Raw genomic sequence first — 60186 nt, forward strand, 5'->3', positions numbered from 1 at the left:
AAAAAAAAAAAACAAAATCCCTCCCCCCCCAAAAAAAAGAATGTTTCTAAATACTGTCTACAATCTTCTATGGCTAATTCTCACCTGAACAAGAAATCTTTTGACTGAAAATACACTTTTCTTTTAGCTTTAAGGTGCAGAGTATAGAACAGTATTGAATGTTATTTCATTTATAGTGAATCATGTAAATGTCATATGGAATGAGTCAAGAAATTTCTATTTCTGGAGAGAACGTATGCTTATGTAAGGCAGCTCTTCTCTAGTGTCTAGCCTGAAAACATTACATATTTCATTCACATGAACCAGTCTGAAATGCAAATTTTTAAAATTGTATTGTGATTCTGAGGGTAAAAACACTAAAACTGAGATATTCTAGGTGATAATAATGACTTTTCAATGTGCATAGAATTTTTGGTAGTATATATTTAACATATGCAGCTGGAACACTCTTTGGAGGCAAAAATGATGTGGCTTCACCTCACATACTTTGAGCATGTTGCCAGGAAGGACTTTTCCTTGGAGGACATGATGCTGGAAAGGGTAGAGTGTCAGTGAGGGAGAGGAAGACCCTCAACCAGGTAGATTGACATGGTGATTGCTGCAATGAGTTCTTGTGTGTTAGGAAGTGTGAAGATGGTGCAGGATAGAACAGGGTTCAGATCTTTGTTCATAGGGTCGCTATGATTCATACTCAACTCGATGGCACCTCACAACAACAACAGTATCATACATAGGGAGCTACTTACATACATACATAGGTGACCTCCTGGGTAAGAAGTTGGGCTGTCACCTCAAAGGCAGGTGGTATGAATCTAACAACAGTCTCCTCCTGCATGATTTAAGCCTTTAAAAACCTGCTATGAGTCAGTTCTGACTTGACAGCATGTAACTACAACAACATCATACATAAGGAAACCCAATTCAGTGTCTTGCATCTAATTGAAAGGTCTCTCAAATGAACTCACCAGTACTCTGGGAGAGAGATGTGTTAATCGCCTTCCTTAAAAGAGCAAATTTTCATTGCCTTTGAATCAAAAGTGACTCTAACTCTCCATTGGGTTTCCAAGGCTGTAAACTGCATGGTAGGAGACTGTCCATCGTTTTATCCATGAAGTGGCTGGTGAATTTGAACCACCGTAGAAGCAAGGCCTTTTAGTCAGCAGCACAGATGAGTAAGGATCACACCACCAGAGCTGGAAACCTTATACTATAGGTTTTCTGTGAGCTGCAACTGACTTAATGGCAATGAGCTTGGCTTCAATAACCATATATAAAGACAGAAAGTCATATAATCAAATAATATGCACAGTTCATAAGTGAAGCCAAAGCACATCCTACTTTCAATAGGAGGATGAAAGTTATTAGCTAAATTTATGTTCAAATTTTTATTTCTAATTAAACCTATTATATAAGAACTATAAAAATCTTAGGCAAAGAAATTAACATAAGAGAAATAGCAAAATGACTGTACAAAAATTGAAGGTTGAAAACAAACAAACAAATCATCAAACACTTAGGCATGTAAGTTAAAATAAGGCAACCAGAACTCAATTCACAGTCATCAAATTGGAACTGACTCATAGCTGAGCCCCTCTTTGATTTCCCAGCCTGTGAAGTTGTAAAGCAGGAGACTGGTCATCTTTCTCCCTTGGAGCCAATGGCTTTGAACCGCCAGAGAGGCATTGCCTTTCGGGAACAGTACAACTCCCTACAGACTAAGCCACTAAAACACCCTCAAAAAAGGCAAGAAAATGTATTTAATCTTCATTCAATGATTTGATTAACTAATTTTTTAATTTTGCTTGTATGATAAACTTACCAAATGAAAGGTAAAAGGTGGGGGAGTCTTACATTTGGGGAAAAATATGGACAACCAAAAATTTAATGCTTATGCAAATAGAAAACTGAAGTACAATAGGTTTGAGTTTAGGTCAAATCAGATATGAAGTAGTACAATGAAGTAAAAAATAAGGAAACTTAGTAATCATGTATGGGGAAATCTTAAGGAGTAAATTTTCACAGAATTGCATGGGAAGCTAATCACAAGTTACCTTGGCAATAATATTTACTATTAAGTGATGCCATAACTACTTTAACAACCCTATATGTATGACAGTTTTCATTTAGTCAGTCTCTCCTGGAGATAGAAAATAAAAAAAAAGTAGTATTATTCTCTATTTATATTTCCTAATGAGCTATTTGGTCTTATAGGCAGACACTAGTCACATACAAATAGACCTTTTTTACAATGTCTCACTGCGGTGTGTAATTTTTAAAAATAATTGTATGTTTAAAATAATTAGTATGGCTGGTTATAATCACTAATTTCCTAAAACTGCAAAAGGCAACTTAATATTTTTGCATAGCAGCTATAATACACAATATTGCACAGAACTAAATTATTACAAACAGTGCCAGCCGTTTTCTATACACAGTACTTTAGATAATTATAAAAAATCATCTTCATTACTGCTTGCTAGCATTTTTTTAACAGTTTAATTTGGATAGGTTACAAAATACATTCAAATCACACAGATATAATTACTGTAAACCCAAGAAGCTATAAAATGTTCCCAACCAAATCCCTTTGACCCTGTTAATGTCTGTTCCTTGTTAATCTAAGGCAAACATTGTTTGTAGTATGCATTTGTTATAGAATATGAAAAAAAAGGGGGGGTGGAGGAAATCCCTTAACAGTTGTTATTGATTCCAGCATTTACCGACTGAGAGTTAAGTGCTGTTTACAAAACAGAACAGATGCAGATGCTGACAAAAAGGTAAACAATTGTTGCATGGCTTCCTGCCAGATCCTGAACTGATATATTAAACTCCAAGTGAAGCACATTTCCCCTATGGATTGCACTTATTGCCACTTCATTTCCTATGTGCTCCGTCTCTCTATTGCTGTGCCTGGCACTAAGCTATTTCCAGTTCCTTGCTGACCCCTGAGGCCATTAGAGAAGGGAATTGCATGTGTCTGACACGGCCTGAAACCAATTATTTGATATTTTCTTCAGAATGATGCCCAACTCTGTTGGGAATGAGCAATCATGAAATAATTTACCTCCTGATTTAATTTTTTCCTGCACAAATTAGTTGTAGACTGAGCTGGCTATACACAGCTGCCTGTGACATAGCTCTGTCTTATCAAGATGATACTTGAAATGAAGCAAGGGGGTCTGAATTGAATAGCTGGGGAATCCTACTTTAAAAAGGCATTGACAAGTTTATCAGATATACTGATCACATGTACTCTCTGCTGATTGAAAATGACAGAACCTTAAAGAACTATCAGGGCAGTAGAGAAAACCACAAGGATGTAAACCTTCTCAGGGTGTTAAATGTTTTAAATACCTATCTCATATCTGACTCCTTGAAACCTTGGGACATGTTCAAATTGTAATGACAAATAAAAAATTAAACATATTGGTTCATGATTGGGTAACCATTACTAAAATTAGCATTCAATAATCTTGAATTTAGATATAGTCCTAAATTACAAGGAAACATGTATTTTAATGTAATAATTTCCTGTAAGTGCAAGTCCTAAAATTATAAAGACACACACTTTATATTTTGCTGTGTGTTTGTTCACCGAGACATTAAGAAAACACAAGACTTCACAACTGGAACATAGTTAACACCATGATAAGAAAATTCTGAAGTTGTCAAGGATTTCGCTTTACTTGAGTTCCCTATCATTGCCAGTGGAAGCAGCAGTCAAGAAACCAAATGATACACTGTATTAGGATAGTCTGTGGCAAGACCTCTTCTAAATATTAAATAGCAAAGGTGTCACTTTGAGGTCTAAGGTGTGCCTGACCCAAGTCTCGGTACTTTCAAATAACTCATGTATTCAAAAATAGACAATAAATAAAAATGGGTAGCATCCTTCCATAAAGCTTACAGTCTCAGAAAATGATGGAGGGGTGCTATGAGTCTGACTTGAGTCAATGGCAGTCAACGGCAGTGGGTATGGGTAAGAGCCGATGCATTTAAATTACAGTGCTGGAGAAAATACTGAATAAATACTGAATATGGCCAAACAGAAGAATGAACATGTCTGTCTTGGAAAAAGAATGTCCTGAAGGAAGGAAGGTGAGACTTCATCTCATGCATGTTGGACACACACGATCAGGAGGCACCCATACCTGGAGAGGGGACCACCATGCTTGGTAAAGTAGACAATAGTGAAAAAGAGAAAGACTGAATTAGGTGGATTGACAAAGAGGCTGAAATGGGCTTAAAGGCTGCAAGATTGTGAGGATGGTGCAGGTCCAGGCAGTATCTTGCTACAAAAGGGTCATTATGAATCATAAAAGACTTTGTAGCACCGAAGAGCAACAACAATATGGTCACAGAAATAAGAAAAAGACTAGATTATATCTTACCAGTAAACACAAAGAATATGTATAAATTTGCATACCTGTAATATAAAAAATGTGGATATCAAAGGAAAAAAGGTATTAAGGCCAACTGTTCAAGTTCAGTGTAATACAAGTGTCTTTGGAGGGAGCTACTGAATATAAAGCTTCAACTAAATCTGTGCAGTGATACCTGGTCCATAAAATAAAAGAAGCATTTGCCTGATTTTAAAATCTTTATTTTAGCTTATTTAATTTAAAGACGCTGTGGCTGTCACGGCTTTCTGTTTTTCTTTAGGTTCTAAGTCCTGCTGACTAGACCCCTACTGACAACTGTGAACTTATGGCTTTTTGTAACAATGACTGAGAAAAATTATAAGAAAAATGTCCATTAAAAGTACAACCACTTCAAAGATCTGAGGGGATTGCATGTTTTATTGTGCTACAAAAAAGAATACTAACAAAGATGATTCTAATTGATTTTAGTACAATTGGAAAAAAGATGTCAGGTGGCACCATAAAGAAGTTTTATAATCTCACTTTCTCTGATAAAGATTATAAAATTAGAGGCAATTTCTCTTCATCTCATCTAGTAAACCTCAAGATCTTCTTCAATAATTATATTTAAATATCCTTTTACTTAAAGAAATACTAAGATTGATTTTTTACATTTTTTGCTAACATTAAATTTTTCAAATAATTATTTTAAGAGAGTTCTGGTGGCCTAGTGGCAAGAAGCTGCACTGCAATCCTAGAGGTACGTGGTTCGAATCCACCAGGTGCTCTACTGGAGAAGGAGGGGCAATCTCCTCTGCTACCAGTCAGATCTGATTTGATAGTAGTACACACACAAAAAATAATACAATAAAAAATTCTTTTGAGGATAAACAATGTAAATTTAAAATCAATTCAGTATGATTACATCATAAAATTCTAAAACATCAACATTTCCGATTCTTTCACTGGCATGATTTATTCCGGGAGCCTGTTAGAGCCTCACCCCTGTTAATTTGGAAGCTACTTATTGTTCTAGCATGGAAGAGGTTAAACTAGCAGTGAGGAACACTTCACTTGATCTAAATAAAAGACATGGGTTTTCTGTTTCTGCTCAATGTCGAAAAGAAGTTGCAACAGCACTGATAGGTTCTTTTTTTTTTTAAGTGAAGTAACATGTTGTTGTTGTTAGGTGCCATTGAGTAGTAGACGACTCATAGCGACCTTATGAACGAATTTGCCTGAGCACTGTTCGTACATAAGAGTTTCCGAAAGCCAGCCATTTCATAAGTGGATGCCACTCCTACTTCCAGGCTAACAGATTGTACTACATTTAAATTAACTTTTCATTTCCTTATATGTGCAATTTTAGATCTCCACTTAGATAAGCCAGTCACAAATGTCCTAATGAGTATTTGGTAACAATAGAAGCAAATAAAAGAAAAATATGTATAAACAGAAAAAAAAACTCGAGTTTCAAAAATAGGAGATACAAAAGAATTTCTAACTGGAAATTATTTTTCTGGTACCCACATTTAAGGGATAGATTAGTTTTTTCAAAGCTACCTTTCCTGTATTAATCTCAGTGCACAAATGTCAGTCCTCAAAAAAAAAAAGGCTACTTCAGATAAATAAACACAATCTCAAGTATAAAACACTCAGATTCTTCCCCAAGGCCAAGATAAACAGGTAGAGATGTTAAATGGCAAAATTATTTGAGGAAGGAGATAAATTTTATACCAAATATTTTATTTCAAAGATATGATACTTATGGTAAAAGACTGTCAATCCTACACATAATTACAATGAAAAAGTTATATCATAAAACATATTATCCAAATAGATTTTTCACAAGAAATACTTTGATGCAGAAATAACCATTCTAATCCTCAGAGTTCTATTTAAAAGACGCTACATTTAAAGGAATGATACCAATGATTCTGTGCTTTTTAAACTTCTCTTCCTTAAATTTCACGGGGAAAAATATGTGGAGTACTAATAACTTATTAGGGAGCTCTGGTGGCTTAACAATAAGGAGGTGTGCTACCAACTCAAAAACATGTGGTTCAAATTCACCAGCTGTTCCAAGGGTGAAAGATGGCCAATCTCCTCTTTTGCGGTTAATTGCCTATGAAAACCCACTGGAGGGTCAGTTATTAGTCTATTTCAATTTGACAGTATAATAACAATAACTGATTAATAGTCACATATTACATATTCCAAGGACCCAATGAATTAATTATATTCAACACTTGTGACAATTCACTGAAAAATAACATGTTAAAGAGGAATTAAGAGATTTCTAAATGCTTTTCAAAACAGAACCAACTTATTCATATTCATTATTATATTCACAAATGAATATGTACAGTAAAAAAAAAATTTGACGGGAAAATCCAGAAAAGTTTTAGAAGGATAGAATAGTGACATAGTAACACATTTTCTCCAGAACATATAATACTTGTCCACATTTTTAGCTCCACAAAGAATAGTTTTAATGTAAGTTTGGAGTCCTAGGTGTGCAACTTGAATGCTAACCAAAAGTTTGAGGCTCTAATCCACAGAGCTGCTCCAGAGGAAAAGGAGCTGGAGATGTACTTTCATAAAGATTATTAGTCTAAAAAAGTCCTATGGAGAAGTTCTGTCACATTTGTTGCTGTGAGGAAAAAAATCACCTCAACAGATGATAGAGTAATTTTGAATTTTTACCATTACTTTTAAAATTCTTTTCACTATTTAAACAATGTTACTTTACACAATTGTGAACACAATTTATTTTATCATGTCAAACAGCAGTTTTAAAAATTTCAACATATCAATTTTTCAGTATTTTCCAAGTATTATTGAATAGCAAATAAGGCATATATAAATTGATGTAAACCCTTCAAGAGGGACTAAATATTATTTTACCCTTAGTATTTAATTGTCATAATCAGAATGTAGCAAGTGAAATATTTTTTTCCACCTCTAGAAAGAACACACAGGTGTTTTGAGGAAGGAGGAAGTAGATAATTGAGTGTAATTTAGGGCTTGTTAATTGCTTCTATATGGAACCAAAACTACTACAAAAATTAAATTGCATCCACCTTCTCTCTCATGAAATAAACTTTCTATCCCTATTGCCCTAAAGTCTTCACAACAATGATTCAGAGGACTCAGAACATTTAATAGAGAATTAGGTCATGATAATAGAGTCCATAGAGTTAAAAGTGTTTCAGATGAATACAACAATGCATATGTACAGAGAATTCTACAGATCTGTACAAGTATGTAAAACAACTGTCTCTCTTCTTTCTCTCTTTCATACAAACACACATTTAATACTTTCTCTCAGTTTTAAATAAAATAATTTTTCACAGATGATAAAGATTTAGTAAGAAAAACCGAAACAAAGCGCTATTGTTTAAGAGAAAAAAAAAACCAAAACCAAACCCAAATCATTCTAGGGTCAAGCTTTTCATTCATTTCCTCAGGAAGCACAGAAATACAGAGAGAAGATGTTTCCCTTATCTTATTTCAGTTTCTGTTCATTTGCTTTGTTAACTAGTCAAAATTCTGTCTTTTCATCTAGAAAATGAGAACTAGACCTTCTAATTTCTAGGTGGTGATATAGCAAAATCAAATGAGCAGCAACAAAGAGTGAGCCAGCACTTTACAAGCAGATGCAAACTAGTGATAGTTATTAATACTAAAAAGTGTCATAAATGTGGTAATAATTTGTTCAACTATTTTAGTTATTCAGTTATTTTTTTTGCTCAACTTTGGTTGTTGCTTTTAGGTGCTGTAGAGTCTGTTACAACTCATGGCAATGCTGTGGACAACAGAAGTGTGTAACCAGTTTTCTTGCATCTTTAGTAAGAAAATATTGTTTTCCACCTAAAGCCTATCTTTAAGTTAAGGAAATATATGTAATTTATCTTTGTGAGATTGTATTTATTAAACAATGATGTATGTGCATAGTATGAGCATACATTGTATGTATAGAAAATATGAAAACTGTTATGGTTTATAATCAATTTTGAAATGTAATGTTATTAATTTGGATTTGTTTTTTTCCAAATTGAAAATCCAGTGGTGTGGTCATGCACTCTCTATGATTATATGTGCTTCTGATATTTAATTTTAGATGTAAAGAAATAAACGTATGTGTGATACAATTCCAGAAAATCCAATGCACAAAAATTAAGATATAAAAAAAAGACTTAACCTGGGCACCACTGTTCAAATCATAGAGGATTCTTTATTTTACCAGTGACATTTATTTGGTGGTGGTGTTAGGTGTTATTAAGCTAACTGCAACTCTTAGCAGCCCCATATTCATGAATCAAAACTCTTCTCAACCCTGTGTTATCCTCACGATCTCCTCGATGCTTCAACCCACTGTTGCAATCACCCTGTAAATCAATCCCGTAAGTAAATCACAGAGGGGAAGAGAACAGACTTGGCTGTAATTTAGAAATGGATTTGAATTCTGGATACGCAATTCCTAGCAGTGGAAAGGGGAGAGAACTTATTTCCTCCAAACCTACTTTACAAATTTATAACTGAGACATAATAGCACCCAACATTATATAGAGATGTTTAAAGAATGAAATGGTTTCCTGGTGCATAAATGATAGAAATGATGCATGGCAAATCAAAAACATCTGAAAAGGCATTTATTATACAACCGATTTTATAGAACTGTGAATAGATATTGTGTTATGTGTGTTGTGTACCATCGAGTAGGAACCAATGCATAGCTAAGCCTCCAGTGAGTTTTCTGAGACAGTACTCGCATGCGCGCAGTTGGCCCATCCATCTCCCGCAGGGCAGCTGGCAGATTTGAACTATATGCCTTCAGGACTGCCGTGCAGATTCTGACCACAAGGCCACCTGAGCTATAATATATATTATAAAAATATAAAGATAAATCATCATAAATCATTACGGTCAATGTAAAACTTATAATGAAAACATGTACTTCTGTGAAATTCATGTTCTGACTAGAATCCTCAATCTTTGCAAAATTGATGCCATTATTTATGAGTCAGAACTAAATCATAGCTGTCCCTCTAGGTAGTTTTTCAGAGGCTGTATATCACACAGGAGAATGCTCATCTTTCTCCCATGGAGCACACGGTGCATTCGAATTGCCTGCCTTCAGGTTGGCAGAGCAACTTCACACTACTGAGCTACCAGAGTGCCCTTTGAAAAGAAATATTTGTGTGTGTGTGTGTGTGGGTGTGTGTGCGCGCGCGTGTGTGCGTGTGTGTGTACTGTCAAATAGGATAGGATCTGACGGGTACAGGAGGACATTTCCCCTCCTTCTCCAGCAAAGCACCTGGCGGATTCGAACCAGGGAAATTTGCTGTGCAGCTTCTTGCCACTAGGCCACCAGAGCTCCCTGAAAAGAAATATTTTAAATATTTCCTAGATTCGAAGCTATTTATTATGCTTAATCCAAATTCAAGTTTCAGCACGGCTGACAATGACTATTAAGTACAGATAATGCCACATTAAATGATATTTAAAAAGTTCCTATCTTGCCTTCTTCATTAAAAAAAAAAGAAAGCAAAAGAAATAGTCCTAAGTCTTACTCTAACCCCAGTGGATGACACATTGGAGAGTTCAACAGGACCTAAGTGAATGACTAGCGTACTCACATCCCAGTAAAAAGGGAAGATTATGTCATTCTGTTTGTTAATGCAATGACCCTCTTATTCTAGGGAACATGTCAAGAAAGCACTGAATACGCCAAGCAAATATAGAACCAGTTGAAGGAAAGGCCTTAGGACTAATTATGCCAAAACTCAAACTAATTATCACTTTTGACTTTAAGTACAGAAAAATAACACCAAAATTGTTTAGAATTGTTTAGAAATATTGTGATTATGTGCTGTCAAGTTGGAACTGACTCAACTATACCTCCAGTAGGTTTTCAGAGATAGCAAATCACAAGAAAACGGCTCCTCTTGAGCTGCTCGTGGGTTCAAATTATGTAACTTAATCATGCAAATCCTTACCCACTAGGCTACTAGAGCTCCCATTATAACTGGTGAAATTTTAGCTACAATTTCTTAGAATAAGATTCTTCTCCTATGTGTAAAATGATACAACCACTGTGGAAGGCGGTAGGGCCTGTTCTCAAAAAGTTGCAAATAGAGATACCATTTGACCCCAGAAATTCCACTACTGGGAAGATACCCCAAAGAGACCATAACTGACATCCCAGCAGATATATGCACACCCATGTTTGTTGTGGTTTTGTGCACAATAGGAAGAAGTTGGAAAAAACCCAAGTGCCCTTCAACAAATGAATGGATAAAGAAGCTGTGATATATTCACACAATGGAATACGACGCTGCATTGAAAAACAAGGAACTCATGCAATATTATTGAAAATGGGTGACCCTGGAGGACACTATGCTGAGCGACGTATCTCAGTCACAAAAGGACAAATACTGCATGGTGCCACTGTTGTAAAACAGGACAGACCTTGTGGTCAGGGAGAGACTGAGAAAGATGGGTTCAATAATGTATACTACATTGAAACAGATGAGGGAGAAAACTGTTTAAAAGGGATATGTGATTAGGTATTTTTGTTATGACAGGAGTCCAGAGTGAAGATTGCATAGTGGAGTGGACCTGGGGGAGGGTTTGTAAAACCATGAAAGAATTTTTCTTTTACTTTTCCAAGAGGGTAGTGTACTAGGGAGGAGGGTTGAGAGGGGGGAAAAGTACAATGAATGAATGGAAACACAAAGTCTCTGTAAGTTTTCATTGAAATTAATAAGAAATTGGAAAAAAGGATTCTTCTCCTATATGTTAGAGGCATATAATTCTGAGTTTACTCTTCTATGCTTTATAGGCCTAATTCTGTTTTAAGCCAAAATTTAATCTTATATAAACTATATATAGATTCACATATAATTTTTGAGAAAAAAAAAATCGTACTTACTTGTAGCCTCAGAGAAAAGTACCTTTTCTTCCTTGGGCAAAAACACAAATCAGATTCTCAGTTTCATTTAAAAAAAATCTACCTTGTCTAGTTTACATACATTTCCATTTTCAATTGTCTGATTAAAAAGATTCCTTTTCAAAAAACTAAAACCTAAAAACTGCTGTAAGATCATAGGGTAAACTCCAAAAAGAATTACTAAAAATAGCTTTAGAGGGTAGAAAGGGAGATTTCATATCTTGTTTTTGCTAAACATATACATATCTTGGAAAAAGTGAAACCAGAGTGCTCATTGGAGGCAAGGATGGTGACATTTCATCTCACATGCTTTAGGCATATTGCTAGGAGAAGCTGTTCCTTGGAGAGGAAGCTATTTCTTTGGAAAGATGGTGAGTCAGCAAAAGAGAAGAAGACCCTCACTGAGACCGACTGAAAGTGCAATGGACTGCTGCAATGGACTCAAGTGTGTCAGCAATGATAAGGATGGCAAAAGATACATCACGGGTCATAGAGTCACTATGGGTTTTACTCAACAGTTGTTGTTAGGTGCCATCTAGTTGAGTACAACCCATAGACATTCTATGAACAACAGATCTGAATCCTGTCCTACCCTGCACCATTTTCACACTTTCCAACAAATCAGAGCCCATGGTGGTAGTCATTGTGTTAAACCACCTGGTCAAGGGTCTTGCTCTCTTCACCAACCTCCACCTCCCCGAGCATCATTTCTATCTCCAGTTAATAGTTCCTCCTAGAAACATACCCAAAGTATGCGAGGTGAAGCCTCATTATCTTTGCCTCCAAAGAGCATTCTGGCTGCACTGTCTCCAAAACATACTTGTTTGCTCTTCTGTCAGTCCATGGGACATTCAGCAATCTTCTCCAACACCACAGCTCAAAGGCATCAATTCTTTGGCATCAAAATTTTGAGTGGATTTGAGCACTTAACAACAACAATCTTATTTTGAGGAACTCTGGTGTTTTAATGTTAATTGTGCTGCCAATCCAAAAGGCACGTGGTTTAAATCCAACAGCTTCTCCAGTCTCTGAAAATCTGGTGGTGGAGTCATGTGTAAGTCAGTTCTGACTTGATTTCAACTGGACAATAAACAACCACAACCACTTTCATTTTAGCAAGTGATGTACACACTCAACAGTTTTTCAAACCAAATAACTTTCTCATGCTTTAGTTTCCTATGTGCTCTTTGTGCCTTACAGTGATTGTATTACTTACGTGAGTGTGTTACATGCTACAATACCAGTCTGCTTTCATATCATTATATCAAATGCCAAGGACTCAAGTGAGAATTACAACAACCTCATGTGTGAGTAGAGCTGACCCTTGGGGCTTTAAATGTCTAGGAGAGTAGATTTCCCATCTTTTGTCCTGTAAAGTCTTTGGGTGGATTAGACCTTATTGTACCTTTATAGTACCTTACTGTAGAGTCAGAATAGACACACAGCTGACTCTCTGGGAGTCCTCAGAAGAACTTAATTACATGGGAGGGGATTGCCCATCCTTCTCATGTGGAGCATCTGGTAGATTTGAACAATGTGCCTTAAGGATTGTAATGCAGCTACATCATATTAGGCCAACTTTATAAAAATGTCACCATAGTAGTCTCATATTGTTATCTTCAGGTTTTCTTTTTGGGAGGGGAAAAAATCACATAGATAAAGATCTCCTGTGTCTGCTGCTACGGTACATAAAGGTACGCACTTAAGTCAGTTAAGACATCTATACTAGCAAAAAAAAAAATTTCTGGGGTCGGGGGGACTGAGGAAGGCGCATATATGTAGTCCTGTAGCCCTTGGTATTAGAAAGGTGAGTTCTTGTGTTGGATGAAGGTTGGCTGTGGACTGTTTGGTTGGTAATTAAGGTAGGCTGGAAGCTTCTGGTTAGAGCCGCTGAGAGCCTGGTAAGCAGGCCTGGGTTTTAGTCTTTTCTTTTTTTTTTAAATATTAATTTGGTCCCTTAGCATGGTGTTAATTGTGTTTGAAATGAACATTTTCCTAAGTGGTACAGCATTGTTCTGTCATTTTGCTGTACTGAGGTAATTTGGGATTGCTGTGCTACTGAAAGGTGTGCCACTGGTGTGTCAAAAGTCATAACAGTTACACATGGTTGACAGTGTTTCATAGAGCTCACAGATTAAGACAGGCTTGAAAGCAGGAGTGGCATCCACTTCCTAAACATGCCTGTGGAAAATCAATGAACTTAAAAGAAAAGACAATAGTTATGGAACAGGATTAAGGTCTTTTGTTCATACAGTTGCTACTTGAAGGCACTTAACAAAAACAATATATAAGACCAGGCCCCTGTCTCCATTTTGGAGACTGAGTGAAGAGGTTGGACTCTAAGATGGGCTGTCTTATTTTGGTTGAAGATCTGTGTGGAATGTTTGTTTGGTTTTTTATTTAAGCCTCTTGTTTAGAGTCAACAAGACCTCCTCAAGGGCCCTTGTATTTAAAAGTTGGACCCGAGGGATTATATTTTAATCCCTTGTTACTATATTTTGGAGGAACATTCTTCTAAGTCATGTAACACTCTTCGGTCAATTTGCTGCACTGAGGAAACCTGGGTTTGCTGTGATGCTGAACCTTGTGCCACTGGGGTCTCAAATGCCATAATGGTTTCCCATTGTGGATAGTGTTTGGTAAAGCCCCCAGTTTAAGACAGATTTGAAAATGGGAGTGGCATTCACTTCCTATATCACATGATCCTAGAAACTCTATGAATTTGGAGAAACAATGATAGTTACAGAAAGGCTTCTGGTCTTATGTTCACAGGGTCACTATGAGTCCTGCTTGACTTGATGGTAATCAACAACAACAATCCAGACAGATCGATGTGATAGCCACAATAATGGCCTCAGTGATCATGACTGAATAACACTGTCACCATGCGTTGTGACACAACTAAATGGTAATTAACAATATTTATCAGAAGAGAAATAAAAGTGGTAGAAGTTACTAATTATAAACTGTAAGTGCAAGCTGTGGTTTTAAGATGATAACAGTGCTATTCAATAATTTTTTGAGTTAAAAAGGGTCTGGTGGCCTAGTGGAAAGAAGTTGTGCTGAAATCCCTAAAACACACAATTTGAATTCACTAACTGCTCCTTGGAAGTAAAATGGGCAATCTCCTCCGGTGCAATCAACTGCCTCTGAAAACCCTCTGGAGGTCAGCTATGAGTCGGCTCTGACTCAGTGGCACCCCACAACAACTGCCTTTGAGTCAATTCTGACTCAAGATGACCCGATGTGTGCCAGGGCAAGACTGAGCTCTGTCAGGCCTTTCTGTAAAGGAGCCTCTGGGTTTCAAACCATTCTGTTAGTTGACCTTTACTCAACCAAAGACTTCCTCAAGGTCAACAAACACTTTACATAATACTTAATACAATCCTTTTGTTTATAATTGAAAACAGTTCCATAAGTTAGATGACTAGTTGAAGGTGACAGGCATGTCAAGACCAGTAGCACACTTGACTCACAATCAAGTACACTTTTCATATTCTTCTAAGAGCAAAATAACTATAAACAAGGAATGTCCAAGTATTTATTAGAAATAGGAACTGTTATGAAAAAACAACAAACTCCTGATTGTCAAGTCAGACACGCCTCAGAGGTGACCCTGCAGAAGAAGCCACTCATCTTTCTCCCAAGGAGTCACTAAGGGATTTGAATTGCCAGAGGGGTGGTGCCTTTGGGTCTCAGTGTAACTCCCTACAGAACACAACACTAGTAATCTCCAAAAGAAAATGAACAAAATATATTTCTCCTATAATAAAGTAGCAGAAAAAAAGCTGATCAACAGTTTCATTTGTTAGTAGTTTTACCAGTGGTACAGCAAAAGAATAGATATTGTTCTAAAGGACCTTGTGCTAAATGAAGAAAGGAATTGTTTTCTACATTTTTTTTTTCATTTACTGTTTTACATAACATGAGATACTGGGCTTTTTTCTAGTGTGGCATCAGGAAATAACACAGAGAAGGTCATCAATGATCTAATGGAAATCTTTACATCTGTCTGAGGTATACAAAAATGCAAGATGATGAGGAGATGGCCAACTTTTACAAGTCCTTGAAATGTCTTCAAGGATCTTTTCTCAAATAACATATTTTTTTTCTGTAAGCATTTGCACATTGGGCTGCTTTCTTTACATTCCAGAATATGAACACTTAGGCAGACTAATGCCTCCATGTTTATACCATTTACACATACATGTTTATTCTGCTGACACTGTACAGGAGGGACGGCTGCTAAGAGAAGTAGGAACATGATCAAGGTGACCCTTGACAGGCTTCCTTTCAAATTTTGATATGTACCTCATTAGTCAAAATTATATCATCTCAAGACCAAGTCTGAGGCACTGAACACTAGAACAAAGACCTGATGAGCTGTGGGATGTTATCAAGGATGTCATCCATAAATAAAGCAAAAGGTCATCACAAAGACAGAGGAGGAATAAAATACCAAAATGGATCTCAGAAGAGAATCTGAATATTGCACTTGAACATCAAGCCAAAACAAAGAGAAGAAAACAGGAATTTCATGTTTAATAAAAGATTTTAAAGGGTCGTTGGTGAAAATAAAGCAAGGTAGTTTGATGAACTATGCAAAGAGTTGGCATCAGGAAATAAGAACTCACTTTATATTTCCCAAGCTGAAGGAACTGAAAAACAAATTCAAGCCACAAGTGACAATACTTAAAGATGCTATGGGCAAAATCTGGAATGATTCAGGAAGCTCAAAAGAAGATGGAAGGAATACAGGGAGTTAATGTACCAAAAAGAATTGGCTGACACTGAAATTTTTTAGGACATTCATATAATCGAGTATCGATCAGATGAGAGTCATAATTATTTCCATTCCCAACAAAGCATGTAGAAATTGAACAATATGACTAACAACATATGAAAGCAAAATTGTGGAAGATTACCCCAAAATAACTAGAGAAGTACATCAACAGAGAACCATTAGAAATACAAGCTGGAGGGAGCTCTGGTGGCCTAGTGGCAAGAAGCCACACTGCAATCCCAGAGGCGTATGGTTTGAATCCACTAGATGCTCTGCTGGAGAAGGAGGGACAATCTCCTGTACCAGTCAGATCTGATCTGATGGTACACACACACACACAAATAATAGAATTAAAAAAAAAAAAGAAATACAAGCTGGATTTAGAAGAGGCCATGGTACTAGAGATGCATCTTGGCTGAAAGCAGAGAGAACCAAAAGAATGTCTATTTGTATTTTATTAACTATGCATGGGCATTTGACTGTGTGGATCACAACAAATGGTGGCAAATATTGAGAAGACAGAGAATCCCAGAATACTTGATTGTGCTTATGTGAAACCTATACCTAGACCAAGATGCCATCGTCCAAACAGAGCAAGGGGACACTACATGGTTCAAAATCAAGAAAGGAATGCATCAGAGGGATGTATTCTTTCTCTTTAACTTTTCAATCTATTTGCTGAACAGATCATTTGAGAGGCTGGACTTCATGAAGAATATAGCTTCAGGATTGGAGGAAGGAAGATTCAACCTTCATTATGCTGATGACACAACCTTGCTCACTGAAACTGAAAGCATTTGCTGCAGAAGATCAAGGACTGGAGTCTTCCATATGGATCGTATCTCAACATCAACAAAATAAAAATCCTTACTACTGCGTCAATACGCATGGTCAACAGGCATCATAAGAGAAGGAGAAAAGATTGATTTGAGGGCCTTTTTACCACAAAGGGTCTTTTCCCCTCCATCCCTTGTTTTGTTGTCACAGGTCATTAAGTTGGTCTTGACTGATGGTGACATTACATAGAAGCCATGGCCTAATCTTTCCATTTGCTGTGATAGTTGAACTCATCATTAACTTCCTTAAATAAAATAAAAAAGGATTTTACAAGAGAAGGATCTTTGAAGAACATCAGATCAAACTCAAACTTTTCACTCACTACAGATTTTTTTAAAACCTTCTAAATTGTCAAAGACATGTATCAGATTCTCTTAAGTTGTACTCATTCAAGCTAATAGTTGTAAGAAAAATTCACGTTAAGATTGACAGGGACCATAAAAATTCACCTTGTGATTGACTCTCCTCTCCTCATAATATTTTTCCCCATTAAAAGACAAAGATTTATTTAGTTGAAATTCACCACAAATAATTTTTTATTTTTTAGATAATGAGAAAAGTAACTTTTGTTAAGTCCAAAGGATATATAATGTTAACAGTAAGATTAGTTTAATCATTTAACCATGCTAAATACAGATATAGTAAAATGCTACAATATAAAAATAACAGACATTAGTTCTCTTAAAATGTGGATAAAACATGGTTTCAAATTCCCCACCTTTTGTCTATCAGTCAAATACTGAACTATTTATGCCACCCAAAATCAGTTTGCTCAAGGGAGCTGCTTAATAATGCTGAATTAAATTGCTTTATAGGCAGCTAACTTTAATACCATTTGAAATTTCTTTAACTAGACAAAGCATTTTATACTTTGAAATAAAGTCCAACAATAATAATAGCACAATGGTTAAGTGCATGTATCTGTTTTCTGAAAGACTAACATCTAAGTTTTGACTCTGAACATGAATTGTGACTGCACACATGATCACGTGAAAGCTACTTAATTTAAACTTTCATTTTCTTGCTTACAGCACTACTTAACACCAGCCAAACCTACTGCTGTTGAGTTGATTCTAACTCATAGAAACCCTATAGGACATAACAGAACTGCCTGAGGGTATATCTTTATGAAAATAGATTGTCACATCTTTCTCCTGTAGATTTGAACTCTCAACCTTTTGGTTGTCTAATGGGCATATTAATCACTGTACAAGGGCTCTTGCACTTAGCACAAAGTTTGGCAAACGGAAAACACACAGTTAACATGTGGTTTCTTCTATAGTTCAGATAAAAAGTTAGAAAAAGATCAGTTCATTTAGTCTTGTGGAAAATATGGAAAAATTCTGGTGTAAAGTCAACATGCTTAGTTTTCTCTCACGAATGGGAAAACACCTCAATATCAGCTCTAAAGACTCCATAGCAACTTACACATATTTTCAACCATATGGATTTTTTTCTTCTGTTATAAACTATATTTAGCACACAGAAAACTTTCATACTTAAACCACTTTATAAGTCAGAATTTATTTAGAGAATATAAAAATTTAGAAAACAAATGCAGTTTCAAATGCATTTAAAATTTTATGTGCTAACAATTAAAATGAAAGTCTATTAGCTTTAAACACAATTATAATGTTACTAAACTGAATGATTTTACATTCTGCCATAACCAAAACCTGGCTGATATATCTCTGTTCTGTGACATGATATAGTTACTAGAATATAAAAAAGAACAACCCAGTAAAATACTTGAAAACTTATCTAGTATACTAATTTGATACTCTAACATTTTATTAAAGAAGTAAAAACATAGTGAGCTGTGGAAATTAGTTTTAAAAGATCATAAATCCAGAGATCCATAATAATTCAGAAAATGATAATTTTCAAACACTTACTTAACAATGTCACTTACAAATCTATTTAGAAATATCTCTCAGAATTTTATGCAAAGTAACATTTTTTTAACCTTGATTTCTCCTCACTAATAGGGCACTAAACCATGACAGGAAAAAGTTTATTATCTCACAAGAATGTCTTTCCCTTCTTTCTTTATTATCTAAATAAAATTGGTCCTTTTCAAAGCATCTTCTGTTTTATACATTTGTACAAAAATGTCGAGAGTTGTAGAAGGGCTTCAGGCCTTCTGTTTATAGGGTTGCTATGACTCAAAGGCAAACAACAACAACAACAACACAGAAAAAAAATTAGAGGAATATTAAAAATTAGTTAAAATAGTGTACTTTCCTAATCAGTTACAATGAAGTTTTAGAATTAATCTTTTAAAATTGTTCCTCACTGAAATTGCTTGATCAAAATATAATCTGAAACTTTCAATTTTAGCTAATATAAATATTAAAAAAGTTCAATAATACTTTTTACCAAATAATAGTTGAGCTTCAGAGGACACATGGGTTAAATATTATGGAAATGTTTTACCATTACTTTACTGTATCTTTAATTAGTCAAAAGGGAAAAAAGTACTTCTATTACTATGTGTACAGAAAAAGAATGTAGAAAAGAAGCATGTAACTTTTTATAACATTTATTTTAAAGTTTGCAAGGCAGTTTAACCAAATAGAAAAATCTTAGAAAATATAAGATATCAAAAGCTTAGGTTAAATCAAACAAATTGTAAATGTCACTAACCCAAAGCATGCACTGCTCCTCTATGCTTGCTGGAGCTCTTGGTTGTCTTAACCACACGAACAGCATTTTCTTTGAACTGCAGCTCACAAAATTTTTCAAGGAATTTTGCCATTTCTTCTGCAATGGTATTCAGGTAGGTTTCTTTAATGAATTTCACTGTTGAAGATGGAGCTAAAATTTCATGAAGTGTGTTAAAATCCTCTTTGATCATTGAGTACAAATTAAGCATTGCACTTTGGTATCCATGAACCATTATGTCTAAATTTGATTCTCTTCTATAAGAGGGAAAGCTGTTTTGCAGAAATTCAGCCAAAAGTTTATTCTGTATGTTCTGGTACTTGAGTGTAACTTCTGACTCTGGATAAAGGAACAAGAGTTGCCTTATGCACTGAGTTTTCAATACAATTTTCTGCTGTGAATTTTCTGCTATTTCATTATGACTTTGTAATTTGTTGACTAAGAAGCGTCTAAGATGCAATCTTATATTATCCCATATAGCCTTTATATCCACTGAGGACTGATCTTCAACAGAATGAAGAGAAGTTCTGGAGAGGAAATGGAAAGATGTTCCACTTAGAGAAGACGGTAACGAAATGCTGCTCTGACAGGAGAGGTCCCAGAGTAAATCCAGTATCATTTCTTCTTGATTTTGCTTGTTCTTCAAGAAATCATGCTAATAAAAGTAAATTATAATATTAGTAATATGGTTAAAATTAAGAGTAACAGAAAAAATTTCCTATGCTCACAAATAATATTTTCAACTTAGAACCAATACCTCTATGCTTTTCAAAGGATTTTTTATTTTCCTCATTAGAAATAAAACCAATTGAAATGTTTTAGAAAGTCAACATTGTGGCCGGTTAAACTTTGTAAGCCTGGTTGATGAAGTATCCTTTACTTGGATTTCTAGAGAGACAATTTTTACATTCTACCTTACCCACCCACACACAACATAACCTGAACTGAATGAAAGCTGTAGCTCAAAAATTCTAAATTAAAATTTTTATAAAAATATAATTGAAATGTGTTTGAATTTATCCAAAATACATTCAGGATCATGCCCCTAATTAATTCCTGGTAGATAATAATCATCTCTGAATTGGTACATTTATCATTATAAAATCTCATACAATGTTTTCAAAATCATTAAAAATAGAATGGAGACTTTTAAATATCGAAGATACCTAGGGGTTACAAATAACTGCCTTCCTGAGAAATAAACTTCAATATGTTTAAAGATTTTTAACTTTCATTTAAATGCCTTTTTAAGAATCACGTTAAGAAAGATCTTACTTTGAAAATTAATCTGAGAATATTTCAGTTCTCTCTAAAGAAATAAGTAACTCAAAATGGGAAAAAAATAATCTCAGAATTATTCCCCAAAAGATGGTATGAAATTATTCCTTTACACTTTCTGTGATAAGTGGGAGAAAACCATGGTGGGTTTAATTAAGAATAGTAAATGAGCAAAAAATTAACCTTCCTGGAGTTTGAATTAGGTACACATGCACAATCCCCTCCCATGCTGACTTTCCTAATTATGTTTATTTCAACTAATATTAAAATTAGTTCATATTCTCAGAGTAGAAGCAAGCTGATTATAGGAGAAATGGAAGAAAGTTTCAAGTGACATAAAATCAGCCCGGCTTTGAAATTTCTTACTGACAAGTATACCATAATAAAGTGTGATTCAGAATTAAGAACTAGATAAATTCCAAGAATTTTTTCTCTACCATTTTAAGCATTTAATGTCTAATTTAATGTTGTGTCTATAATAAATAATATTTAATATCTACATAGTATTTTATTATATAAGGATAAATTTTCCATACATTTCTGATTTATAAATAAAAATTCTGTGATACAAATAATTACATCTCCAATTTAAAAATAGGTGTATTAACATTAATCATGCCTTAATAACTTCCCAAAAGTCACATAACAATAAGAAACAACCAAGAATGAGTCCTGGCTTCATTCTTCTAGACCTAGTTCTTACTAATATACCCGAGAAATACATATATGACCTCTCTCTAGCTGGTTTCTCTTTTTCTCCTTCTATATTTCCATTCTCAATTCAGTCTCTGTCTATATGGCTCTTTCTTGATCTAATTTATTTAGTTATGTTGATATTTATAGAAACAAAATGTCCTCAGGTCCAAAATAGGTAACCATTACGATAAATTCTGTAAAACAAATGAATACTAGTCCCTTAGCCTTGCATTTATTGAAATCAGGACTAACTATAAATTTCTCATCAAAGACTAATAGCTAACAGAGGTTTAAAACATGCAAGGTATGATTGCTTAAGTTTTGAAAATGATGTCAGTATAATCAGTAAAATTAAGACTTCTGTTTCTTATTTAAATAACCAAATAATTAATAGAGGGGGGGGAACCTTTATGGAAATAAAAAATATATGTATGAAAAATATTCTTACAATTTTTAGGAGGTAAAAAAATTGATAATAAAATTCTTTTCATCTAGATCTGATTTCTTCCTAAAAAGTAACATGACCAACTTTGTTTAAAAACAAAACACCAAAAACCCCCCAAACAAACTAAAAAGGCACAAAGTAAAACACAACAAAAACCTAAGCCTGGAACAAACCTACCAGTCTAATGAATTTTTTAGCAAAACTAAGTTGTCTCTCCCCTGCCCTGAAGTGAATACAGGATGACTTACGTGTGACAGATTAAAAGATAATCAAAAGCTTTTGCTATTAATTAAATGAGAAAGCATTATTACATCAATATTAATGAAATTCAACACACATGGTTTTTAATAGAAATTAAGGAATAAATGAATCCATATTTATTCTTCAACTCCACCTTCAGGAGATAATGGGTGAGAGGATTTTCTTAAAAGAATAAGGCTTCAGGGCACATAGTCATCCTTTCTCTTCCTTTTATTAATTTGTAAACATTAAAGAGACATCTGTAATAATAACAACAGCCAAAAACTATTTTCATCTGATTCTGTCATCCTAAGCCATCTTACAACCTCAAGATATTTTCCACATCTGCCTTACTCCATGTTTGATGTTTAGACAAAAACGATGCCTTTTTCCCCATAAGTTAAATTAGAACCATATCTATTTGACTATAGAAATACTTCTTTCTAACAATTACTCTGTTTCTCTGGGAATCTGTTTTTGCAAACACAGTCATATATACACATATACATATACATATATCCATCTTAAAATAAATGTTGCTTTTAAAAACTACAAAGATATCTTTAACAAAAGGGGTAGAAAGTATCAAATGATGACCAATATAATAATTCTCCATCAATCAACTTATATAAATTATTGCCTTAATTGAAAAACACCAGTAGGGCTGAAACTTGGAAAGGCCAACAAAGACAGACAACCCACAGGCAAAATTGATGGAAATCTTAATATGAAGAATAATGAGCATAGAGAAAGTGAACAAATGTGAAAAGACACAAAAAGTAGTACATAGAAACTTGTCTGTAAATGATGGAAGAAATTCTATTGGATGGTTGAAGTAGAGAAAATTGTACCAACATTTAAAATATGAGACTATGTACAGTTTCTTTAAATGCTAACTTCATCAGAGGTATTTGCTTCATGTGTGAATGACTGGTTGGTCATTTTGTGGAACAATTGAAATAGAAACTTAATTTGCATGCAACTCAACCTGTAAGAAAGTGAATGAGGAAAACAGTGATTGTCACAGCCCTGAATAAAACTAATTTAAAAAAAAAAACAAAGAAGAAGATTTAGCTTTGAAATCCTGACAGCACTGATTAAATGATAAAGGAAGAAACTGAAAAAAAAAAAAAGTGTTGTAACCTCTTCCATCAAGTTTTGAGGTATTTTGTGGTAATAAATCAACAAATTTTATACTACTGATAGGGTATACCTCAAACCACAAAACACTCAGGGATTATAATGGTTAATCTACACTTACATAAAACTTCATTTTAGAATAAGAGTAATAGCTACAAATAGTTCATTGTATTCTATTAGAGAGATGAAAGTAAAAGCTCTAAACTATGTATTACAGAGTAACATCATCACTAAAATATATTTGCACAATTAGAAAATGAAGGAGTGTATACGCTCTTCACCCACGCCATGTCACCATGATGCAAAGTGATTTTTGTTTTTACCATTGTTTTGAGGAATTTTATCAACTCTCCATGGGGAATGGAAGGTGACTTAGATGAATTATAACTATAGTTATTAAGCCATTCAAAGCAGTCAGTTGTTGTTTGAAGCTGTGCATCTGGACATTGTCTGTTAACTTCTGATTGTATTTCTTTAATGCAATATTCAATGCTAGAAAAAAAGAAAAGAAAAAAACATTTTAGGAGATAGGTGTGACTACATTTCATTACTCCATAGGCACAGAAATGTTTGTAGGAGGCATCTGTTTGCATGCAATTTACAAAGTTATAAAACAGTAACTAAGAAATTACCCAAGTAGTGTTGGTGGAATAGTAGGTTTAAGTGTTGAGCTACTAACTGAATGGTTAGTAGTTTGAACCGATCAGACATTTCATGGGAGAGGAAGGAGTCTTCTCCTCCTAAGATTGAGAACCTTGGAGATCTGAAGGAGAGTTGCCATGACTGGGAATCAACTTGACAGCAGAGGCAGCCTAGTCCCTAGGGAGTTGCACTGCTAACCCAAGGATCATGGCTATCTGGTGATTTGAATCCACCAGTCATTTGGTGGAAGAAAGATGGGCAACCTTTTGTGTAGAAACCTAAATAGAGGGATCAGTTATTTGTTGTTTCAGAATTGAAGGCAAGGAGATTTTATAAAAAATATATATTTTAATTTATGTTGCCATGAGAGGCCAGTCAGTCCTTGGGTAGAAGGTCAGGAAAGGAGAGGATGACCCTGGATGAGTTGGATTGAAGTAGTGACTGTGGCAGTAGTGTCAGAGATGGTGAAGTTGGCTTAGGACAGAGCAAGATTCAGAGCCATTGTTCACAGACTTGGTATGAATGGTAGTTGTAACTGACTCGATGGGAAGACGAATAGGAAATTCTTTTGTGTTAGAACAAGAACCAAAAAGTATAGAGGATTAACTAAACAGAGAGTCACCTATGAGCTGCTTTCAACTTGAAGGCAAAGAATTTTTTAAGAGATTATATTTTCTTTCAGAATTTAATAACTAAGAGTTCACATTTTTGGTGATAAACAAATGCAAAATTCACTCAAAGACTAACTGGAAATTCTTATGTAACAGAACAAAAACCAAAAAAGAGGTACAGTGTATTAGCAGCTCTTTTGATAAGCAGTGGATGTAGAGATAAAATACTTCTGATGACTGTGAAAACCTGAAATGCATATTATCTATAGAGATTAAAACCTTTTATGTAAAATTTCAGTCAATGAGAGACTAAAGAAGTCACAAAACAGTTACAAAGAGTTTGCAATTTTAGTGCTACACACACAGAGTCTACTATTACTACTACTACTACAGTTAGTTACCTTTTCCCTGCCATTTGACTCTACCGCACACAAAAATACACAAAAATGTTGTTACTAAATCCAAACACTGTAAGAATATAAAGGGTTGACAGGAATTATCTTAAGAAAATAAAATTAATTTTAAAATTTCTTTTACTATCCTAGATTTTATAAAATTCTATAAAGCACATTATTAGCTTTAAAGAGGAAAGACTTCCATTACCAAATAAAAACAAAAGATAAATTAAGAACTTAATGAAATGCCAATGAAATCTTTACAAGTGATATCTGTTAAAAAAACTTCAAAGTATATTTTGTTCTGATACTAAACAAATGTGCTATGCTATTAAAATTTTCATCTAAAAATGTGTATATTCGTGGTTGTAAATGATAGACAAGGGAATAAACTTGTCTTTATGGAGTAAACTGTTGACCACACAGTGTGTCATCTATGAAGGCACATGGATATGACATATTACTACCACCTGATGGCAGCATATCTAAACTCCATGAAAGCTTAGAAACAGGCAAATGCTACTGAAGCTGAACCCCTTCACCCTGAATTCACAGCTATGTATTTGTTTTCTTAAAAGTATTCTGAAATATTTTCTTCCAACAGGTGAAGCTACCACTTAGAAAATAATGATTGGTATTAATTATAGATTACATGTGATACACACAGTGACCTTTGGAAACTAAGTTCTGATTATTTTATTGATGTCCTATGACAGATGCATCCAACTTCATCAGGTGTGAGTTGCCTATAAACCACATACTGCAGAAGGTTAAGGAACACAGAGACTTCTGAGCATGAGTGAATTCAAACTGCATTACCTTGAAACAAATCCACTTTGAGAATCAAAGAGCCTTTTCATAAAAACAAAGAATTTAAATGAAAAGCAATACCTTCTCTGGCCACAGGCCATTCAATTTCCTGATGGGGCAGCTTTATTCAGGAATACCAGTTCTAAGTCTGACGAGAGATTGGATGTATTTTCTTAACTCCTTTGGACTGAGAAACATGATGCCATAAGAATACACCTTGGCTCTAGGGACCCTTTATCAAAGGTTTTTATTATAGCATCCTCATATGTCTCATTGAAAGAAACCTAATAGATTACAGCATTGTGAATTGGAAAGGCTCAGCGGTTAGCCTACCTAAATCTGTTTCAATCAGGACTCAGCTTTTAGGCTAATCTCTAACATCTGAATCTGGGTAGAGGCCAATAACTACAACTTATAAATAGGGCAAAGCCTTCAGAGGGTTAGATACTTTAGTAATTTGTTCTAACACTGATAAAGGGATTAAGTGGTTACTTTTCAGGGACTGCCCTCAGTGATACAAACTAAACCGGTTAAAATCCGTTTGTCACAAATTTTAAAATGCCAGAAATAATTCATTATTTCTAACTGCTTTTGTTGTAGTCAACTAAATATTTCTTGTCATTCTATCATTCATTCCTGTATCTTGTTAACAGTAAAAGTTTACAATCTATTATTATTCATTAATTATTTAAAAAAATATATGCAAAATTGAAGATGAGTGTTAATCTGTTAAACTGATTACATATCTCCTTTAATCAAGGTCAACATTTATAAAGTAAATCACGAATATTTAAAAGGAAACTCTTATTCTTTTTTTAAAATGTGCAGTAATAATGCTAATGGGAATTGTTAATTGGTTGGGTGAGTGGTATATACTAAAGACTTAAACAAGATCTTAGTCTAGGCTCTTGGCATAATAACATAGTTGTTGCTTGCTTTAGAGTCAGAACTGACCTATAGCTGACCCTCCAACGAGTTTTCAGAGGCAGTAAATCTTATGGGAAAAGACTGATCATCCATCTCCCACAGAGCAGTGGTGGATTCAAACCATGTGCCTAGTAACATGGAGTCCCTGGGTGGTATAAATGGTTAAGTATTCCTAACAGAAAGACTGGCAGTTCAAAGTCACCTAGTGGTGCCTAGGATGATAAGTCTGGCTTCTAAAAGGTTATAGACTTGAAAACACTATGAATTATAAAAATAATGTAGAAACACAAGAATATTAATAAAACAACTATAATAGAGTTGCTGTGTTGTTGTTGTGTACCATCGAGTTAAAACAGACCCATGGCTGACCCTCCAGAGGCTTTTCAGAGGCAGTTAATTGCATGGGAGGAGACTGCCTATCCTCCTGTGGAGCAGTTCATTGTCTTGAACCTCATGCCTTCGGGACTGCAGTGCAGCTTCGTGCCACTAGGCCACCAGGGCTCCCTAACTAAGGGGGGAAATTAAAAATTCACATCCTTAGTATGATATATTCATTTATTGACTTGATATAATGCTACATATTGTCCAGAATTATAAACATAGATAGAATTAGTATAGGGGAATTTACTGAAATAATAAGCCTCATACTTATAAAATGCTTACCTATGACAGGATCCTGCCCAAGCAGCTGATGTGTTTAGAATCACAGAAGCCAAGAAACCTTCAGATACAAGCTGTTAGATCAAGGGCTGGACAATGGAAGATAAATGCTGAAGGGATTCGGTAGAAGTGAAGGGGTATCCTGGTGGAGGATGGAGCTGGGAACTAAGTGGGTCAAGACACTGGGCCAAGGGCAGGGACAATGCTGTAACTAATGGTTAACTCCACAATGAGGGATTTATCTTTCACTGTCCTAGAAATTGCTTGTCTGTCAGATACTCCTCTAAATCTGAACATTCAGATTAAGACAGACTAGGAAGAAGGATAGGGTCGCTATGAGTTGCAAGTGACTCGACGGCACATAACAACAACAACAACAACAAAAGGAAATAGCAGGCCTCTGAAAACCCTATGTACAACAGAACACACACAGACTAACAGAGAGGACAACTGAGGTAGAACTTTCAAGTATGGAAATACAAAGTAAGAGGAACAGTTGTAAGCAGACACTAGTGATTGGAACATGGAATGTGAGAACCATGAATGTAGGAAAATTAGATATTGTTAAGAAAGAAACGGAACGCAAAATATTGACATACTAGGCATTGGAGAGATGAGATGGACTGGCATGGAACATTTTGAGTCAGATGATCATATACTACTCAGGAGATGAAAAGGCGAGAAAAAATGGAGTTGCTTTCATAGATAGAAAGGTAATTTCTAGATCCATCTTAAAGTACAACATTGTGAGTAATAGGATAATACCTATACGCTTACAAAGAAGTCCAGTGAATACTACTATCATTCAGATATATGCACCAACAGCCAGAGCCAAAGAAGAAGAAATAGATTATTTCTATCAACTTTTACAGTTGGAGAGCAATCGAACATGCAATCAAGGCTCATTGATAACAATGGGTGACTGGAATGGAAAAGCTGGGAACAGAGAAGAAGAATCAGTAGTTGGAAAACATGGACTCAAGTGACAAAAATGAAGCTGGAGATAGAATGATTGAATTTTGCACAATCAATGATTTATTCATTGTGAATACATTTTATAAGAAACATAAACACAGGTTATACACATGGATTTCACTGGATGGTATGCATAGAAATCATATTGATTACATCTGCAGAAGGAACCTCTGGAGAAGCTCAATATTAGCTGTGAAAACTAGGCCAGGAGCTGATGTGGAACAGAGCACCAACTACTCCTATGCAAGTTCAAGCTGAAGCTGAGGAAAATTAAACTGAATCCACGGGAACCAAAATATGACTTTGTGTTCATCCGACCTGAATTTCAGAAACATCTCAGGACCAGGTTGGAGGCCTTGAACACTAATGAGCGAAGACCAGATGAGTTGTGGGAGGATGTCAAATGTATCATTCAGGAACAGTGCAAACGGTCCTTACAAAGACAGAAGAGAAAAAAAAGACCATGTCAGAAGAAACTATGAAGATTGCACTGGAGCACAGAGAAGCCAAAGCACAAGGAAGAATTCAAGAGCTGAGAGGAAGATTCCAAAAGGCAGCACGGAATGACAAAGCAAAATATTACAATGAAATGTGCAAAGAGCTGGAGTCGGAATATTGAAAGGGCCGAACTCGTTCAGCATTTCTTAAGTTCAAGGAACTGAAGAAAAAATTCAAACCTCGAGATGCTATAATCAAGGATGTTTTGTTGTTGTTGTTGTTTAATGCCGTCGAGTGGTAGACGACTCATAGCGACCCTATGAACGAACAGCCTGAGCACTGTTCGTACATAGAGTTTCCAGAGGCAAGCCATTTCGGAAGTGGATGCCGCTCCTGCTTCCAAGCTTGATTTAGTCGGGAAGCTCCAGCCAACACTGTCCACCATGGGTGCCCATTACCACGATTGGCACATCACTGTCACAGGCTTCAGCGTCACAGCAACCACGAGTTACCTCTGTACAGCAACGCACAGACCAGTGCTATACCACCTAGAATAATGTTTAACAGGAAGACAATTTGAACCTGGCCGAGGGCCACAGCTGTCAAGTGCAAACCTGCACGTCAAACACATTCCCGGAAAAGCAGTCCATTCCAAAGCTTGCCACGATTCCTGCACTCCCCACCACCACGCTCCTGCCTTCTGGCAAGGAGAGCTTCCCACGAGCCTGTGAAGGCGCCAGCCAAACAAGGAACAACATGGCCACTTCCTTCCCAGCTTCCTTCGGCTTAAGGCCGCCTCCTGGTTCAAACCCTAGGCCCAGGCTGGCTAGCCTCACTCCAGGGACAGAGCAAACCTGCACGTCAAACACATTCCCGGAAAAGCAGTCCACTCCAAAGCTTGCCACAATTCCTGCACTCCCCACCACCACACTCCTGCCTTCTGGCAAGGAGAGCTTCCCACAAGCCTGTGAAGGCAGGCAGAATATTAAATGATCCAAGAAGTATTAAAAGAAGATGGAAAGAATATACTGAGTCATTGTAGCGAAAGGAACTGGCAGACACAGAAGAATTTAATGAAACAACTTATGAGCAAGAGCCTAAGGTGATGAAAGAAGCTCAAACTGCTTTGAAGGAAATAGCAAAAAAATAAGGCCCCAGGAATAGATGGTATAACAATTGACGTATTTCAGCTAAGAGATGATGCCCTGAATGTGCTCACCAAGTTGTGCCAAGAAATCTGGAGAACCACCACTTGGCCAACTGACTGGAAGAGAGCTATATTTGTTCCCATTCCCAAGAAGGGTGACCCAACAGAGTGTGGAAACTATAGAACAGTATCATTGATTTCGCACGCAAGCAAGATTCTATTGAAGATTATTGAAAAATGACTGGAACAGCACATCAGCAGAGAACTGCCAGAAGTCCAGGCTGGGTTTTGAGGAGGTCGTGATACTACGGATAGTGTAGCTGGTGTTAGATGGATCTTACCTGAAAGCAGGGAATATCAGAAGAATATCTATCTGTGTTTCATTGATTATGCAAAGGTGTTTGACTGTGTAGATCATAACAAACTGTGGCTGACTCTGAGAAGAATGGGAATCCCAGAACACTTGATCATGCTTCACTAAGACCAAGAGGCAGTCGTCAGAACACAGCAGAAAAACAGTTCATGGTTCAAATTTGGGAAAGGTGTATGCCAGGGATGTGTCATACCTCCACACCGTTTCAACTGGTATGCAGAACAGATCATCCGGGAGGCTGGGCTCTACGAGGAGAAATGCGGCATCAGGATTGGTGGAAGATCTATTAACAATCTGCGTTATGTAGATGACACAACCTAGCTTGCTGAAACTGAGGAGGACCTGAAATGCTTGCTGCAGAGGGTAAAAGACTGCAGCCTTCAGTATGGATTAAGGCTCAGTGTCAAGAAGACAAAGATTCTCACCACTGGACCAACTGGCAGCATCAGGATGGATGGTGAAGAGATTGAGATTGTTAACAACTTCAGTCTGCTTGGCTCCATGGTCAACACTCTTAGCACCAGTAGCCAGGAAATCAAAAAACATATTGTGATGGGAAAGTCTGCTGTTAGGGACCTCTCCAGGGTACTGAAGAGCAATGGTGTCACTCTGGAGGTTAAGGTGTGTCTGATACAGGCTATGGTCTTTGCAATCACTTGTTATGCATGACAGAGTTGGACAATGATTAGGAAGGATAGAAGGAGAACTGATGCCTTTGAGCTGTGGTGCTGGAGAAGAGTATTGAGTGTACCATGGACTGCCAAGAAAACAAACAGATTCATCCTGGAGAGGGTTAAACTAGGCTGTTCCTTGGAGACAAGTCTGACATACTTTGGACATGGTATAAGGAGGGACAGATCCTTGCAGAGGTACATCATGCTTGGGAGGGTAGAGGGGTGGTGCAAGAAGGGAATACCCTCTATGAGGTGGATTGATTCAGTGACTGGGATAATTGGGATGGGTATTTCGGAGGCAGTGTGATCGGCACAGGATAGAGCACGGTTTAGGGCTGTTGTACACAGGGTCTCTATGAGTCACAAGCAACTCAACGGCACATAACAACAACAATGACAGGATAAGGACAGAATCTGGATGAGAGTAAGAAGTATATAAGATACTTTGACTATAGTGGTAAAGTTTTAATTCTTAAACTGGAGAATGTTTACATGATTGTTTACCATAGTATTCATATGCCTTTTCTTTTTCTTTTTATTTATTTTTTTTTTAAGCCTACAGTACCCGGTATTCCCAGGTGGTCTCCAATCCAAGTAATAACCAGGCCCGACCCTGGTTAGCTTCCGAGATCAGACGAGATCGGGCGCGTTCAGGGTGGTATGGCCATAGACTATTTATATGCCTTTTCATACATATCAACTATTTCTTAATAAATTTGGACTTTAACAGGATTTATATGTAAGCACTCAGAATTATCCAAGTTAATGAATTGTACAAGTGGATGCACTGCAATGAAGTTGTGTGTAAATACATTTTAAAAATATTCTTTAAATGTAATAGGTATGGACTGTAGCACAATGTCAAGAAAAAAAAAAGATTCTTACCACTGGACTGATAGGTAACATCATGATGGATGAAGAAATTGAAACCGTCAACAACTTCAGCTTACTTGGATCCATAAGTAACAACCCTTGTACCAACAGTGAGGAAATGAGGAGATACATTGCATTGGGAAAGTCAGCAGTTAGAAACTTCTCCAAATTACTGAGGAGTAATGATGTTAGATTGAGGACTAAGGTACATCTGATTCAGACCATGATCTTTCTGATCACTTGCTATGCATCTGAGAGTTGGACAATGAATAAGAAAGACAGAAGAATTGATGCCTTTGAGCTGTGGTGTTGGAGAAGAGTTCTGAGTATCCCATGGATGGCCAAAGAACAAACAAATAGATCTTGGAGAAAGTGCAGCCAGAGTTTTTTTTGCTGGCAAGAATGAGGTCACTTCATCTCACATTCTTTGGGCATGTTGCTAGTAGGGGCCATTCCTTGGAAAGGGACATGATGCTTGGAAGGGTGGAGGATCAGCAAAGGAGAGGAAGAACCTCGATCCAGTGGATTAACATGGTGAGTGCTGCAATGGGCTCTAGTGTGTCAAGAAGTGTGAAAATGGCACAGGATAGGACAGGGTTTAGATGTATAGTTCAGAGGGTCACTATGAGTTGTACTCGACAGCACTTAACAACAACTTTTAGACTGTTGTATGTGTGCATATAGGGAGTTCTGGGGGCCTAGTGGTTAAGAAGCTGTGCTGCAAGGCCACCAGCTGCTCCATGATAGATATATCGGCAATCTCCTCTAGTGCAATTAACTGCCTCTGAAAATCCAGTGGAGTGTTATAGCTGTGGGTTGGTTTTGACTCCATAGTACACAACAACAACAAAAAAAACAATAACCTTATACCGTAAGGTTGAATAAAAGTGACAGAAGAAAAACTGATGCCTTTGAATTGTGGTGTTGGAGGAAAATACTGACTATCCCATGGACTGCCAAGAGAACAACATATATGTCTTGGAGAGGATGAAGCCATATTGTTCTTTCAAAGCAAAAATGGTGAAGCTTTCTCTAGCATACCTTGGGCATACTGCTAGAGGAAGCTTTTCCTTGGAGAAGAACATCATGCATGGAAAGATGGAGAAGGAGAGAAAGATCCTCAACTAGGTGGACGGACACAGTGCTTTCAGCAATGGGCTTGAGTGTGTCAAAGATTGAGAGGTTGGCACAGGATAAAACAGGGTTCAGATCCATTGTTTATAGGGTGTCTAACAGTCATACTCAACTCAATAGTACTTAATAATAAATTAAACCCTAAAGAGTTACACAAAGGCAGCTGGGAGAGGAAGCGGCCATGTTGTTCCTGGTTGGCTCCTCCCAGGGTCTTGGGAAATTCTCCTTGCCAGAAGGAGCATGGTGGTGTAAGCGCAGGAATCGTGGCAAGCTTTTGGAGTCAACTGCTTTTCCGGACATGTGTTTGTTACGTGCAGGTCTGCTCTGTCCCCGGGAGAGAGGCTAGCCAGCCTGGGCATAGGGTACCAACGTTGGCTGGAGCTTCCTGACTAAATCAAGCCTGGAAGCAGGAGCAGCATCCACTTCCGAAATGGCCTGCCTCCGGAAACTCTATGTACAAACAGTGCTCAGGCTGTTCGTTCATAGGGTCGCTATGAGTCGTCTACGACTCGACGGCACCAAACAACAACAGCAAAGGGTTACAATATCCTATTAGTAAAAAACTAAACCAAACCTACTATTGAGTCAATTCCAAGTCATAGTGATCCTCCAATGGGTCTTTTTATTGTTGTTAAGTGGTGTTGAGATGATTATGATTCATAGAGATGCTATCAACAAAATACCTGAACTTTATCTTGCCCTAGGCCATCTTTATCATTACTAACACACTTAATCCCATTACCAGAGACTCTGTATCAGTCCATTACATTGAAGGTATTCCCTTCTTTGCTGACCCTCCATCTTTCTTTTTTTTCAATTTCAATGAAAATTTACAGAGATTTTGGATTTCCATTCATTCATTGTTGCACTTTTCTCCCTGCCCAACCCTCCCCACAAGTTCACTCCTCTCTTTGAAAAGTAAAATTTCTTCACTGGTATACAGTCCCCCCCACTTCTCCCTCTACCCTCCATCTTTCTAAGCATGATGTTCTACTCCAAGGAGTAGCCTCTCCTAACAACATGCTCAAAAAAATGTGATATAAAGTTTTGCCATTTGTGCCTCTAAGAAGTACTCTGGTTACACTTTATCCAAGACATATCTGTTCCACAGGACATTTAGTTCTCTTTTCCAATACCATAACTCAAGTCATTGATTCTTCTCCTGACATGCTTACTCATTGTCTGGTTCTCAGATGAACAGCAGGTGATTGGAAAGACTATGGCTTGGATCAGTTGCACCTTAGTCTTTAAACTTACATCATTGTTCTTTAGGTCTTTGGAGAGGTCTCTGACAGCATACTTTCCAATGCTTATACATCTCCAGGTTTTCTGATCCCTGATACCAAGGATGTTGTTGATTGTGTGGATTTAAACAAGAAGAAATAGTTGATTTTCTCCATCTATCATGACCTTGTCTACTGACCCAGTGGTGATGATTTTTGTTTTCTTCATGCTAAGATGTAATTCGTACTGAAGGATACAGTCCTAGATCCTCTGAAGTAAGCACTTCAAGTCCTCCTCATTTTCAGCAAAAAAAGTTTGTTTCATAATGCAGGTTCTTGATGAGTCTTGCTCCAATTCAATCTTGATGCTACACTCTTCTTCAAAAAGTCCAGCTTCTCATATTATTTGCTCAGCATGCAGTCTGAATAGGAATATAGAAAGTGTACAACCCTGATGCATAGATTGTCTGATCTTAAACCATGCGGTGTTCCCTTGTTCTGTTCAGGCAACAGCTTCTTGGTCTAGGGTTTTTAATAAGCATAATTAAGTGTTTTGGAATTCATACTCTTCTCAAGTAGCCACAGTTTGTTAAGATCCACACAGTCAAATGCCTTTGCATAGTCAATAAAACACAAATGGACATCTTCTGGTGTTCTTTGCTTTTAGTGAGTATCCATATGACATAAGCAATGATATTCTTGGTCTCTTAAAACCAGTCTGAACTGTGGCAGTTCTCTGTCAACATACTGCTATTATAGCTGTTTTTGGATAAGCACTATTTTGCTTCATTACTAATATTAATGATATTGTTCAATAATTTCCATATTCTGTTAGGTCACCTTACTTGAGGACAGGAGCAGATAAAAATCTCTTCCAGTTAGGTAGCCAACTGTCTTCCAAATTTCCTGGCATAGACTTGTGATCACATGTGGGGGCTACCTCTGTTAGCTGGAATATGGCAATTGGTATCCCATCAATTCCTAGGGCTTTATTCTTTTCCCAACGCCTTCAAAGCAGCATGAACTTCTTCCCTCATTATCACTGGCTCTAGATCATATGGTACTTTCTGAAATATTTTAATGCCTACCAGTTCTTTTTTGTACACAGTCATCGTCTGTATTTATTTTTTTTAAAAAATATTTGTTTTGAATATATTATTGAATGTAAAAAATCCAGTCACTTTATCTCCAGCCTCATTTCAGACCCCAAGTCAATAATTATCAGCAACTTTTACTTTGTTTCCAACTTTTGCATTCTAGTCACCAACTATTATTGGTGCATCTTGGCTACATGTTTGTTCAATTTCAGACTGCAAAATTTGTTAATTTATATAGTATATTCTATGTATTATATAGTATATTCTATTAGTATATTCCATGTTCCAATTATCAATGGATGGCCATAGCTCTTCATTTTTTAGTATCTTTTACTCTAAGGCTCTCCCTCTAGCACTGTATCTAACAGTATACTTGTGAATTGTTCTTAGAATTTCAAAGGCCAGTTATTTCAGAAAAGACAGCTAGTCCTTCATCCTAATCTGTCTTAATCGTGAAGCTCGTGAGACACCTGACCACCATGGGTGACCTGCTGATTATCTTGCTGGCTGCTTTGATGGTGGAAGCTACTGCTGATGTGTTTTTAAAATAAAGATGTGCCTCATCCTTCTTCAAAGGGGCCGTTGGTAGATTTGAACCACAGCCCTTTCAGTCACCAAGCCAGTACATAATGCACTTTACCATCAGACAACTTTAATGACAACAACAACACAAAAGCCAAATAACATCAGGGTAGCCATCAACTTTTTAAAAAAGCATTGAATGAAAATTTGATGGAGCACAGTCTTATTCTGACATGCATGGGGTCACAATTATACTCAAAGGCAACCAGTAGATAACAGGTAGGTGTAGATAGGGGAGTTGAAGAAAACAGAATAATTATAACTGTGATATTTAAACTTACTGTTAAGGTTTTTGTAAGATATGTCTTTACTGAGCAGCTACAGTGCTGTGTAAAAGAAAACACTGATTTACTTGTAAAAATTACAAGATGTTTTATGAGGCAAAGCTTTTATATGCATTTATTTAAATGGTAAGGTTACACATTTGTAATATATAATACACATGGTTGAGTCATGTACCAATCAGCAACTCAATGACAGATCCAAATCTGTCCTATCTGTGCCATCCTTCCTGACACATTTAAACCATTGCCACAGTCACTGTTTCAACCTCATTTTTAAGTGACTTCCCATTTGGACTCTACTTCTTATACTTTAGTAACCATGTTCCTCTAATGGTTATTAGGTTTTTGAAAGCCTGTTACTACAGATGGGGATGCCTTGTCCTGTTTGTTAGTCTGTCTAAATTTGAAGCGCTCGTGAAACCTGTTCAACATGGGTGAAATTGCTGTCATTTGAAACAGTGATGGCTTAACTTTCAGCATCATAGCAATCTACAAGTTAGCTCAGCACAGCAAACTGAGAGACAACTGTCATACTGCTAAGAGCAAACACAAAACAAGTAAGTGTGTATATGTGTGTGTTTATGTATTTATAGGAAGCTTTTGTGGTTAAGAGCTGAACTAACAACTCAAAGGCATGCCATTCAAAACTACCAGATACTCTGTGGGAGAAAGATGGGCAATCTCTTCCTATGTGGTTTGTAGCCTCTGAAACCTACTGAAAGATCAGCTTCAAGTTTGTTCTCACTCAACAACAACAGCCATCAGTCAGTCAGTCAGTCAGTCACTGACTGACTGACTAACTAACTAACTAATTAAACTAACTAACTATGGTTAACTCTGAGAAGAATGGGAATCCCAGGACTCTTAATCGTGCTTATGAGAAACCTATACGTGGACCAAGAGGCAGTCATCAGATCAGAGCAAGGAAATACCGCATGGTTCAAAATTGAGAAGGGTGTACGCCAGGGATGTGTCCTGTCTCCTTACCTTTTCAATCTGTATGCAGAAGAGACCATCCGGGAGGCTGGGTTCTATGAGGAGAAATGTGGCATCAGAATTAGAGGTAGACTAATCAACAATCTGCTTTATGCAGATGACACAATCTTACTTGCTGAAACAGAGGACCTGAAGCGCTTGCTGCAGAATGTCAGACTGTGGCCTTCAATATGGATTGAAGCTCAATATAAAAAAGACAAAGATTCTCGCCACTGGGCTGAATGGCAGCATCATGATAGATGGTGAAGAGACTGAGATTGTTAACAGCTTTAGTTTCCTTGGCTCCACAATCAACACTCTTGGTTCCAGCATCCAGGAAATTAAAAGATGAATTACATTGGGAAAGTCGGCTATCAGAGCCCTCTCCAAAGTTCTGAAGAGCAACGCTGTCATTCTGGAGAATAAGGTGCACCTGAACCAGGCCATAGTCTTTGCAATTACTTGCTATGCATCAGAAAGCTGGGATATGACTAGGGATGATAGAGAATTGATGCCTTTGAGCCATGGTGCTGGAGAAGAGTATTGACTATACCATGGACTGCCAGAAGAGCAAACAAGTTCTTCATACAGAGGGTGAAACCAGGCTGCTCTTTGGAGCCAAGGATTCTCAAGCTTAACTGACATACTTTAGACATGTTCCAAGGAGGGACCAGTCCTTGGAGAGGGACATCATGTTTGGGAGGGTAGAGGTATACTGCAGGACCCTTGATGAGATGGTTTGATTCAGTGACTAGGGTAATGGGGGTAGGTATGTCAGAGACAATAAGATTGGCACAGGATAGAGCAAGGTTTAGGGCTGTTGTACTCAACAAGTGACTCGACAGCACATAACAACAACATATATATATATATATATTTGTATGTTATATATTTAGATATATATGGACAAAGTATATGTTATTATTGTTATGTGCTGTTGAGCTATTGTGTGTTTGTGTGTGTATGCATGAGTGTGTGTGTGTTGTTGTTGTTAGGTGCCATCAAGTTATGACTCATAGCAACCCCATGAACAAAAGATCTGAACCTAGTCCTGTCCTGCACCATCCTCACACTTCTTGACACACAAGATGCCATTGCAGCAGTCACCTTGTCAACCCACTTGGTTGAAGGTCTTCCACTCCTTTGCCAACTCTCCACCCTTCCCAACATCATGTGCTTCTCCAAGGAATAGCACACATCCTAGCAAAATGTTCATAATATGTGAGGTGAAACCTCATCACCGGCTGCATCTTCTCCATGACATATTTATTCGTTTTCTTGACTGTCCATAAAATGTTTGGTGCTCTTTTCCAACAACACAGCTCAAAGACATCAATTATTTTTCTGTCATCCTTATTCATTGTCCAGGTCTCAGATGCAAAGCTAGTAAATGGAAAGATCATGGCCTGAATCAGATGCACCTTAGTCCTCAAACTAACATCACCACTCCTCAATAATTTGGAAAGGTCCCTAGATGCAGATTTTCCCATTACAATGTGACGCCTTATTTTCCAACTCATACCAAGGGTATTAATTATAGATTCAAGCAAGATGAAGCTGTTGACAGTTTCAGTCTCCTCTCCACCCATCATGACACTGCCCATTGGTCAAGTGATACGAATCTTTGTTTTCTTGACATTGTGACACAATCCATACCAAAGGCTGTATTCCTTGATCTTCTGCAACAAGCGCTTCAAATCCTCCTCACTTTCAGCAAGCAAGGTGTGTCATCTGCATACCGCAGGTTATTTATAAGTCTCCCTCAAATCCTGATGCCACATTCCTCTTTACAGAGTCCAGGTAAATTGTGTTAGCAATCAAGTGTAAGATGATTAAATGCGTCTGATCTCATTTACAATCAGCTTGGGTGGGAAGCCTCTGTGGAGGCAAACAGGGTTTAGTGGGTGGGCCCTGGTATTTAAAAATTGGTTGGGCCCTCAGGCCTGCTATTAATCGGGTTTAGAAAGAACATTGTTCTAAGTGGTGCAGCATCTGTCCATCAGTTTGCTGTACTGCTATTACTTGGGGTTGCTGTGATACTAAATCTTTGCCACTGATGTGTCAAAATTCCAAAAGCGTTGCCCATGGTAGACAGAGTTTGGGGGAGCTCCCTGATTAAGACAGACTAGCAAGCAGGAAGGGTGATCTACTTCTTAAATAAAGCACATTTGAAAAACCCGATGAACAAAACACACACACACACACACACTTATTTTCAGAGGTTAGAATTTAATTGTATTTGTAAATCAGGACAGAAGGCTTATGGCAGGATTTAGAGGCTAGCTTTGTATCTTAGAAAAACCAACAAGAAAAATTCTCATTTTTTTTACATGTTTAAATTTTTTTATTTCTACTTCTTATCCAAACATACACAAAAAGAGCTTTGTTGCTGTAGGCAGAAAGATAGACAATCTCCTCTCGTGCAATTAATTGCCTCTGAAAATCTGCTACACAAATGTCGGTTCTGATTTAATGGCACACACCAACAACCTACAAAAAAAAGCTACTGTTGGTTGGATCTGACTTGATGGTAGCTAATAAAAAAACCCAACAAACCCAGAAGAGAGGGTCAATATGAAGGAAAGGAGTCATCAATTCTGTCACTTTTGTTTGAAAGCCCAAGGAAATTTATAGAGAAAATAGAAATTTATGACATCCAGTTATTCCTGTGACATGTAGGTTTGTTTGTTTGGTTGTTTTGTTTTTTTATTTTTTCTTTTTTAAAAACATGGAACACTTCACGAATTTGCATGGCATCCTTGTGCAAGGATCAAGGGTCATGTTCATCTTCTCTGTATCATTCTAATTTAAGTATATGTGCTGCCAAAGTGAGCACTGAAATGTAGTTTTGAAGAAGAGCTATTTCATGGGCTTCAAAAAGAACAAAAAACCCCTATCTTGGAGGAGCCTATCTAGGAAGGCTTTTTAGAGGAAAGCTTCGTAAAACTTTCATACTTCAGGCATGTTGTCAAGAGGGACCAGTCCTTGGAAAAAGACATCATGCTGAAAAAGGTGGTGGATCAGAGAAAGAGAGGAATACTTTCAACAAGATAGGTTGATGTAGTGACTATAAAAATGGGAACAATTATATCAAAGATTGTGAGAATAGCCAGTATAGAACAAGGTTCAGATCTGCTGTTTATAGGGTTACTATGAGTCAACTAGATGGCAAGTAACAAACAAAACCTTATTTATAAAATAATCCTGTTGTATAAAAGTTAGAGTGTAATTAACGGTATTTACTATTAACATGTAAACCATGAAATAAAGTTTATTTCCTGAGACAAATTTGTAGGCAATGTATTTAAAAAATCAACAAAAGATTTTTGAAACATTTCAGTAATAAGAAATGAAACATTTATGAAGACATACTTTCTACTGTAAGGAGCTCTGATGATATATAGTATATGGAGTGCGATGGTATGATCCAAGAGGTCAGTGGTTCAAATTTACCATGTGCTCCATAGTAGAAAGAGCGGTAGTCTTTTCCCATTAAGATTTATAGCCTTTGAAACCTGCTGAAGTGTCACCCTGATTGAGTTGGAATCAACCCACTGGTAGTAAGTTAAGTTTGGGTATTCTGTATTTGTGAAAAATTGTGGTTATCTAAAGAAATTTTCAAGGGCAAATAATGTGCCAAGACCAAGTCCTGTTAACAGGAATTTTTTTACATCTTTCCTAAATGTATTCTCCCTTTTCTATTATCATTGTGAAACTTGATGTGGGACCTTATTCTCAAATGTGTAATATTAATAGGCTCCCAAGATTCTTGACTATTCTCTCACCTTTTGAAAAGGAAGTTTTAGAGTTAGAATCCCCTGCTGATTCACTGCTTTTATGCTACTAATGCTTAAGGCAGAAGTTTAACAAGATTATTGTATAGTTCAGTTTGGTTTAAGGTTCAGATCCAGTATAGGGATCTATAAGGGCTGTACAAGCAAAAAAGTATAAATCACTTTCAAGAGAATCTCAATTAATAATAAAATATTTCCTGTCAATGGCAGAGTAAAAAGGATAGAATTCTTTCAGGAGGAGTGAATCTAACAATTTCTCTCAAAGCACACTTAGAACTACTTGTCTTTCTCTTAAATTTGTTTGATCTGTTCATAACAGTGTAATACACATGACAAGCCAGAGTATGTTAAAATAAGAAAAATCTATAGAACATTTATTCTCTCATACTAAACATGGCTAAATTTAAGAAACTATTTATCTAATTTCCTATAATAATCCCCAGCAGTGGGGTGGAAGAAGCTAGAGCCGACTCCTTCTGTCTTTGCCAAGCACAGCATCAAAAGAGATGAAGAAGCACCCACAGCCAGAATGAAGCCCCAGCAACCGGTGGGCCTTGCCTTGCCCCACTGCCCAGCACTGCTGAGGGAGACCTAATGCACCTACTACTGGAAAGAGGCCCTTGCATCCGCCTGGCACCACTCGGGGAGATGTGACGCTCACCTGTAGGTCTTGCCTCACCTTGCGCTGCTGCCTTGATGTGTGAACTCTTGCCACATGCACCATTATGTCTGTATGTTTCATTGTCCTTATGCTTTACTCCTGAGGGTATCATTTATCTGTCAGTTTATCTGTATTGGGGAGCTATTTCTGTATGCTGCTTAAATACATATATGTTTGCAATCATATCATCTTTTGGGTAAAGAGCTTGTTTGTCAGATGCTGTACTAAAGTAGGGCTCTCAATTTAAGAGAGACAGGGAAGAATGATTCAAAAGGCCTCATGATGAATGATAGGGTAAACTTAGACTATAAGATATAGCACTGGAGGCTGAGCCCTCATATTGCAAGTCACCAAAATAAGGAGAGACAGTTGCAAACATCCACTAAGAATTGGAATGTGAAACACAGGAAGTATGAATGTAGGAAATTTGGACTTTGTTAAAAAGAAATGGAACACATAAAAAAGACAAGTCACACCAGGAAAATCTGCTGTAAAGGATAGCTCAGAGTGGTAAAAAGCAATGATATCAGTCTAGAACTAAGGTACTCCTGATTCAAGAAATGATTTTTTCAATCACTTGCTATGCATTGAAAGCTGGACAATGAATAATGATGACAGAATTATACCTTTGAGTTGTGGTGCTGGAGAAGAGTATTGAACATACCATGGACTGCTGAAAGAACAAATAGGTCTATCCTGGAAAGGGTGGTCACTCCTTGGAGGCAAGGATTTTGAAGGTCCAACTCATATTTTGGGCATGTTGCCAGGAGGGTCTAGTCTTGGAGAAGGCCATCATTCTTGGAAGGGTAGAGGGCAAATGCAGAAGAAGAGTCTGGATGAAATGGGGTTAATCACAGTGATTGTGTCAATGGGAATCAGCTGTGCTGGAGACAGTGGGATTGGATCAGGTTAGGGCAGGGTTCAGAACTATTGTTTATACAGTTGCTATGAGTTGCTGTGCAGTCACCTTGGTGGCATATGACAAGGCAATAGTGAATGAAGATGGATTGGCATTGGCTACTTTAAATCAGACAATCAAATGATCTATTATGCCAGGGACAAAAGAAGTGAAGAAGAATGGGGTTCCATTCTTAGTCAAAAAGGTCATTTTTAGATTCATTTTTTAGTACAATGCTGTGATAGGATACTATCCACACACATACAAGAAAGACCTGTTAACACTACTATCATCCAAATATGCACACCAACAATTATCAACCAAAGCCAAGGAGGAGGAAATAGATTTCTATCAGATTTTGAAGTCTGCAATGCATCAAGATGCCATAATAATAACTGGTGACTGGAATGCAAAAGTTGCTAACAAAGAAGAAGGACCAGCAGTCCACAACCGGTATGGTTATAGAAATTAGTCTGGAATGACAGAATTTTGTACAATCAATGGGTTTTTGCTTGCAAATACCATTAAAAAACTCTACATGGTGACTACGCACATGGATCTCACCTGGTAGACTACACAGGAATCAGACTGATTACATCTGTGAAAGGAATTGTTGGGGAAGCTCAATATGAGCTGTGAAACCAAGTCAATTATTCATACGCAAACTGAAGTTAAGAAAAATTTAAACAAATCCACAAGAACCAAAATATAACCTGGAGTCTACATACAACATCACTGGCAATAAGAGAGATGAAAATCAAAACTACAAAGAGATACCATCTCACTCCAGTAGCAGTGGCAAAGTTTAACAGGGCAGATAGTAATAAATGTTGGAGATGATGTGGAGAGATAGGAACTCTTATATATTGTTGGTGGGATTTTTAAATGGCATAACCACTCTGGTAGGCAGTTTGTCATTTCCCCAAAAACCTTAATATAGAAATTCCATATGACCCAGCTATTCTACTGCTTGGAATATATCCCAAGAGACTGAGAAATGAAGCACAAATGGAGACTTGTACACCAACGTTCACAGCAACGTTATTCACCATCGTAAGAATAGCGAAAAAGCCCAAATGTCCATCCACAATCGAATGGAATGAAAATTATGATACATTCACATGATGGAGTACTATGCAGCACACAGAAGCAATGATTTTGTAATTACTATCTAACTTTGGAGGAACTGGAGAGCTTTATGCTAAATGAACTAACTCAGTCCCATAAAGACAAAAGCATTACTGTAGAAAGTGTATGAGGATCCAAGAGAGTGAGAAAGATGCAGAGGGGTGAGGACACATAGGGGTGGGGTGAGGTGAGGTGGGGGAGTGGTTAATCATAGGGTTCCACAATTTGATGGGTGGTGTGGGTAAAGGAAATGGGAAAGATCCTGTGTGAAAAGCAATATATACGAACTTTTTAAGTAAACCAGTATAAAATAAAAATTTTACTTAAAAAAACCCACAAACAGATTTGAGACACTAATGAATGAAGACCAGATGATCTGTGGGATAATATGAAGGATATCATCCATGAAGGAAGCAAAAGGTCATTACAAGCACAGAGGAGGAGAAGGGATCCAAGTACTGTACTAGAATGCTGAGAAACCAAAACAAAGGGAAGAAATGATGAAGTTAAAGAGTTGAATAGAAGAATTAAAAGTGCAGGTCATGAAGACAATGCAAAGTATTATAATGAAAAGTGTGAAGAGCTGGAGTGAGAAAATCAAAGGGAATAACTTGGTTGGTATTTCTCATGCTGAAGAACAGGAATAAATTCAAGCCTTGAGTTGCAATACTGAAAGATCCTTTGGGCAAAATCTTGAGTGACCCTGGAAACATCAAAAGAAGATTGTTGCTTATTGTTGTTATGTGCCGTCGAGTTGCTTGTGACTCACAGTGACCCTAAGAACAATAGCCCTAAACCCTGCCAGGATCCTGTGCCAATCATACTGCCTCTGACACACCCATCCCGATTACCCCAGTCACTGAATCAATCCACCTCATATAGGGTCTTCCCCTCCTGCACCGTCTCTCCACCCTCCCAAGCATGATGTCCCTCTCCAAGGACCTCTCCCTCCTTACAACATGTCCAAAGTATGTCAGAAAAAGCCCCAGAATCCTTGCCTCCAAGGAGCAGTCTGGTTTAACCCTCTCCAGGCTGAATCTGTTTGTTTTCTTGGCAGTCCATGGTATATTCAGCACTCTTCTCCAGCACCACAGCTCAAAGGCATCAATTCTTCTATCCTCCTTGGTCACTGTCCAACTCTCTGATGCATAACAAGTGATTGCAAAGACCATAGCCTGTATCAGACGCACCTTAGTCTCCAGAGAGACACCATTGCTTTTTAGTACCCTGGAGAGGTCTCTAACAGCAGACTTTCCCATTGCAATACATTTTTTTTATTTCCTGGCTACTGTTGCCAAGAGTGTTGACCATGGAGCCAAGCAGACTAAAGTTGTTAACAATCTCAATCTCTTCAATATCCAACCTGATGCTGCCAGTTGGTCCAGTGGTGAGAATCTTCATTTTCTAGACATTAAGCCTCAGTCCATACTGAAGGCTGAAGTCCTTGACCCTCTGCAGCAAGCATTTCAGGTCCTCCTCAGTTTCAGCAAGCTGGGTTGTGTCACCTGCATAATGCAGATTGTTAATAGATCTTCCACCAATCCTGACGACACACTTCTCCTCATGGAGACCAGCCTCTCGGATAATCTGTTCTGCATACAGGTTGAAAAGGTATGCAGATAGGACACATCCCTGGCACATGTACTCCCCAATTTTGAACCATGCAGTGTTTCCTTGTTCTGTTCTGATGACTGCCTCTTGGTCCAAGAATAGGTTTCGCATTAGCACAATCATGTGTCCTGGGATTCCCATTCTTCTCAGAGTCAGCCACAGTTTATTATGATCCACACAGTCAAACATCTTTGAATAATCAATGAATCACAGACATTCTTCTGGTATTCCCTGCTTTCAGCTAAGATCCATCTAACACCAGCTACAATATCCCTAGTATCATGACCTCTTCTAAACCCAGCCTGGACTTCTGGCAGTTCTCTGCTGATGTGCTGTTCCAGTCATTTTTCAAGAATCTTCAGTAGAATCTTGCTTGTGTGTAAATCAATGATATTGTTCTATAGTTTCCACACTCTGTTGGGCCACGCTTCTTTGGAATGGGAACAAATATAGATCTCTTCCAGTCAGTTGGCCAAGTGGTTGTTCTCCAGATTTCTTGGCACAACTTGGTGAGCACATTCAGGGCATCATCTCTTAGCTGAAATACGCCAATTGGTATACCATCTATTCCTGAGGCCTTATTTTTTGCTATTTCCTTCAAAGCAGCTTGATAGAGGGGGGAAAAATACATGAACTCGTTGTACAAAAAAGAATTGGCCAACATAAAATCGTTTCAGGAAGTCGCATACTATTAAGAACCAATGGTAATAAAGAAAAAAGTTTAGAAATTGGCAAAAAATAAGGCCCAGGAATTGATGGCGCAGTTAGCTGAAGTGAGGGCAAGGTTCAGAGCCATTGTTCACAGGGTCTCAGTATGAGTAGAGGTTGACTTAAAAGGCACATTACAGTAATAGAGAAATGATAGCACTTCTGGTATAGTACTTCCTACATTTTCTTTAGGTTAAAACCAAGCAAACACCCCACCACACACACACCCCACACCCCCACCAAACAAAAAATCCCAAGCTAACAAATCAAGCACTTCCTGACATCCATTGCAGCAGTCACCTTGTCAACCCACATAGTTGAGGGTCTTCTTCTCCTTCACCTACTCTCTACCCTTCATATCATTTTCCAAGTAATAGCCCCTCCTAGCAACATGCCCAAAGTATGTTAAACAAATCCTGGAGTAGTACTAGCATAATTTCCAGAAGTATACACAGAAGTTGTCTATAATTAGAACATAAAAAAGTAAAACAAACTGTACATGATATATCCATTGAACTGAGCATTAAGTGGTAAAAAATAATTTTATGCTATATATTGAGCTAAAGGAAACTTCTGTACATCCTTACCTTGAAATAAAAAAAAATTTGATCCAGCTCAAAAAATATTTACTGCCATCCATATGTGATTTTCAGTTACTAAACTAAAAAAGCCTATGACATAACATTCATAATAATCCTTTCCATTTTGAGCAAGTTATTTACCCTCTTTGTTACTAATTTGGCTACATGATCACAGTAAATGATTCACCATCACTGATTTCCACTTTTAAAGCCAGGCGTTACCTGCTTGAATCTAAACTGGGATATAAAAGTAAAAATGGCCTGAGAAAATGGCAGCATCCTCTGAAGGGCAGGTGAAGGTCAGTGACCTCTGGGCATACTTGCCCATTTGTTGAATCACTGCTTTGGGGAAGTGAAGGACCCTGTGGCTCATAAAACCTGATGATATTAAGAAGAGGAAAGGAATTTACCCTTGGATGTCAGGGTCACTGCTAAAAATACAACTTTAAAAATTCAAGTATAAGAAGAAACACCATGTTTAAAAATGAATTACTAATGTATTTTTTTTAAAGTGTTGCAAAAAACCCATATCATACAAATGTTCATTACTTATTCAATGTACACCACTGGGAGATAAATAGAACTGTTAGAATACAAAAATGCCAAGGGTAATTCAACTACTGCAGTGTAAGTGTGGCATAACTGATTCGTCATGACATACAATTTCCTAAAAGCTATTCTGTTAGAAGGCAATAAATGAGTGCATAAATGATTTACACTCTTCTGAACCATGGTTATTATTCAGTATTTTATTTTAAAAATATATACACCCTATACTATTATGTTTATTCTCTGGAGTATAATAAAAACATAATTGAATTTGATGAAAAATAGGCTTGATTGTAAATGTAGCATACAGCACATGCAGCTACTTCTTTATTTTATTCCTTGTGAAGATCAATGGTCACCTGAGGTAGTTCTACTCTAGGTTCGTTACAATATATGGGCAATAAAATATTTTTAATTTAAAAATTATATCCTTATATACACCATACTATATTTTACTTTTTCAATACTAACATCTAACTTTCAAACTAAATAACAATTTATGAATGCAAAGCACAATATTTTAATCACTGTTTTACTTTTAAATATGGTTTCCTTATTGACTAAGTAGGGCAGAAAATAAGGTACAAAAGATACAGCAAATAAAAATGAGGCAGTCTAAAAAGCATAGGAGTTAGTGACATGCATTATTTGGATAAACCTGGTATACTACTATTAAGAGAGACATTATCTTTAGAAAAATAATTAAAACTGTTTTAACATAAAAAATTTTGGGACTTAGATAAATGATGTGCCTAGCTCTTTAGTACTCCTTGGTACCAGGTTTGCCCAACACAACATATTATTTGATTTCATGATTACTGCTCCCATGTATGTTGTTTGTGGATTCAAGGTATAATCCATAATGAAAGTTACACTTCAAGCTTCATCAGTAAGTTCCTTGTTTTCTGCAAGCAAGTTTATGCCCTATGCACATTAGAAAATTGTTGATAAGTCTTCTTTCAATTCTGATGCTACATTCTTTTTTATATATTCTTCCTTCCTGAATTATTTGCTCAGTGTATAGACTGAAGAGGAATGGTGAAAGAATAAAATCTTGACATTTTCCTCAATTACAAATCATTCTGTTCCCTTGTTGTATTCAACTGATTACTTCTTAGTTTAGTACAGGTTCTATACAAACAAAATGATATGTTCTCAAATTTCCATTCTTTTAAATTATATAAAAAATTTGTTATGATCCAGAAATTCAAGTACCTTTCTTTCTGGTATTCTCTACTTTCAGTTAAGAAGTGGCATCAACAATGATAACCCTTGTCCCACAGACTCTTCTGATGCTAGTATAAATATCTGGCAGATCCCTATCAATGTACTGTTCCATCTTCAAGAAAGTTTTTCCTGTTTTTTATATTAATAATATGATTCTTCAACATTCTGTTATATAACTTTACTTGTAAATGCACAAATATGGGTTTCTTCTAGTCAATTGGACATGTAGCTATCTTTGAATTTTTTGAGTTTCACCAATTCCTTTTTTGGACTTCTGCCATTCATTCTGTATCATTTAGTAACTCTTGAAACAGTTGTGTATCAAGCAATTTTTTTGGTACAATTTCTCTTCATGTTCTTTTAATCTTCATCTGGTATTTCCTGCTCATTCAAGTCAATAAACTATATACCTATAAGAAGTTGAACTAGCAATTTTGTGATAGATATATTTATAACAATAACTAAATAAACAAAAAAGTAGCTTCCATAACTACTCATCTACAAGCAAAAACTTCATGCCATTTTGTTCCTTAGTTTAAAAATTTTTAAGGATAAAAAAAAAATATTTAAGGATAATGTGCTACCGAAGTAAATTGGCCTAATAGGGAATTTAGAGAGAGCTCTGGTGTCCTGGTTCATAGGGAGTTGCACTACTAACTCAATGGTGGTTCAAATTCACCTGTAACTATATTGGAAAGATAGTTCCTTCCCTCCCATACAAATTGAAGCTTCAGAAACCCAATGAAGGTCTACTATCAGTCTACTACCCAAGGTATGACCATTGGTATGATTTCTTTCACCTGGAAGAACAGCAAGAAGGACAGTGAAGATGCAAGGAGAAAAAAACATGCGGCTAATTGCCTCCATGAACAAATGATTCCTTTGCCATAATAGCAGAAGAGGTCCCTGGCTACTATTAGGGAATATTTTGATCAGACTTTACAGAAGACTCTTGATTTAAAGTGGGAAAATGTGGGGTAGAATTTAAAATTCTCCTGAATTTAAGACATCCAGAAATCAAGAAGACTATGTGAACTTCCGAGAATATTGACCTGAGATCATCATTAAAATGCAAACCAAAAAATAAATTCCCTTAAGTCTCCTTAAAAGTTTAGTTGAACTAGTGAAAAAAGCTATATTATGTACTTCTAAGAACTATCTATATGGGACCAAAGTGACAAGATCAACTTTAAAGATTAGATGTTGTTGTTATGTGCTATCAAGTTGCCTGCAACTCATAGTGGCCCTATGTACAGCAACCTTGAATGCTGCTCTATCCTGTACCCATCTCACTGTCTCGGACACACCCACTCACCCTTATCACAGTCACTGAATCAATCTATCTCATTAAGAGTCTTCCTCTTCTGAGCTGTCCCTCCAACCTCCCAAATATGATGTCTCTCTCTAAGGACTGGTCCTTCCTTGCAAAATGTCCAGAGTATATCAAAGGAAGCTTCAGAATCCTTGCCTCCATAGAGTGGCCTGGTTTCACCCTCTCCAGGACAAACTGGTTTGTTCTTTTAGCAGTCCATGGTATATTCAATACTTTTCTCTAAATAATCTTAAAAATCATAACTTTTATGTTAATGAAATTCAGAAGGACAAAAATGGTTGTGTAACTCAACGATTATAATCAATGTTACTGAATTTTACATGTAGAAATGGGTAACTGCTTCATATTGGATTGCACATAGTCTCAATAAAACAAAATAAAAACTAAAAATAAATAAACATAAGAACATTTTATACATGACTAAATCAAGTATTAAAAATATAGGAAAATGAAAGCTCAAAATAGATTTCAGAAGATGCTATGAACAAGTTCTTGGGAAAAGTGTAGCAAAAGTAGTAGAAATAATGATGTAAAACTGGTGAACAGTTGATTTCAATGTAAGTTAAAGTATTAAGTTAAAATTTGCGAACTTTCTAGAATTAGAAAATTAAAAAGTAAGAACACATTCAGTATTTCTCAAATTTAATGGACTGAAGAAGTAATTTAATATTTTAGTTTTGATAATGTATGTTTAAAAAACAGAATGAAGGTTTTTAGGGGAAAAGGATATAGATAGGAAGTATTAACAAAAGAGAAGAAAAACAATTTGTCAATGTCCAACTATTTCAGAAGTTAGTATATCATCAAGTATCAATGATGCTGAAGGAAGAAATACAAGATACACTGAAAGCTTTGGCAAAAAACAAGACTCCAGAAATTGAAGTAATGAATATTTATGGAGCTGTTTCATAAAATTAATGAAATACTGGAAGTGCTCACTGGTCTAAGCCAAGAAATTGAGAAGACAGCTATTTGACTAATAAACTGAAAAGAATCCCTATTTGTGTTTAGTCCAAAGAAAATTGATCCAATAGAGTGAGGAAATTACCAAACAACAACATTAATATCATATACAAGCAAAATGTTAAACAATTACTGCAATCTTGAAACACTGAACTACCAAAGTCAAGTCAGTGTCAGAAGATGATCTGAAATGAGAAATGTCATTGCTAATGCCAATTGTATTCTTTCTCCATACCTATTCAATCTGTATGTTGAGCAAATTATTCAAGAAGATGGATTCTATAGAGAGGAATGTGGCATCAGGATCAGATAGATTTATCAATAACCTGTGTTATAAAGATGACAAAACTTTGCTGAAATTGAGGAGGACTTGAAGTACCTATTGCAGAGGATCAAAGAATATAGTCTTCAATAGGGATTGCATATGGATGTCAAGAAAACAAAGATTCTTACTACAGGACCAAAAGGCAGTATAATGATGGATGGAGAAAAGACTAAAACTTTCATCAACTTCATCTTACTTGGATCCGCCCTTAGTGCCAGCAGTCAGGAAATCAGGAGATGTATTGCACTGGGAAAATGTGCAATTAGGGATGTCTCCAAATTATTGAGGAGTAATGATGTCAGTTTGAGGACGAAGGTGTGTCTGATTCAGGCCATGGTCTTTCCAATCACTTGGTATGCATTTGAAAGCTGGGCCATGAATAAGTATTACAGAAGAATTGATGCCTTTGAGCTGTGGTGTTGGTGAAGAGCACTGAACATCCCTATGGAGAGCCAAAAGAACAACAAATATGTCTTGGAGAGGGTGCTGCCAGAGAGCCCTTTGGAGGCAAAAATGATGAAACATCGTCTCACATACTCTGGGCATGTTGCTAGAAGGGGCTATTCCTTGGAAAGGGACATGATGCTCTGAAAGGTGAGGTCAGTGAAGAAGAGGAAGACTACTGACCAGGTGGATTGACACGATGTCTACTGGAATGGGCCCTAATGTGTCAGGAAGTGTGAGAATAGCACAGGATAAGTAAGACAGGGTTCCAACCTTTTGTTCACAGTATTGTTACAGGTCACACTCAATTCAACAGTACCTAAAAAGAACAACAATGCCAAATGACTTGTTGAAAGCAGAGAATGCCACAAAGATGTTTACCTGTTTATTGATTATGCACAGGCATTTAACTATATAGATCATAATAAGTTAAGAATAATGCCAGGAAGAATGGTAATTCCTGAATAATAATTTCATTGAGCTCTTGTGAAACGTGCACATAGACTAAATTCAGACAGAATAAGGAAATTCTGAACAGCTGAAAATCAGAAAAGGTGTAGGTCAGGTATGTATCCTTTTTCCGTATTTATTAAATTTTGTTGCTCAGTAAATAATCCAAGAACTTGGTCTATGTGAAGAAGAACCAACAGAATTGAAGGAAGACTCATCAACAACCTGTCATATGCCAATGACACAACTTTGCTTTGTAAAAGTCAAGATTTGGAGCATCCGCTCATAAAGATCAAAACCTATAGCATTCAGTATGCATCAAACCTCAATAAGAAGAAAACAGAAATCCTCACAACAGGACAGATAAGCAGCACCATAATAAATAGGGACAAGGCTGAACTTGACATTAACTTTTCTGGGATCCATGACCCATGTCCAAAGAAACAGAAGGCAAAACGTCAAATAGCATATTTCACTGGGCAAATATGTTGCAAAGGACATCTTTAAAAATCTTAAAAAGCAAAATTGTAATTTGAGGACTAAGGTCTCCCTGAGCTATATACCATGATCTTTTCAATCATCTTACATACATGAGAAAGCTGACCAATAATAACAGAAAATAAAATAATTCATGCATTTTAATATGGTTTTGCTAAAAAATACTGGATATACTTCAGAGTGACAGAAGGACAAATAAAGCCTTCTTGGAGAAATTATAGCCAGAGTACTCCTCAGGAATGAAAGTGGTAAACTTTATCTCACTTAGTTTGGGGATGTTATTGGGAGAAACCAATCAATAGAGAAGAACATCATGCTTTGAAAAGAAGGTCAGTCAAGAAAAGGAATACCCAGTAAGATGAATTAATGTGCTAGTTGCAATGATGGATCAAACATACTTACTACTAGGTTGATTTCCCAGAACTGGGAAATCTGGTGGCCGAATGGTCAGGGATTTTACTGCCAACCCAAAGGCAGGTGGTATGAACCAGCTGCTCCATAGGACAAAGATGGACAAACTCCTCCCTTGTGATTTACAGCCTTCAAATAGCTGCTGGAGAGTCAGCTATTCAAGGACCCTAACAACAACAATCAGATGGAGACAATGCAGTTAAATTCTAAAGGGAGAGGACCTAAATAATTTTCTCCTCCAGGAAATAGAATGGTTAAAAATTTAAAACTATACAAGAGCACTCACTCACCCATACAATGGAGTTGGAGCCAACTCATTGCTGACCTCCTCCACTGGGATTCAGAAGTTATAAACTTCATGGAAGGTCACTGTCTGTCTTTCTCCCATGGACCCTTTGGTCAATTTAAATCACCAGAGAGGAGCTGCCTGTGGGCTAGCATTTGCAAACATTCCATGGACTAGACTACCAGAGCTCCCTTATCTGACAGCAAGAACACTGACACAAGTCTAGGTAAACTTCTGTAAATGGAATGTGAAAGTAATTTCTTTAAACAATTAGCAATATTTACCTTATAGCATTTTGTTGGATGTTTTCCTCAATGTCACTGAAGATTTGCTGAAACTCCAAGTCTCCAGGAAATGAATTTAACAAACAATGTAGGTCAAAAGAATTATGGGGATATTCATCCCCCCAATCCATTCTGAGGAACTAGAATAAATAATAAAATATGTCAGTTCTCTCAAAATGAAAACAAAAAGGTCCCCAAGTTGCTATACTAATCCCCAAATAGTAACTTCATTACATAATGAAACATAACAATAGGAAAGTGAAGATTCTCAATCAAGGTAGGGTGTTCTGTTGTTTAAATTTCATGAGTTGTGACCTAATTTTCACACTTAAGAACCTTGAGGAAAAATGGAATATCGGAGCACTTGATCGTGCTTATACAAAGCATATATTTGGACCAAAAAGCAGTCCTCAGAATAGAGCAAGGAAACACCGCATGGTTCTAAACTGGGAAGGATGGACACCAGGGATGCATCCTGTCCCCATAACTTTCCAATCTGTATGCAGAACAGATCATTCGGGAAGCAGGGCTTTATGAGGAGGAGAGTGGCAACACGATTGGAGGAAGACTCATTAACAATGTATGATATGCAGATGATACAACTTTGCTTGCTGAAACTAAGGAGGACTTGAAGAACTTGCTCCAAAAGGTCAAGTACTGTAGTTTTCAATATAAATTGAAGCTTAACATCAAGAAGTCAAAGATTCTCACAACTAGGCCAACTGGCAGCACCATATTAGATGAAGAAGAGACTGAAGCTGTTAACAATTACAGTTTGCTTAGATCCACAATTAACACTCTTAACAACAGCAGTCAGGAAATAAAAAAATGAACTGCATTGGGAAAATCTGCTGTCATAGACATCTCCAGAATGCTGAAGAGCTACGATGTCAGTCTAATCCAGGACATGGTCTTCTCAATTACTTATTATGCTTCAGTGAGTTGGACAATGGCTAAGGAAGACAGAAGAAGAATAGATGCCTTTGAGTTGTGGTGCTGGAGAAGAGTCTTGAACATACCAAGAAAAATGGGTCTGTTTTGGAGAGGTTGAAGCCAAATATTTCCTTGCAGGCTAAGATTTTGAAGCTCTGTCTCACTTAATTTGGGCACATAGTCAGGAGAGATTGGTCCTTGGAGAAGGACATCATGCTAGAAGGGTGAATGAGATCCAGGATGAGATGGATTGATATCATAACTGGAGCGATGGGGATTGGTGTGTCAGTTAGTGAGAGTAGCTCTGGACAGGGAAGGTTCAGAGCTATACATCACAAGCGACTCAACAGCATATAAAAAAAGGTAATATACTATGACAAATTTGGAAGCAGGAATGGCATCTACTTCCTAAATAACTTGGCTTCAGAAACTCTATGAACTTTGATAAATGTCGATAGTTGTAGAGGGGCTTCCAGCTTTTTGTTCATAGGGTTGCTATTAGTCGTGCTAGACTCAAAGGCAATCAACAACAACAAATAGTTTGAAAGGTGAGCAAAATACACCCCTCAGAGAATGCTTAAGCATACTACAGCTTCTCACTTTAACCATAGCAATGAAAACACAAAGTCCCAAGGACCGAGGTAAGCAAGGAAGAGTGCAGCAAGAATTCAAAACCTATCCAGTATCCACATCAATCAGGGAGCTCTGGTGGCTTGTTGTTGTTAGGTGTCTTCAAGTCCAGTATGATTCACAGTGAGCCTATGAACAACACATCTGAACACTCTCCTACCCTGTACCATCATTATCATCTCTAAAATACCTGAGTCCATAGCTGAAGTCACTGTGTCAATACATCTTGTCCAGGGTCTTCCTCTCTTTAGCTGACCACCTTCCCAAGCATGTTGTTCCTCTCCAAGGAATAGCCTCTCCTAGGAAGATGCCAAAGTATATGAGACAAAGCTTTGTCATTCTTGCTTCCAAGAAGCATTCTGGATATACCTTCTTGAAGAAATACTTGCTTGTTCTTTTGGCAGTCCATGGGATATTCAGTACTCTTCTTCAACACCAGAACTGGAAGGCATCTATTCTGTCATTCATATTCAATGTCCAGTTTTCACAACAAGAACTGAAAAGTCCAAGACACCACAACTCGAAGGCATCTATCCTTCTTCTGTCTTCCTTAGCCATTGTCCAACTCACTGAAGCATAATAAGTAATTGAGAAGACCATGGCCTGGATTAGACTGACATCGTTGCTCTTCAGCATTCTGGAGATGTCTATGACAGCAGATTTTTCCCAATGCAGTTCATCTTTTGATTTCCTGACTGCTGCTGTTAAGAGTGTTGGTTGTGGATCTTTTCAGTTCTTGCTGTGAAAGACTGAAGCAAGAATTGAAAAGACCAAGATCAGGCACAGCTTAGTCTCCAAACTGGTATCCTTGCTACTTGGAGAGGTCCCTGACAGAATAGTGTTCAATGTAATTCATTTCCTGTTCTCCTGACTGCTGGTACCAAGAATGAAGACTGTGGATCCAGGTAAGATAAAACTGTGGACAACTTCAATCTTTTCTTCAACTATTATGATGTTACTAATTGGTCCAGTGGTGAGAAATTTTGTTTCTTGATGTTGAGATGCAGTTCATATTTTATCTCTGTAGCAAGCATTTCATGGCTTCTTCATTTTCAGGAAGCAAAGCTGTGTAATATGCGAGACACAGGATGTTGAAAAGTCTTCCTCTGATCTCGATCCCACATTCTTCTTCATCAAGTACAGCTTTTTAAATAATTTGTTCAGCATACTGATTGAATAAGAATGGAGAAACGTTAAAATTATCATGAACAACTTTCATGATTTTAAACCATTCAGTGTTCCACTGCTCTGTTCAGACAACAGAATCTTGATTTAGATATAAGTTTCACATGTCCACAGTTAAGTGTTCTGGAACTCCCATTCTTCTCAATCCCACAATCTCTTATGATCTACATATTCAAATGCCTTTGCATACTCAATAAAACAGAATTAGACATTCTTCTGGTATTCTTTACTTCTAGCCAGGATCCATAGGACATCAGCAATGATACCAAAGGTACTTCTAAACCCAGCATGACAGTTCTTTCTGTGTACTGGTCTACCTGGTTTTGGATGCTCTTTAGTAGTATTTGGTTTGCATGTGATATTAATGATATAATTCAATAATTTTCACACTCTGTTAGATCATCTTTGGAAATGCGACAAAAATGCATCTTTTCTATTTAGTCAGCCAAGGAGCTGTCCTTCAAATTGTGGGTGGTTTGTTAGTTGTTGTTTTTTTAGTTGGGGTATTGCTTTTTTTTTACACTGAATAATTTTTTTGTGTGTGATTTTAACAAAAGTTTACAGAAAACTTAGATTTCAATTAAGTTACTGTTGCATATTTTCCTCCCGACACCCACCCAGGCTCAGTTGCATAATTTTCTCCTTCCCTCCACACCAGTCCACCTTTTATTCTGGACTGCTGTTATCCAAATAATGCCCAATCATATATTCCTTTTAAACAGTTCTTTTCCTCATCTATGCCAATGCAGTGTTCATTATTTACCCTCCCTTTTCTTAGTTTTCCTCAATCCCATTGTCAGTCCTGTTTTATAAGGACGTTATGGCATTATGCAGTATTTGTCCTTTTGTGACTGAGATTTTTTACTCAGAAAAATGTCCTTCAGGGTCACCTATGTTGTATAGTATTTTGTAAGTTCTTTGTTTTTTTCAGTACTGCATAGTATCCCATTGTGTCAATATACCACAGGTTCTCTATCCATTGTGAACAATGCACCAATGCAGCAATAAACACAGAGGTGCAAATATGCGTTTGGATTGCAGTTTTGGTCTCTTTAAGGGATATTCACAGTAGTAGAATTGCTGGGTCAAATGGTATTTCTATTTCCAAGTTTTTAGGAAAGTGCCATATTGCCTTCCATAGTGGATGCACCATTTTACACTCCCACCAACAGTGAATAAGGTTTTCAATTTCTCTACAATCTCACCAACACTTGTTGTTGTTTGCTGTTCTGTTAAAATTTTCTATTGTATCTATAGTGAGATGAAATCTTAGTTTTGAATTACATCTCTCTTATAGCTATGAATTGTGAACATTTCTTCATGTGTTTGTTTTCCATCTGAATGTCTTCTTTAGTGAAATGTCTGTTCATATCCTATCCCCATTTTGTGACTGGGTTGTTTATCTTGTTGAGGTGCTGGAGTATTGTATAAATTTTACATATGAGTCCTTCAAATTTCCTGCATGGACTAATGGGCAAGTCCAGGGCTGCCTCCATTAGTTGAAACATATCATTTGGTATTGCATCAATTCCTGGGACCTTATCTTTTCCCAATGCCTTCAGCGCAGCTTGAACTTCTTCCTTCATCACCACCGGCAGCTGTTCATATAGTACTTCCTAAGGTTTTTGGGTCAACCAATTCTTTTTAATGCAGTAACTCTGTATATTCTTTAGTAGTAAGTAACTGAGATGTCAATGCAAAGGTATGTGGTTCAAATTTACCAGCTACTCTGGAGTAAAATGATGAGCAGTCTCATCCCATGCAATTAACTGCCTCTGAAAACCTGTTGGAAGGTCAGCTATGGGTTATTTCTGACTCGAAGGTACACAACAACAACCATCATCAATATAACCTGGATAACGGAAGCATCAAACATTTTAAAGTTTCACTACCTGGTTTATTTACAGGCAACAAGTGAAATTTTCCGTGAATTCTTCTTCTCTAGCACCCCTTGACAAGCTCACTGTTACAATGTGCCAAGTTACCTGTGACTCATAGTGACCTTATGTAAAATTTACCCTATGTAAAAAGCTCTGAAGCCTGCCCTTTCCAGAGCCTGTCTCGCTGAATCCAATACACCTAACCCCATTGCCCTACTTACTGTATCAATCCATCTCATGTGGGGTCTTCTTCTCATGCACTGTCCCTCCATCCTTCTGATCATGATACCCTTCTTCAAGGTTTGGTCGCTCCTGGCCACATGCCCAAAGTATGTGAGACAGATCTTAAAAATCCTAGCCTCCAAAGAGAAACTTTGTTTCACTCTCTCCAAGATAAGAGATGTATTTGTTTTCTTGGTGGTAGATGGTATGTTCAAGACTCTTCTCCAGCACCACAACTCAAAAGACATCAATTCTTCTACCCTCCTTAGTCATTATGCAGCTTTCTAATGCACAGCCAAGTAATTGCAAAGACCATGAACTGGATCAGACACACCTTAGTCCTTAGTCTCTAGACATCATTCCTTCTCAGTACTCTGGACAAGTTCAATATGAGCAAATAAAATCTCAACTATGTGTCTGCTTCATTCATTCATTCATCGTACAGACATAACGGTGTCTATATTAGACACACCAGAGGGAGGTGGGGATAGAGTGGCAACAAGTCCCTCCTTTCAAGGAGTCTTTATTTTGATGGTAAAGTAAAATTCTAAAAACCCCAGATTTTACTGAAGGTCATGTGATGAAGTTGCTCTGAGGGAAAGTAAGGCAAGGCAATGGGATAAAATCAGAATAATAAAGTCAGAATATAAAATGGGTGCATCCACTGTTGAAGACATTTCCTCAAAAAGTTGAAACAGAAATCATATTTGATCCAGCCATTCCACTACTAGGATTATATCATCAAGAAAGCAGAACTGAGATACAAAGAGATTTATATATGCCTATGCTTACTGTAGCATTATTCATAATGGCAAGGAGACTAAAGCAGCCCAAGTGCCTACCAACAAATGAATGGAAAGATAAATTATGGTACATTCATACAATGGAATACTACACAGCATTAAAATACAATGAAGAACACAACATGGACATATCTAGAGGTTACTATGCTGAGTAAAATAATTCAGTCACAAAGGGAGAAATAAGACATCTTTATAGGGTCAGGGGGTGACAAGAAGAGCAAGAATAGAATAGATGGATAGGTAATGAACACTCTAATGGATCAAGGGAAGAGAATATCAACCTGAAATGAACGGACAATCAGACAATATGTGTATTGCAACTAACAATTTGGAATAGAACACGCATAACTGATTGAATGAGGAGAAGAAATGGTAGAAGGAGTGATAGGGAGATAGAATAAGGGAAAGTTATAAGTTACTTCTGACTTGAAGGCAAAAAATAACAACTATTTGATAAAATGAAATGCTACAGAGGCAATAAGAAAATTATCTAGGCATATACGCATTTAATGTCAAGTGTATTACTAACACATTTTCCAGTTATTAAAAATATTGTACACACTTTATTTTAATTGATTGTAGTAACACTGTGGAAATTGTATGCAACATACTTAATAATAAGGCTAAAGATAAAATTTTACCATATTTTAAAAGCATTTTTATTCCTTTGAAAGATATACAGCAGACTGTTAGTCATTTATAATTTTGCCTTTTTCCACATATATGCTGTTGGAATTAAACTAATTTGTTGACAAAGGAAACATGGTAATGAGTGTTAGTATATTTGAATTCTTGGTAGGTAGCTCAGGATTGAAAAGCTTCCCTTCTAAGGAAAATGCTGATGAAGTATTTTCTTACCTTTAAATTAAAACATTTTTCTTTAATTTTCTTTCAAACAATTTTTTAAAACAAATTTTTTAGACAATTTTCTTTTAAAAATTATTCCTAGCAAATACACAAAACTTTCTCATCGTAAAAGGCTAATAATAATAATAGGACATTATTATGGTGTAATGATGTTAGATGGATCTTGGCTGAAAGCAGGGAATACCAGAGGAATGTCTATCTGTGTTTCGTTGACTATGCAAAGGCATTTGACTGTGTAGATCATAACAAACTGTGGCTGACTCTGAGAAGAATGGGAATTCCCAGAAAACTTGATC

The 60186-nt window shown here is 36.9% G+C and overlaps 1 protein-coding gene across 1 annotated transcript; it reads right to left on the minus strand.

The window, feature by feature from the left end:
* Positions 1–19577: 19577 nt before the first annotated feature.
* Positions 19578–53501, minus strand: LOC102872394 (uncharacterized protein KIAA0825-like). The gene is made up of 3 exons (XM_006885365.1): positions 53371–53501; positions 23723–23891; positions 19578–20255 (listed from the first exon to the last, which is right to left on the minus strand). The coding sequence occupies exons 1-3, from the start codon at positions 53499–53501 to the stop codon at positions 19578–19580; spliced, it is 978 nt and encodes a 325-aa protein (XP_006885427.1).
* Positions 53502–60186: the final 6685 nt, after the last annotated feature.

The sequence above is a fragment of the Elephantulus edwardii genome, unplaced genomic scaffold (genome assembly GCF_000299155.1).
Source record: "Elephantulus edwardii isolate Elephantulus edwardi_28Jun2011 unplaced genomic scaffold, EleEdw1.0 scaffold00043, whole genome shotgun sequence".
NCBI classification, from domain to species: Eukaryota; Metazoa; Chordata; class Mammalia; order Macroscelidea; family Macroscelididae; genus Elephantulus; species Elephantulus edwardii.

What these genes read in the sequence shown, in the direction of transcription:
- LOC102872394 (XM_006885365.1), bottom strand. Translation starts at nt 53,501, where the DNA reads ATGGATTGGGGGGATGAATATCCCCATAATTCTTTTGACCTACATTGT. An exon ending in ATCCAACAAAATGCTATAAG is followed by an intron (nt 23,892 to 53,370) that starts GTAAATATTGCT and finishes CTTTTTTTCTAG; the next exon opens with CATTGAATATTGCATTAAAG. An exon ending in TAAAATTCCTCAAAACAATG is followed by an intron (nt 20,256 to 23,722) that starts GTAAAAACAAAA and finishes TACTTTTATTAG; the next exon opens with CATGATTTCTTGAAGAACAA.